At 31.1% G+C, this 72,089-nt stretch overlaps 4 protein-coding genes across 7 annotated transcripts; 3 read left to right on the forward strand and 1 right to left on the reverse strand.

Moving 5' to 3' along the window:
- Positions 1 to 2,369: 2,369 nt before the first annotated feature.
- LOC148236722 (translation machinery-associated protein 7-like) lies at positions 2,370 to 3,429 on the forward strand. 2 transcript variants are annotated; one of them, XM_088182087.1, is made up of 3 exons: positions 2,370 to 2,476; positions 3,064 to 3,189; positions 3,249 to 3,429. In XM_088182087.1, exons 2-3 carry the CDS (start codon positions 3,067 to 3,069, stop codon positions 3,318 to 3,320), a joined length of 195 nt encoding a protein of 64 aa, XP_088038213.1. In that variant the 5' UTR covers positions 2,370 to 2,476; positions 3,064 to 3,066; the 3' UTR covers positions 3,321 to 3,429. The 2 variants fall into 2 exon arrangements, with proteins under 2 accessions (XP_088038213.1, XP_088038214.1); XM_088182088.1 differs by having other exon boundaries at positions 2,400 to 2,485.
- A 4,535-nt stretch (positions 3,430 to 7,964) lies between these two features.
- On the reverse strand, positions 7,965 to 9,917 carry LOC148236723 (uncharacterized). The gene is made up of 4 exons (XM_088182020.1): positions 9,032 to 9,917; positions 8,846 to 8,962; positions 8,369 to 8,455; positions 7,965 to 8,294 (listed from the first exon to the last, which is right to left on the reverse strand). The coding sequence occupies exons 1-4, from the start codon at positions 9,827 to 9,829 to the stop codon at positions 8,106 to 8,108; spliced, it is 1,191 nt and encodes a 396-aa protein (XP_088038146.1). The 5' UTR covers positions 9,830 to 9,917; the 3' UTR covers positions 7,965 to 8,105.
- Positions 9,918 to 11,171: 1,254 nt separating this feature from the next.
- LOC148236724 (uncharacterized) lies at positions 11,172 to 12,420 on the forward strand. The gene is made up of 4 exons (XM_088183105.1): positions 11,172 to 11,814; positions 11,877 to 11,993; positions 12,058 to 12,156; positions 12,233 to 12,420. The coding sequence occupies exons 1-4, from the start codon at positions 11,287 to 11,289 to the stop codon at positions 12,365 to 12,367; spliced, it is 879 nt and encodes a 292-aa protein (XP_088039231.1). The 5' UTR covers positions 11,172 to 11,286; the 3' UTR covers positions 12,368 to 12,420.
- A 1,921-nt stretch (positions 12,421 to 14,341) lies between these two features.
- LOC148236725 (isochorismatase domain-containing protein 2-like) lies at positions 14,342 to 18,367 on the forward strand. Of its 3 annotated transcripts, none has more exons than XM_088182841.1 (5): positions 14,342 to 14,436; positions 14,569 to 14,789; positions 17,169 to 17,378; positions 17,573 to 17,689; positions 17,746 to 18,367. In XM_088182841.1, exons 2-5 carry the CDS (start codon positions 14,655 to 14,657, stop codon positions 17,899 to 17,901), a joined length of 618 nt encoding a protein of 205 aa, XP_088038967.1. In that variant the 5' UTR covers positions 14,342 to 14,436; positions 14,569 to 14,654; the 3' UTR covers positions 17,902 to 18,367. The 3 variants fall into 3 exon arrangements, with proteins under 3 accessions (XP_088038967.1, XP_088038969.1, XP_088038968.1); XM_088182843.1 differs by lacking the exons at positions 14,342 to 14,436; positions 14,569 to 14,789 and adding exons at positions 16,861 to 16,918; positions 16,980 to 17,040; XM_088182842.1 differs by lacking the exons at positions 14,342 to 14,436; positions 14,569 to 14,789 and adding an exon at positions 16,991 to 17,040 and having other exon boundaries at positions 17,147 to 17,378.
- The last annotated feature ends 53,722 nt before the right edge of the window (positions 18,368 to 72,089 follow it).

Here is a 72,089-nt window from a genome sequence, read left to right on the forward strand (position 1 = left end):
ATTGACTAATTACTTAACTCAATTACTGTCTGTATAAACTTGCATTTCAACATTTTCCTATAGTATCTAACTATACTATCTCTATTTAGAACTTTTTTCATAAACTGGATCGTGATTAGCTTCGGCAATGTGCTACCCTACCCTCCCATTATTGGCTCTCGAATTATAAGGTCAGTCCACCAACTTTTGTATCCCAGTACGTATTTACATGAACCCTTGGTACTCGGGGGTAGCCACTAGCATTTACGGCCGCGAAACATGAAACACTGTTACGGAGTATTTATAGATTGACCGGCGTGATGAGGGCATTTTCCGTTTGGTTGTAGTACAATTTGCATATTTTTTAATTAAGCGTCGCGCTCTTTATTTTCGCCTCGCATGCTCGCCCATACACGATTCGCGCCGTGTAAAATCGACCATTATCGATAATTATGAAACGTACATTAAATTAAAACCCCCTTTTTTCTCGAACGTATTAATTTAAATTACGCTGCCGTATCTGACTCCAGTTGCGTTATGTAGTATGTATATTGCGAGAGGGTGGTAAAAGGGGGTTGACGTCGCTAGGTAACTTTACCACTTCGTGGTAAGAATTGAATGAAAATGATATAATCGACATTCCTTCTGTAAGTCGTAAACAGATTTTCTTCTGAAAGTACATGAAGTAGATTTATAATTCATGAAATATTAATAAAATCATGCATAAGTGACTAGACTACATGGCGCAAGACCCTTTAATGCAGAAAAGCCTCTTTACGTGCAAATTTACATCAAAAATTTATAAATATAATACTAAGAAATTCCACGTACTTATCGAAACTGAACTCATTCACTACTTGTTGAAACATATGTTGTTGATATAATATAACCAGTGGTATTAATCGATGAAAAGAAAAGATCTGAGAAAGAAACAATTATATAAAATAAATTATTATAAAATAAACTATTATTATCACAAATTAGGTTTTCCTATGTTTTCCTAATCTCTTCGTGGGTAATAATTCAAATAAAATTGAACTAGCTCGTGTATAGTGACATATATCAATTGTAAGTTGTAATAATAGTTTATAGTCAATAAAAAAATATATGTCACTGATAAACAGACACAATTTCAGACTGGTGTCTCACTACTTACTCAGTAGTTGTAAATTGTTCTAAAATAATACAACGTAAAGTGAAATTCACTCCAAGAATTACTGATCATTTTATAATATATTTATATATATATGTATATACAAAAACATAATATAATTACGGTAAAAAAATAATGAGATAATTTAAAAAAATAGATTTTAACAATTATATTATAAAAATTTGACTGGAATGTAATAATTCACTAAGCTCCAATGTGTCCAGTGTTCACGTGCTCCAGCGTGTGATTTATTTACTATATATGTTTATGAATATTGAGTACAATTCTATTATTATTATAAAGAACTTGTAGAAGAAATTATTCAACAACATTGCTTCCACACAAATACATATCTTATACCACCTATGATCAAGGCGGCCGGTCAATCGTTGTCTCAAACCCACCTCTCTTACTTTGTCATACGCATGCATCAGTACAAAACGTTTCACATATATTGCCTTTGTAAATCAAAATAATCATATTATTGCTTTTGTAAATCATGGGTATACGTTTCATATATATTGACTTTGTGAATCAAAATAATTTTGGTTCTGTAACGTGACGGGGGGTCTGAAATGGTGTGACACTTTGTGATAAAGGGGAGGAGAGGGAGCTAAAATTTCACGAAAAATCCGTGACAAAATTTATGGAAACCGCCTAACAAGAAAATATTTTTTATAAAATTTCTATGACAGACGCCATCACCCCTCCCCCCTGAGATGTTTACTTGTCCCGCAGAATTTTGCGAGACACTAAAAGAGCATTTTTCTGCTACCGTTGAGTTGTTTACGATTTAAAACCCAAAAATGTACGAGCCTATATTGAAAGGAACAATATCAATATTAAAGAATAAATAAATAAGTTTTGGTACATGTTTGTTATTAAAATAATACGAATGAACGGTGGACGAGACACCACCAGCTGTTGCCTTCCCGTCGAGGTCCACCTAAAAATGTGCTGCCCTTCGCCGCTGCCAAATCAGTGATACCAGAGTGTCTTCAATTTTTGGCCATAATGAATGAATTAATAAATATATAAATAGGCTCATACAATATTTTTTTTAGACTATATTTTTATATACAATACATTGTTTATTTTCGGTGGGGTAGAATTATTAAATAGAGCTATTTATAGAAATGGGGCAACGACTTTAAAAAGGTTAGTAAATACTGATAATAATTTTGAAACGGCAGAATGCATCAACCATTTGAATTCCATCATTATCAATATTTCATACTGGCAGCACTGGCACAAACATGACTTTCGTGTTACCAACCTAAGCGCAGGGCAGCCAACAGCAATTTTGTGTGACCACGCTACTGTCACGCGGGATCGAAAAAAAGCGTTAGTTCAGTAAATATAACTAAAATAGCACATTTATCCTATTCAATCCTCTTCAATTTATATACTCCATGTATTGGAACAATATTCCGTGTGAACAAGCGAGACGAATATTACCCGGTTTTAACCGATATTATCGCTTAATTAAGCCTAATTATATAATATTATCAATGAAACGCTCAACATAAAATATGTATCTTCAGTTTTGTTCCAAATAAACGATACGACTAGTGAAAATATTATTTATTTTTATAAAATATGCTGGTCAATAATGCCCCAATGCAGATGTGTATTTGTGATTCTGTTGGTGGCACTGTATATTTCCGTATTGCTACTGCTTTCATTAACTATACACTGTTTGCTCCAAATGAGAGTAGCATTCAGTGATCTGAAGCTGTATCGGTCTACGCAACTAAAAACAATATTAAGCGCATACGAGACATTGAAAATTATTTGCAAATTTGTCACAGTTCTGCCTATGGTTTCTTTAACAATAAACTCTGCTTTTATAAAATGTAGACGAGATCCAAAACAACTCGTGCAGTAACAATTGATAATAGAATTACTTAAGTAAACATTTCTAATTTCAGATCATGTCCGGACGAGACGGTGGTAAGAAAAAGCCTCTTAAAGCACCTAAAAAAGGTGCCAAAGATATGGACGATGAAGAGGTTGCACATAAGCAAAAGATGAAGGAAGAACAAAAAGCTTTGCAGGTTCGTATTGATTATTATACGTTATTTTTAATTTATGAAATTAATTTTTTTCATTCTAGGATGCGAAAACTAAAGCTGCCCAAAAAGGTCCTTTAGTTACCGGAGGAATTAAAAAATCTGGGAAAAAATGACAACACGTTCGACCGACTTTATATTTTTTTAACTTTTCGAACATCTGCTGTTATACCTCAAATCATTTTATGATGTAATATTATGTAATAAAATAAATTTTGAATTTGCTTTCTATTTTTTTTATTTTCAGTCTTTATGTTATTACTTTTTCTAATATGAAATATACTAACCTGATTTAGTTAGAAATGATAATGAAAATATATTACCGGTGCCAATTTAATTTTTTTGATATTATACAATATGTATAGTATAAATTTTAAATAAAAAATATATAGGTATATCTTAAAAATATAAATAATATATGGTGACCCAGATACAATGTCCGTCCGGAGACGCAGCAGACGCGAAAATGAAGTCCCGCTGAGCCTTGCTCGCGAACTCCAACACATTTGACACACCCGACTGGGAATATAAGGCGGTGCCAAAAGCTCACTCGAGACGTTAGACTTGACTACACCTCGATGCTCGGATCACATCTTAGCTAAACGGTCTCCTTCGAACTAGGTTTTTCGCCTCGCCTCCTGTCTAAACAACCATCTCCAGGACACATGCTCAAGATAAATATCGACGACTAGTCGAAGGGTTTAGCTATGACAAAAAAGGTCCACCGTCAAACACGCCACGAATACTACTGAATGTTTCATAAGGGCCACTTTGTACAGTTTGCTGTACAAATGTCCTATTACAAATCGTCAACCGGCACTGCCGAAAACGTTAAATTGAAATGTAAAGGACCGTCTACAACCATGACCGCTTCAAATATATAGATTTGTTTTAAATTACTGTAAACATCAACAAAAATTTAGAGGCGATGGAATCATATACATGTTATATAGATTTCGTGAAGGCTGTTATTATCGTATGTTGACAATTTTAAAATATTCAGATTCATTAAAGAGATAAAAGATTTTTGATTTCTACAAGATAATTTGTAGAGATGGTTTCCATAAATTGTTGTCTTCATTCACCATTGATAAATGTATTTTTATACTGCTTTTAAGAAATTTATTAATAATTCTAGTTTTGAATATTTCTTCTACAGACAATCTTATCATAAAAACAAATTTTATTACACACATGGTTAATGTTTCTACATTCGTTTCAGAAATTATAGTCTAGAGTAGTATCTGTGAATATTTGGGTTACACTAATATAATTGACCTTACAAGCCAATCTATACGATTGTCATCACTCATAATAATATTTTGAACAATTGTATAAAACTATTAGTATAATTTTTATGTTTGCTTAATGAAAGTTATCAGAATCTATGTAAATTTATGAAAAAAGTATGCGTATATATACTTATTGTGTAAATGTACAGATGAGTAAAATATTACCATACATGAAATACACATATATTTACCAGAAATACTTCATAACTACATTCATAAAAATGACTATTCTATATAAATACGGTATTCTCCATAGATATTTTTGTTGGCTTTTTAAAAAATTTAAAGAAATCACAACACATTACACAAATCTATGTTTATTTTACAAAAATTAGACTTAACTGTTAAATTCATTTCTCTTTTTTCTAGACCAAACTTTATTCATTAAAGAGAACACTAGACAGGACCTGAAATATTTGGTAGAGAAACAATTAACTACATAGCTAGGCTTGGAATTAGTGTTAAAATGCTCGAAGATCTTACTTCACTGTTACTTTCGATGATATCCCATGTTCAAGTTCATAATTCATAAAAGCTTATAACAGCATTTTGATTTCAGGCAATGTAATATTATAATCCCTAGCAAAGATTGGTGGATTCACTGTTTCCTTTGTTAAATAGAATGCCAACACATCTTACCACAACCATAGTATAATTTCAAGTCGGGAAAATATGAGAATAAACCATGTTTTAAAATATTTCTGTACACAACATCTACAGAATTACATTAATCTTTTAGGCGAGTTACAAGCAATGTACATTTTAAAATACCTGTATATTTTAACTGAAATCAAATAATCATTTTCATTGTTATTTTGTCTCAGTCTATTTAATTTCTTTAACACATCCAGAACTTGAAGCTTTCGTTTTGGTTTAAATAAAATTTATAAATATTTTCTTGTGCTAATTTAGTCTATATTACAACATAATTAATATAATACCTTCAGTGTTCACTTTTCTGGGAATGAACTTTTCCTTTAAAAGACGAAGAATTTTGAAATCAGTTTTGTTATATTGCAATTAAAGATATATGTATCAGAATTTATAGGCACAAAATACAGTGGTACCTCGGTATACATCCTTAATCCGTTCCAGATCCTTGGACTTATACCAAATAGGATGTTTACCAAACGTTTTTTTCGCGCGGTGTTGTAACTCATACAAGCTGCGCATGGGCGATGTGTCTTTTTGACTCATAAAAGTTCTAGCACGCACGCGGGTCGTATTCCAAACGAAGGTCTTATACCAAGCAAAATGTTTATCGTCCAAATAGGACGTATACCAAGTTGGACTTATTCCAAAGTCGGCGTATACCGAGGTACCACTGTATAATAAATTTGTTCTCTTTGGGAAAAACTAGCTTAGACGTAATCGTTTTAGACATTTGCAGCCAATTAGTTGCCGGAAAAATTTAATGAAAAATTCAATTCATTTTTGGATGGTGGTGTTAAATGAGTCGTAGACTTGCAGTTGTGAAAATCGAGTCGCTCTGGTCACAGATAACATGCTTTTAAGATTCTGATACTTGTTCTACGCTGATCTCATTAATTAAAGATTTGTCTTAGTCCACCGAATCTTCAAACGTGTATTTCTTGCTTACATGAGATATTCGTTCGCCGCGAACATTACTCCTATAGTGCGAATCGTCAAAGTGATTTGTGCAAAGCAAACAGATCAATATTAACAATTCCACAAGTATCCAAAAATATAATCACGAGTGAATAGTACAAATGCAATCGTGCAGCGCCCGCACGCGCCTGGCCCACGGCAAACATGTCTTTTTAAACTATGACATATGTATGTGATAGTGACGATAATATTAGTGAAGTGGATAAATAATATCAATTGATTAATTTTATAAAGCTTTGAAAATGTAGGATAGTAAAACTGATAGTTAAGATCTAGCACATTTTGATAAAAGGTAAAAAAAATGGTCATCTCGAAAATTTTGTGAAACCAGGACAATCCTGATTAATACAGAACTAATGTGTATAACTGGGACAATTCTTATCAAACCAGGACGAATGGTAAGCCTATGCTTAAATCATATTTGAGTGGCAGACATTTTCAAGTCAAATACCAGGATGAAGTGTCAGCTCTTCATAAAATTAGATCGGGTGAGTCTCAAGGCAATGCTTGGACTGATAATCTATCTACTATACACAACAGATCTACCGTTGACTAACAAAAGTTGTGCGCTACCTTTGCAGACTATATAGTCGTTATGGTCTCACATAAAGATCCAAACAAGGCGACTAGACCTTTACAAGAACATCTGAATAAAATTAAAAAATGGCAACAATTTTGGAGAATCAATGCAAACAAGCAAAAATCTGTCTTATGTGACATTTACCATGAAAAAGGACACATGCCCACCAGCGCAGTTAAATAATATTATATTACCACAAGCAGATAGAGACCTTGTGCTATTTATTCCATTGCAAGAACCACTGTCGTTACCAGTACTAGGGCCCTACGAGACCAACCCAATGGGCGGTATCCGGCTTTTAAGGGCCGGATGAGCGGGATCCACCCCCCGTAGTACTACGTTATTTGTTAGAGTCTCAGTAGTATTTCTCCTGAGCGTTTTGGGAAACGCTCTCCTGACCACCTGCAAATCTGTTGCATAGCATTAGCTTTGCATGCTGATATGAGTATTATCCAAAGATACCAAAATAAAATGCTCTATGGTTTGTTCCAAATTCATACATCCAATGAGACCTGATATGGCAAAGGTGAAAGAAGGGATTTATATGACATAAGATATAAAGAAAGACTCAAACCATCCTAATCAGCTCACGAAGGATTTAACAAAAGTCCAATACAAGAAAGGACTAGAGAGGAAGAAAATTTTATGATGTAAATGCTATGATATCTTCAGTTACGAAATGAATCGCTGATAGGCGACTCACCTACTCTGCCACTCAACAGACAAAAAATTTGTTTAATGTCCCATAAGAACAGATCACAAATTTTTCATACAAAAAAAGACGAGACAAAATTGTCAATGAGAGAAGCATTTGTATCGAAAGTCTAAAGCCACTGTCTTCGTTATAGTGAATTAATGAAATTCTTAGAATAAACACAGTTCAAGTATACAGTCAACATGTATTCAAGTATACAGTCAACTTCCTTTCATTACACCCCTAACCAACCTTGAGGTTAGTTTATGTTAAAATGAACTTGGATTCCGGGAATTTAAAGAATAAGTTAGATAACCTAAGGCTTTTCGTCCACTATCATATCAATTGAAGGCTGAAACTGGCATCTCTCGAAATGAGTTCATAGCTGAATTTCATTTAAATTATGTACAAATTTTATTTATCAAAACTAATAAACGAATTTGAATGTGAACTGAATCTTAGCTGTTATCTTACCACCAAGGTACTTTAAAAAATTACATTGACCTACAAGTAAACAAAAATTTCATAAATAAAGAATAAAACTTTCAAGTAATAACAAAATACATAATCGTCAAAATATTTATTAAAAAACAATGAGCATTATAATAATGCTTATAAGTATTTCAATTTGTAATAAAAAATCATAAAGCTATAACATTATGTTATAAGAAATTAGTATATATAGATTATATACATGCATTAATGTTTAATCACTTTCAGAATTATTATCATCTTCGTCATCATCTTCTTCTTCTACCTGTTCCTCTTTCTTGACTTTCATATTTTTGTTCTTCTTATCTTTATTTTGGCTTTGTAGCTTCTTGCCGATTTCTTTGATATCGGCTTCAGTAACCTGAGCCAATCTTCTCTGTGCTATTAACTGAGCATTTTGTGCCTTAGAAAATTATATTTACAATTATAAATAATTATTTTGATCATTATTACAACTAATAATATTCTGATACATACTGTTACAGACTTTCCTTTCTTCCTATCCGCATAGAATATATTCACTGGCTTGCCTTCGATAAGAGTTCCGTGCATCTTAAGTAGATTCTGAAAAAATAAATTTAAACTCTTGTTAAATCATATGGTACTAAAATTGCCATAACATTTATGTCTAGCAAGTTCGTGAGAGGCCGGACGGTTTGATTTAGAGATTTTTTCGTATACTGAATATGGGATGCACCCCAAAGCTTCTATCAAAAAGATGCTAAGATACAAGTATAGATAATCTCCAGCAACAAGTAAACGGATTTCACCTCGTTGGAATTCTGGATGAGATGAACTTGAAGTTAAATACTTGTAATAAATTCAACTTCTAATAAAAAAACGACCAAAATGCAGACCTGTTCAAACTCATTCATTCATTACCGAGTGAAGTGCTGGAAACTCAAGTTCGCAGTTAAGCACCAAATAATATGTATAATATTAGTCTATCCTTACCAATCTAGCTTCTTCATTTTCAACTTGTATGTAGGCAAATCGGCGGGTTTTTTGAGCCCGTTTTCGTGGCAAACGTACTTTATTAATACCTTTAACTTCCTTGAAAGCTTCCAATAACTGCAAAAAACAACTAACATTAGATGGAGTGGATTTGGATATAAAAAAAACACACTAAATAGGACTCACAGATTCTTTTGTAATGGTTACTGGTAAGTTTCCTATGAATACAACAAATTGATCCCTGGGGAAATTCTTTCCTTCTGGTTTTTCGCCGTCCTTTTCCACTTCCTCTGTTGTTTCAGCTTCTAGGTTTTTTTCCTTAGACCTATTTTTCTTCTTCTTGGGTTTTTTGACTTCGTTCGCTGCCGTTGTTTTCTCTTCTCCGGTTTCTTTATCAGCACCCTTGGCGTCCTTCAACTTACTTAATAACATTTCGATAAGCATTATCTTCTTTTGTACTTTTTTGCTATGAGGTTCCGGCTTACCGACGAGCTTTTTCAATTTATTTTTTAATAAACTCTTTTTATTTAAAACAACAGCTGGATTCTTGCCCTTCATGATCATCTCTTTCTTCAACTCGCACTTCAATCGTGTCTTGTTACGTTTGTCAAGCTTAAGCACTAGGTTATTTTCAACATCCTCATTGACTTTGACTTGCGGAGTTTTTGCTTTCTTTTTCTTCGAAATGCCAGCGTTTGTATCCTTCTCTTTGGATTCATTATTTCCTTTTTTCTTTTCTTCCCTATTTGCCTTTTTACCTGCACCGTTGGTAAACTCCTGTTTCTCCTTCTTAACAACATTCTCTTGTTGGGTCTGTATCAAAAACTTCTTCTTGTTCTGTTCCCCGTTGGCAAATGGCTTTTTTTGTTGCTTATCTTCGAACGTCTTGGTAATATTCTTGGGTTTAGCCGAAATTCCCTTCAAGGCTTCTTTGTTTCCCCCTCCTTTATTATTCTGAACGTTAGGTCTGTTCATCTTACCCATATTGGAAAGTATAAGTCCAACTAAAGGTTAAACACGCGAAAGCCGGGAGCCCACGTGCGTCTGATGGAAATTGCTCGCAGTTCTTTACAAACAAAATCTCGGTCTAAGCAATTATTTTATCGACCATATCCAAATAATCAATATTACCACAATGAACCTTAATTTTGGTATTTTTTAACGTTATTTCATACTTTGATAATATGTGGTAGAGCACCTATTTATGCCACAAATTATTTAAATATTATTTCATTCAACACGTGTTATCAGGTGAAATATATCTTTATTAAAAATCAATAGATACCGTTATGAATCAAGATGAAGCAGTAAATTATCCAACTGAATTTTTAAATTGACTTGATTTAGCTGGATTGCCACCAAACATCATAAATTTGAAGATTGGTGTTCGTATCATTCTTCTTAGAAGCGTTAATCCACTCCGTCTCTGCAAAGGTACCAAATTGGCAGTCAAAAAATTATTAAAAAATGTCATCGAACCAACAATTTTAACTGATAAATTCAAGGGAGAAAATGTGCTGTTACCAGGTATACCAATGATTCCAACAGATATGTCATTCCTATTCAAACGATAGCAATTTCTAATTAAACTGGCTTTTGCAGTAACGATATAATATATCACAAAGTCAATCGTTGCAAGTACGCATTTGGATTGAATTTGGAAAATCCATGATTTTCTCATGGTCAATTATACGTTGCATTCTCCCGTGTAGGACAACCAAGCTATTTGTTTATATATGCGCCAAATAGAGTCACCAAAACATCCTATATCTCAGAGATTAAATTGCTATTGTACATTTTATTGTTTTCGTAAAATGTCCAGATGGCGGTAAAGATGAAGAAGAAGAAAAACATTCTTAAAAATAAAACACCAATGAAACATAAAAATATTAATTATTCCGCACAATTTAATTCGTGTCATTTTATTTGAATACGTTAATTGATAGAAAATTTCAATTGTATTTATTTAATTAATTTACATATTTACTCAAATTTAGTAATAGCGTAGCACTGCCGGGTCCTCATCTCTCACTCACTCTCGTCACTTAACACGCAAGCGAGCGAATCACTGACCAGTAGATCTCGGACCTTCCTTTAAATCTGTCTATTCGGCTATTTGTGCCGTACAGCCGCTGATTTTTTTTTCAGCAATCAAATTAAAATTATTATTACATGTTGACCTCAACTATGAATAATTAAATTAATTTATATAAATATTCCGATTTAAAATCACTCATTTTTGCATATGTATATACTACACAGCATTTTATTTGGCACAGTAAGGGAAAGGTTAAAATAACGCGTATAAAAATATCAAAAGTATATTCGCGAGCACCATACTTGTTCGCAAATCTTTCGAGCATGTGTTTGACATTTGGGGTTATGTTTCACAAATAGATAGTGCTTTCGCTGTCAAGACAAACATTCGAGACGATTCGAAAATGAAAGCTAAAAAAGCTCACGTTAAAAGGAAAACGACGGGCGGTATCAGTAAAAATCACAAAAAGAACGTTTTATCAAAGCAAATCGCAGCTAATCTTAAAAACAAGGAATCCAATGACATATTGCTGAAAACCACCAGCATACCGAGACTACCAGATAAACAAATTGATATGGAAGAATTAGACGAGAGGTTGCAAAAGTTAAAAGAAACCGAAGATACAGGTAATAAGAAGTTGAGGAAAAAAATCAGACGATTGGAATATCTCAAAAAAAAATATACGCAGCTCAGCAATACAGAAAAGAGTTTAAGCTCTTTGGAACCCAGTGCTGATGTTGAAAATACTGCAGACGTGAACGACAATGACAATGACAGTGTTATGAGCGTTAACGAGGAAGGAGAAGCTACAATTGAGGACGATTCAAATGCGGGCAAAGGAAAAGAAGATGTAAAGGATAAGACGCTGAAGGGCATCAAAAGATTTGTAGTATTTGTTGGTAATTTACCCAAAACTGTAACTGAGGAAGAAGTAAGTTTAGCGTTACTATTTTTAAACATATTTTAATTATAATAACAAAATGTACTTTTTAGTTGACGAATCATTTTAATAAAGTTGGAAATATAAAATCAATTAGAATTCAAACTGGCACTGACAAGAAAAAGGGAGGATTTGCCTTTATAGAAGTTGAAGATAGCTTGAGTTTTGAAGTGTGTACATGGATATTTTCATTTTTTAACGTATCAATTATTTATAAAACAATTTTCATTTTAGAAAACATTATCTATGCATCACACTATGCTAAACAATAAAAGGATCAATGTCTTGTATACTAATCCAGATGGAGCAAATATGGATATTAAAGAAATTAAAGTAACACTTATACTAATTAATATTTTAAAATAATTTTCATGCTAGTATTTTGTTATAATTTGTATTAATGTTTCAGAAAAAGAATGCTAAGTTTACTGCGATGAGAAAAGCTGGAATATTGGCAGGGAGTGTTCCCGAGCACAAAAAGAGGAGTTTTAGAAGGAAAAAGAAACGATTAGCTGAGGAAAAGGCAGCTGGAATTGTTAGATGATAATGTTAATAAAAATATGTTTAAATTTATTAAATATATGTATATTTACCACATTTTATTTTGTTTTTGTACAAAAGTTTTCATTTAAACTGTTCTAAAGGCGAAAATTAGAGAAAAGGATGGGTGTACAACTGACCAAAAGGGATTATATTGGAGGATCATGCCAGAATGAACATAAATATGTATTTAGAAATGTAAAATCTGCTTCTGGATTTAAAATTGCTAAAGATAGAATTACTTTACTCTGTAGCAATGCATCGGGGGATTACTTAATTAATTGCACATTAAACCTGTGTGCTATGAAAGGACATAATAAAGTTAACCTTCCGGTATAATGAAGAGCAAACAGAAAAAGTTAGATGAGTAACATATTTCAGAATTGGTGTTTAACTGCTTTGTACCTGATGTGGAAGAACACATGAAAAGTAAAATCAGTTTTAAAGCCTTATTGATATTAACAATGCGCCCTCCCGTACATCAGATTTTACCCATCTGATTATGAAAGTAATTTTTCTTACACCTATTACAACCTCGTTAATTCAACCTATAGACCAGGGCATAATTAAAACTTGAAAATTATTTCACATACATCAAACTTATGAATATATTTTTAATAAAATGATTTCTTATTCCAATATAACATTAATTTTGGCATGACGCTTTCTACACTTAATGCTTATTGGAAGGTACTAGAGCTGAAGTTGTTACACAAGAAAACAAAATAACACAAATTTTAAATGAAAATAGTGGCATATTAATCAATATTTCTTCAACTTCGGCTTGGAGGACCTGAAGAAGAAGGATATGGACGAATTGATTTATTATGAAGTATACTTAGTTGAGGATTGAGTTATTAACACTAATAGAAGAATTTCAGTATAATTCCACAAATAGTGATGAAATATTTATAATAATGAAAATTTGAATTATAATTTAGAAAATCTGAATAAAAAACTACATTTAGCAGAAGAGCTAGAAAATTCTTTTATTAATTTTGATCCTTCTACCGAACGCTCGGCAGAATTTAAAAAATAATTTCAATTATCTCTAGCTTCATATTACAAGTTAAGAAAAGAATTTCAGACTATAAATCAACAATCTCAAGAAAATAAATCAAGATAATAGACCAGATGGTGATTTTCACCAGTAGATATATATTTTAACTTGTGAAAATATAATTTAACTGATGGGCGCTAGTGAAACTATATGCTGCTCTAAAATGTCTATGAAACTCAATTTGACAGTTGCGAAACGTCCATTTGCTGTTCTAATCCAAACCTAACATAATGAAGATTCTAAAACTAATTATATCTTTATAAATCTCATTAGATAAAGTCCACAATACAAACTAAGCCAACTCATCTCTCAGGGTTAAATAAGCAGAAAAAAAGTTTAGACACACGTCGTATCTCGCATATTGCTCCATAGTTTGTCTGCACTTTGAAAGTATATTATGTTTTTAAAATTAGATAGCTCTCCTTACCGACATTACTATGGACTTCTAATATAAGAGGGCTGATTAAAGTATATTTAAACCGAATTTTGGTCAATAGAAGGACGCAAAAACAATTATAAGTTGTAATATTGTTATAAAAAAGTATTAATATGAATGCTATATAACCGAGCGTTTTCACTTCGACGACGATCGCACGACTTTATTGCTATTAACGTGGATACTAAACAGAGACGTCGTTAAAGGGTGAGGGAGGAGAGCAATGTTCTCCCTCGAATTTGGCTAGAAAAATGTATGTCATTTAATGAAATACTATGCATCTTAATGAAATCGAAATATTAAAAAAATGACCATTGACTGGAAAACTTTTGTCCCTCTGACGCACTTTGAAAAATTTACGATTTTTGATTGATTTTGCGTTGTTTATATAAATATTTCATTTTTCATTAAATTTTCCTGACACTGTATAGCTTAAACGGGTTAATAAGAGGCAAGTATACAAACACTATTTTAATTCCTACATTATTTTTTACTGGCAATACAGGAGTGATATGCTTTAAAATCTGCTATTTGACTGCTCGTCTGCCACGTTTGTAAACAGTGATTAAAATCAAATGTATAATATTTTATAATATAACGTAAATAAGATAATATTAATTAACACACATTTTAAAATAAAATATCTGACGTTTTATTTTTTTATTTTTTGAACTGTCACTTGTTTTGACGTTTACGATTTCTAAAACAGGTTTTGAAGCTACAGACCCTGTATTATCAAGTGAAGAGAGCGAAGGTTAAGCAAGATATTTAGTTGATTTTCGTTAAATTTCAAGAATGACAGCTAAAAGCTTGGCAAAATTGGGATTCTTAAATGCATCCAGAACTGCGATTCTGGCATGCGATATTCAAGAAGCGTTTCGGAAGTCCATGTCTAATTTTCCTATATTAGTTATGGTTGCCAATAGAATGGTAAGTTGCCAGTTATAGTTTTTAGCTAGTTGTAAGATCTATTTGTACATTGACTTTCATACATATATTATTTGAAATTATACATTATATTTAGTGAAATAAGGGCATACACCTTACAGTTCATTATTTCTTTCTTTGCAAAATTATGTACTTCCAGATATTTTTAAATACTCAGAAGTCTAGACTTCTTACACAAAAATGTCAAAATAACCTTTTTTGAGCTCCCATAGCAATTTTTATTACGCAAAAAAATTCGAAGATGACCATTTTATTTTTAGTGTCATTTGATATTTTCAAAATCTGGTCACCTTACCAAAGGCGATTTCTACTCACAAAGTAAGATATAAAAGCTTCTAAATAACTACTGAGCGTTATTGTCTGCAATGGTTCAAATAATTATACAAAGATAGTATATTTGCAATCACTGAAACCATTTCTTAATTGATCAACAAATGTTTCATTTTGTAAATTAATGTTATTTTAAATATGCATTCTTTTTATTTAATTTACTATGCAAAGGCTACCACATTTGACCAATTTAATAATATCAACAAATCTTGTTTCGTAATAGAATTCAGACACTAGTTTATATTTTATATACAATATTAGTTTTTTTCAACAGAAATATTCACACTTTCATTTTCTATTTAGCAATGAAATGCAGATGCTCTAATTTCATCCATATTTTTCGCATTTATAATCATTTTTATGCATTCGACAAATTCAAATGCATAATTTTTACTATGCCAAGAATATTTTGCAATATGATCATGTATATTTTATACAGACAACATTGATGAATTAATTAGTATAGCTAGAATAACATAATTATTAAAATTTTTATCGTATTTTAACAGCTTTATAATAATTTTCTTCTGATTCTGATATTTATTTAACCTTTATTTTTGTTTCGAATAAATCTTACTAAATCAATATGATCCTTTTGACATAGATGGCGTTAAAATAATCTTATTTCCATTTATCCTATGTTTTACCGACAGTAATTTCACATTTGGAATTAGATATACAGCAAATGCTACAAATGATGTCGTTTGTATTACTGCGATAAATATAAATATCTCCGATTTTAACATTTACAATTTGGATTTAAGGTCTTTCACGTTTCAATTCATTACAACTTTCTAACTTCTTGAGAAATGGACAGTTAGATTCATTTTGTGATCGTTTTGACATTAAAATGATATTTTATAATATTGATGATATTTCTTAATTTGAATATTATTTAGAATTAATTTTAAATCAGTCTTTGTGGACCTAATAATACGGAAAGGTGCTTTACAATACAATTTATTAAGATCCTGCCTAAAAAAATAATCACTTGTGTAAAAACTTAAATTAGTCACCTATATAAAACTATAAATATTGCTTAATCAATTTTATTTATTTCTTGTGATTTTATAGAAACACTTATCAACACAAATATTACAATTATCTACATTACAATTATTCAATAAAAATAATTATTAATAATTTTAAGAACCTTAAAATGCTTTATCATGTAAATAAACATTTAAAAAAAACATATTTATTATTTTTTATGAGTAATTGTGTCATAAAGACTGATATCAATTTTGTTTATTGCGCTTTTAACGTGTATATGCGACAAGTCCTTTTTTCACAGTCAATACATAAATTTTAATAAATGTCCTCTATAACTGGCAAGGTAGTCGACACATAGTAATAGCTTACTATTTAAACATAATAATAAAAAATAAATGTACACAGATTTTTTAATGTTAAATTTTCATCATCAATTATTATATAATAGTTATACAGTGAAATCTCTGTAACGAATACCAAAATTTCCAGTATAACGAATTTTTAATTTGTAATTGTAACAAAGATTGATCTCAGTATAACGAAATATTTTGATCCGAATTTAAAAATGACGTTACAACTTGACACAATATTTCTCCGAATTCAGTTCGTCCTTGATTTGATGTGTGCCGGATATGTTAACAAGCAACATTCAAAATGTTTCGCCAACCCTCAAACTTTTTTTATAAAACATTTTTTCAACAAATCTTATTGTGTTCATTACAGTATCATTAAAAATGGACAAAAAACGATCTGTCAATCTTGTAAGATTTTTATGCTGAAGTAATATGGTAATTAAAAATAAAATAAAAATGTATCATCTTCCTTACATTCAATATAACGAATTTTCAGCATAACGAAAATTTTTCTTCGGTCCTGTGAGCTTCGCTATACTAAGATTTCACTGTATAAGGTATTATTTTTATGTACATCAAGTTGTTAGGCGCTGCACATGTTTTTATATATAAATACATATTTATCATATTATCTTTCTGTTATCATTTTTTTATTTGTTCTAGCTAATCAGATAAATGTTTACAGGCTGCTGCTTCAAAAATATTGAACATACCCATGTATGTTTCTGAACATTATCCCAAAGGACTCGGACACAGCACTGCTGATTTTAACAAAGAATCAGCTGAACTTGTTTATGAGAAGACAAAGTTCAGCATGGCAACTCCTTATTTGATGGACGAAATAAAAAAAAAGTTTTCGAATAACTTAGAATCAGTCATATTATTCGGATTAGAAGTTTGTATATATTTTTTTAAATAGTTTTATATACTACAATATTGATTAAAACTATGATATTTATTTATAATAAGACTTAAGATAAAATTTTGTCCGAAACCAAAACTCTTTTCTATAGTTTTAAATTCAAAAATGAAAATGCTATACAAAATGATTTATTATTATCAAAGTATTACATGAATGTTTATTTTAAGGGTCACATATGTGTAGAGCAAACGGCAATGGATTTCTTGAGAGAAAATATTGAAGTCCATATTTTAGCGGATGGCTGCATATCTAGAATGCAGCAAGATAGGATTATGGCTATTCAGGTAATATACATTGCTTATAAATAGTGTATTGCTTAATAATTATCTGTAATTTACAGAGAATGCGAGATATTGGTTGTCACATTTCGACATCGGAAAGTGTTCTTTTTAAACTGATGAAGGACAAGGAGCATCCCAATTTCAAAGAAATATCGAAGCTAGTCCGAGAACCCATACCGGATTCATTAGGTTTTGAGGTTGCATCTAAACTGTAAAAGTTGTATTATGTACTTGAGTAAATATGGGCATTTCTCGACTTTTGTGTATCTTTCAAAAAGCAATTATATAAATCGAGGACTGTTCGTATGCTTTAAATATTGATTATAAAGCAATATTGTATATTATTCTATATTTACATATCAAATATACATCATGAGCTGTAAGTAGTTCATGTTTTTGTCTAAATTATTGTATGCTACGGTTTTTTGGTAAATTATTTTTATAAAAAATAAAATTTTGTGATAGAAATTTAAAAACAATATATATTCTAAATATTTTTAACCAGTCAGGTAAATTCAATTCAAATAGTAAAAAAAGTGAAGCGGAATTTCTACCGATTCTATTTACATGTATTAGGGACGTGGGCCTTAGATTAAGTGTTGTATATATAGTGAAATATATTAATATTGAATATTGTTTTATAGAGTGAATAAATAATAATCAAATGGATTTAAAAATAAATATAAATATTTTTTATTATAATTTTAAGAATTAATTAAGTAGTGAATATGCAAAATAAATTATGTGATAATAATATCTTGTTAAATCAAGATGAAACTACATAAAATAACAGACATGTATTAAACATTTATATATATCTATACCTGGATTCCGAGCAGAAGGGCAAGTAAGTAACTTGTTTTAATTCTAAAGGGCTTGCCGCCATTGTGGCCTTAAGACTGACATTCAATAGAAGCTCATTATCAAGAAAAAATAAACTTGTTAATAAAATACTCTTACGTGGTGTTGAGCAACACCAATTGTACATTTAATCCTAAGCTTTAAGTCATTCAAAATAATATGTATTATATTAGCTGATTTAACGCCTCAGGCAAATTTAAATCCCCCCCTTTTTATATTTTATTAACCCAGTACTGAGTGGGAAAACTTTCGCCCGGTCGTCCTTGTACTACTAGCTTCTGTACTGTCCGACGCAGCTGTGAGTCTACGTATAATGAACAATAATTAAAATACAATGTTAAGATCGTTAAGCCCATGTTAAGATTGCATACCTAAGATAGAAAAGCGCCGACTTTATGAGGAGAGAAGTTAAACAAAAATATCTCGCTTATACATTCCATAGAATTGCAACAAATTACCAAAACTACGACTAAGAAAGTTAAATAATAACAAATAGTCCCCGGAAAATCTCTCAATTTTTTCGCATTTCAAGCATTAGGATGTCCTTGCTAAATCACTTCCACCAAGAGTATACATTCTTCAGGAACTTCATCCAAAACAATTACTGTGATTTCGACTTCCCAAGAGTTAAATCCGTTTTTCTATGACTATGTGATGTAGTAATATGAAGAGATCAAACATGTATACGCATAATTGCGCAATTTTTACAAATAATTTAAAACCGTTTTGATTTAAGATAAAAATAAATGCGTTCAATGTAAGGTAAATGTTTTGAATTCAAAAGATAAACCATTATAGCGGGTATTATTCGCAGCATATCTGATGAATTGTTCTAGCTCCTAATAGCTATCATCGGAAACATATTTGTATTTAGCGAGCTTTGATTTTTTTTAATGTTCTAGAGTGCATTTTGTGACAGTCAGATGCTATGTTAATATTTGGTTCACGGGTGACTAACGGCACTTGGGAACGATTTCTTCAAGTCAAACATTATAAGTCATCAGTGACTGACATGGTGCGATACGTGTTAAAGCTCGTTTTAGAGGAGCGTTCTCGAATGCTGACGTCCTGGTCGCGACAGTTAAGAATAATATCTAGGACACTTTACACCCCCGCAGCTGAAAATCGCTTAGCATCGAATGATTATCAAGATAATTCCTCCAGAAACTTTAAAAAAGTGCTTTATTGAGTACATGTTACGTGGAAAATACAATCAATTGTATCTCAACGTTCATAACAAAAAGAGATAAAGTGGCTCAGATTCCTGGGTGACCCTCTAAAGAGGCCCTCGCTTTCTGGGTGGCGCGGACGTTTGGCGCATTACAGCCAGTCGTTCTTAAGGGCATAGGACAAAAAGGAGCGCGCTCTACTTTCTTTCTGGTCGACGATTCAAAATCTCGGTGAAAGCTCAAAATCATTGGCGTTGGTTGAAGGAAAAAATCTTTCAAAAACGTATGACTCAACAAAATTTTTTTCGGTACGCCCAGATTTTTATATTTCTTAGAAAGCAATTTTAAATTTGCTATCGAGAAATATTCATTTGAATAATAATGCTGATTGTGAAAGTACTACCTAGAAAGTGTGTGCTTTTGAAGGCAATGTTCTGCTCCTTTTATTTATTGTAAGTATAAAAAGGGCCGAAGGAAATCTGAAATGTATCAGTACATATGTCTCAAAAAACTGTAGTTTTGTGCAGATTCATTATTTGAGGTCGGTTTTAACTTTTTTTTATACATACATATGTACATATATTCTCGCTATGGTTTTTTTTCCAGAGTTGGGCCCCTCAAAGAGAACGGGCCGCGGGAATTTGTCCCATCTCTGCAAGCCTGCATATTATACTCTGGTTAATCTTACAATGTTTTCCATAAGGTGAAAATATTTGCTTTTACAAATGCTATTGATTACATTATTATAGTAATTTGTCTACAAGTAATTATGGCGAGATTATAAGACACGGCTATAATACATTCTTAGAACAACCAGAGTTTAAATATTGTTTGCTGCTGTACATAAAATTCAATTGCAAATCAAAATTACATTTTTATATTTTAATAATAATGTTAGTTAATAGATGTCACTAAATAAATAAAAATAATTATTTTTTATAATAAAAAAAATAATTATTTTTTTAAACTAATTAATAAATTAGTTTAAAAATTGTTATTGTTAATGAAATGTATTTTCAATAATATAAATAAAATAAGTTAAAAATACCAACAACTTTTTAGATATTTATAAATTTATTATTATTGCTAGTCAACCAAAGATGTCCGTAGTAACAACGTAGTGAAAAATTACCTAACTTGTTTGAATAACGTAAGATTTTCCAGATAAAAATGTAATATTTTTTATTGTGCCTAAATTACAAAGATCCATTAGTGTTTTACAAATTTACTTTCATACAAATAACATTACTTATTATATTAATTTTTAAATAATGCGATAAGTTGTATTCCAATACGCATGACAACAAATTCACTAAACATGATATATTTAACTGATTTTTTTTATAAAATTTCACCTGTCACATGATACTATACCGATTTATTCGCTTTGTCGGGCGTGTAGCGTCAATAATGATGTTTATTGAAATATAATGATATAATGATATGTGTGGCAAAAAAATGGCTTTTTCTAAATCACAACAGTAAACAATGAAAAATACGTTTTTCGACCAGAGAGGATGACCTGTTAAACTAACTGGAATCCTTATATGTATAAAAATTCGTTTATGTGTCCATTAAAAAATGAAACTCTCGATTCACGTGCGTTCGATGCGTCCAATGAATATATTAGTTTTATATAATATGAATAAAAAAAGAAGCCCGCGAGTGAATCGAACGTTGAACGCGCTGGCAATTAACCGAATAAGCCGTTCAACGAACGGCAGCGGTTTAATTATAAAAATTTGAAGTTAATTGACAAAATTATATGAATTATCGGACATATTACAAACAAACACTTAACGCGTCCGCACTTAATCTCGAACGCGATTATACCACGCGTTTTGTCAGCGTTTAGCGACGATTAATCAATTATTATCCACTCAATATAAACTGCGCGCAATAAATAATATAATGTGTATAATAAATATTGTATGCGAAATTATGACATTTTAACAACTTAGGCTAATCAAAGAAATGTTAGTAAATACAATGCAGATTTGGTGATCTTATCTATTAACTAGAATTACTCAATTACTGTTGCCATAAAAATACAGTTAAGATTCACTAAGAAGTTCACATTTAAAAATTAAATCTAGCGATTTTCAACTAAACATGTAAAACGTTTAAAAGTTGATTGTCTCATTTCAGGCATTAAATATCTACATGGATTCTATACTAAGGTAATCTCAATACCTGTGTAAATCTTGTACTTTATTTCGCTAGCTTTGGTTTAAAAGTTACATTGTTTTGTAGGCAAAAAAAGTCATAATGGTATTAAAAACGTTAAAGGCCGTAAGCCAACAGTCAATTCACAATTGAAGAATATGTAAAAATATAAATAGCGACGGCTTTAGAATAATTTAATGGGTATTATAATTGGTTGTGCAATGTTTCAAATGTACTATTATATAATAAATGTGATTTAGTAGTTACAAAAAATTGTTCCCGAAAAGTAAATGTTTGGGGAATGAGGGCAAAGGAGCTTTGTTCCAGGGGTTTGTTGTAAGAATATTAAAGTAAATGTCTTAGGAAAAAATAGTATTCAAAAAATATGTCGCCTTTCTCTAAAGTCTTATTTTATATGAAATAAAAATTGTTGTGCTTGTTATATTAAATTTGTGAGGAAAATTGTATGTTAAATAAATAAAAACGCTTTTCTAAAATAAAAAAAGGATTTTTCAATATTTCCATACATATATTTTTTTTTGTTTATTGATGTATTTATTAAAATCCCTTTGTGGCAAAAAATAAAATAATACTGTTTCAAAAAAGGTATTTAAAATACCATTTTTTAATAAATGCGTTTTTTAAAGCAGCGATTTTACAATCATGCTAATTTACTTTTATCTATATATTATTTTTCAATCAAATATATAATACTATAGGTGATATGGATTTTCTTGTATTTAAAGAAAATTATAAATGCATTTTTCACAAACTAAAAACCCGAGGGTAAGGATCAATTTGTTTTTAGTTAAAATAAGACAGATTATAAGTACACATATGTAATTATAAAAATATTAAAAAAGATTAAAAAAAAATCAAGAAAATAATTATTTATATAATTTTAATGACAATTACAAGTACTATTACACATTTTCTTGAAAAATGCATAATGAATTAATATATAAAAATAAATTTGATATCTATGATGTATCAATATGATATATAAGAGCAGAAAATATAAATTATTTTTTTTATATTTAAATGCAATAAAATCCAAATAAATATATACAGAAATAATTACTACAAAAAATATTTTTGTATAGAAACTGTAAAATATAGCGTTTAATTTGTTATTTATATAAATTCAATGTGAGGTTAAGAAATTTAGAATTTATTTTTTTCATGAAATTATCAAAAATATTGTATTATATTTTAAAATTATATGTTATACTTATAACTATGCCGATAAAAAATATTTTTTTATTTAAGTTGTGGAATATAGCTTTAGATTTTTTATTTATATAAATATAAAAATAAGTTTAGTAAATAATAAGATTCATTGTTTTCTTAAAATTAATAACGTGTTGATAAATTTAAATTATATATGGTTAAATAATATCTAGAAAATATCACAAAATATTTTTTCTTACGTTGATAGATTTTTATATGAAATTGTGGAATATAATTTTAATATTTTTTAAATAAATAAATGATTAGGAATTCTGGAATTAAAGATTTTCTTGAAATTAGCACAAGAAATGAGAAAATAAATATGATACATACAACTGTAATATTTAAAAGCAAAAACAAATATTTTTTGCTTAAATCTAAAAGAAACTGAATTATAAGTACACATATTTAAAATATTTTAAATAACAAATATTTAATATGATAAGAATAAAAAAAGTTTTGGAAAAAAATTGGAAAAAGTTGCTTTTAATTTTTAAAGTTAAAAATATTAGGATTAACTATTTTTTTATATAACAAAATAGATGTTAATGTAAAATTATATATGGCACAAATAAATGGTATAGAAAAAATATTATAATAAAAATATTTATGCTTTAGTTAAAAGCTTTTTGAAAGATGTATTATATAGCTTTTTTTTTTTTTTTTAGTAAATATATAATTATTAAGTCTATAAGTATTAACATTTTAAATTAAATATGATATACATAACTTTAATATTATGTCTAAAAGCAGACAATAAAATCAACTTTATTTTCTTATAGTAATAAAAATCAAATAGTTGAGAAAATAAATTAAGAGAAAAAACGTTTAAAAAATATTTTTGATTCTAATTGTAGCCTTTGATTTATTATTTTTAATAATTAAATAACAAGTGAAGAACTATAATTTTTTTTGTAATTACCGAAAAATTGTTAAATTAAAATTATATACGATAAAATTAACTGTTATGTCTACAAAACGACAATAAAAATATATTTTCTTTCGTTAAAGGTTTTTTGACTGAAGTTGTATTATACAGTTTTAGATTTAATCTTTTTTTTAATAAATGAATAATTAACCCTTTGGCTACCGAAATCCGATATATCGGCTTTGGCTACACTAGCGAGAACTGCCGGATCCGACGGAACCGAAATCGTATCCAATACATTTTCAACCGTCTGTAGGGTAATTGCTTCAGGGGTATATAACATTTTTTCAAATATATGTTATAAATATATTATAATCATTATTTTTTTTTTTTCATTATTATTTTTATTTATATATATATATATATATATATATATATATATATATATATATATATATATATATATATATATATATATATATATATATATATATATATATGTGGTTGAATGCGTTTTCGCGGAGAAATATTTGGTTAATATTTCTAGGAGTCGATCTGAACAACCACATGCTGGGCTTTGCCCACACCGGATGTTCATATTCTCAATTTTCCCCTGAGGATGGCCGGGCGAATCTGGCCGAAACGTAGGGACCATGATTCCACACGGAATCAAAAAAGTACGCGGAGTAATCCGACTCCTAGAAATATTAACCATATATATATATATATATATATATATATATATATATATATATATATATATATATATATATATATATATATATATATATATATATATATATATATATATATATATTTATGTATATATATATACGTGCGCTCAATCGCTCTGCGAATCGAGACAAGGACGGGGGACACGCCACCTTGGAGGCCACATTCCTCAGACTACCGGAGATCAGCTAGTGGAGACCAGCGACCAGGACGGGGGACACGCCACCTTGGAGGCCACATCCCTCAGACTACCGGAGACCAGTTAGTTGAGACCAGCGACCTAGGAATCACGAGGCGGAGGACATAAACCAGATCGGAGGCACCGGAAAAGCCGAAGGTAAGCTTTTCCTGGTTTTTCCGGGATTTTTCCGAGCTTTCCCGACATTTGGGAAGGCTTTGGGATTTCCTGGATTTTCCGGCTAAATTTTCCGAGCGACTTCTTTGCCTCGCAAAATCTTAGGAGGCTTTCCCGATTTTCCGGGATTTCCCGGATTTTCCCGGGATTTTCCGAGGATTTTCCGGGTTTTTCCTGACACCAAAGGAGACATCAGGGTTTTTCTTGGTTTTTCTGTTTCCCGAGGAATAAAAACATGCGGGAACAGATGAGAGAGCTGAGGAGCGCAATCGTGGCCATGGAGGATTTCATAAAGGAGCACCGCACTGTGCATCTAAAACTCCAAGAACATGTCATCAGGGCCAAGCGTGCGCTCGTTGGCTTGGAGTCAATCGTCGGGCCGCGGACATCTGTGTCATGCGCGGCGCCAGCAGGGTCTGCCGTGGGATCATCCGCAGCCGCTGCCTCCTCGGCGGTGGGCAAGTCTCCGGCGGCCATCGCGTCCGCGGCCGCCGCTCCCCCTGCGGCTGCCGCGGTACCTGCGTTGGCGACGTCCCTAAAAGAGAAAACGCCCTGCGCCTCAGAGTGGCAGCAGGTACCAGCCACCAAGGGGAAAAAAAACATGAAGAAGACGGCGCCGAGAGGCCTAGCCCCGGCGAAGGCCGAACCGGCGAAGACGGTTGCGGCGAAGAAGAAGACCTCCAGGACGACAACGACCCCATCGTCGAGGAATGCAGCTGCGACGAAGAAGAAAGGCACCCCTCAGGCGAAGAGTGCTACAGCTGGCCCGCGAAACGAGGCGATCGCTGTGAAGACGGGACCTCTGTCCTTTGCGGATGCAATCCGTGCCATCCGGAAGGGAGTGACATCCCCCGAATCAACGGCGGATGTCAGTCGGATAAGGCAGACGAGGAGCGGGGAGGTCCTCCTCGAGATGAAGCGCGGCTCAAAGAAGACGGAAGAGCTGATGACCGCGATCCAAGCGACGCTCGGAGAAGGAGCGCAAGCACGTCGACTGGTGCCCCAGATGCGCGTCGCCCTCCGAGACCTCGACGGAGGAACCAACGCGGAGGAAGTGGTCGAAGCCATCCGAGCCGCGGCAATCGAGGCGACCGACGCGAAGGTCGCATCTATGAGGACGGCGTTCGGGGGGACCCAGACAGCGATCGTCGTCATGAACAGGACGGCAGCCGTCTCACTGGTGGCGCTAGGGAGGATCCGCGTAGGCTGGATATACAGCCGAGTCCGGGTTGCACATTTCCAGATGCGCTGCTTCCGGTGCCGCGGCACGGGCCACGTCGCGTCCAAGTGCACGGACCCGCACGACCGGAGCAAGGAGTGCCACCGCTGCGGCCTCGAAGGCCACAAAGCGGCAACCTGCACCACCAATACCGGCAACATGGCAGAGAGGGCGCTGCAGACGAAGGAGTGATCCGCGTACTGCAAATAAACCTGCATGGGTGCAGGTCGGCGCAGGACTTGATGTTGCAAACGGTCGGAGAGCGCCACACGGACGTCGTGCTCGCATCTGAGCAGTACCGGCACGACCAACATCGGTGGTACGCCGGAGCGGAGTGCAGGTGCGCAGTTTACGTGCCATCGGCGCGGCTGAGGGAGGCCGCGGTCGGGACGGCCGACGGCGAGGGTTTCGCGTGGGTTGAGCTCGAGGGGATACGGCTGTACAGCTGTTATTACTCCCCGAACTCGCCCATAGACGCCTTCGCCGCGGACCTGTCCCGACTTGCAGACGATATCTCCTCCTCGAGATTGCCAGTGGTCGTCGCCGGAGACTTCAATGCCAAGGCACCCGAGTGGGGCTCCGCACTGACGGATCGCCGCGGAGCCCTGCTTGCAGAAACAGCGTCTCAGTTGCATCTGCATACGGCCAATATAGGGAACGCCTTGACGTTCAGAAGAGGAGACACAGGCTCTGTACTGGACGTCACATTTACGAGCGCGTCGATCGCTCACCGCCTCACCGGGTGGCGCGTCCTGGAAGACGTATACTCGGCGAGCGATCATATGTACGTAGAGTTCGAGCTGATGACACAAACTCTGCGCCCGAGACCCCCGCTCTCACAGAGCGGATGGGCGTCGCGCAAGCTGGACGTTGAGCTGCTCGACGAGGCGGTCGCCGTGAGAAGAGACGCGGTGATCGACGCTGCACGTGACGGAACGTCATCGGAGCAGATCGTAGAAACGTTCAACGGCCTCTTGCGCCAATGCTGCGATGCGTCCATGCCTCGAAGAAAAGGAACGCCTCGACGGCCCGTCTACTGGTGGACTGAAGAAATAGCGAACCTCCGCCGCGAGTGTCTCATGGCACGCAGAAAGGCGCAAAGGAGACACGGAGACGCGAACCTGAGGGAAGCCTACAAGCAGGCCCGAAGAGCCCTCAAGATCGCCATCAGTGTGAGCAAGTCTCGGTGCTGGGACGAGCTGTGCGCCACGCTGAAGGAGGACCCGTGGGGCACACCGTACAGGTTGGTGAGGGGAAAACTCCGAAAAGCCACCGTCGACCCGTACTTGGAAGACGAGGACAACATGGAGCGGATCGTCGACGGACTCTTTCCCCAACATCCTGAAGAGACCTGGTCCAGCTGCGAGATCGACTCGGTCGACGAATTGAACACACATACACCGTTCACCGAAGAAGAGGTAGCCGCCGCAGCAAAAAGGATCAGCGTTAGGAAGGCGCCGGGTCCAGACTGCGTACCGAACGCGGTCGTAAGACGGATCGCTACAATGGACCCACAGCTACTGACCGCGGTCTACAACGCCTGCCTGCAGGCAGGCACGTTTGGGACATCGTGGAAGCGGCAGCGGCTTGTGCTGATCCCCAAGAAGAAGGGAGCTCCACCGGGCCCGTCCGCATACCGTCCCCTGTGTATGCTGGATGGGGCCGGAAAGCTGTTCGAGAGGGTGATCCTCCAGCGGCTGCAGAGCGTCCTCGAAAATAAAACGTCAGGGCTGTCTGATCGACAACATGGCTTCCGTCCCGGCAGATCGACCATCGATGCCATAAAAAGGGTCGTATCCAAAGTAAGAGATGCATGGCAGGGCAGCCTTGGAGCCAGCAGACACGCGATGATGATAGCCCTCGATGTTCGCAACGCCTTCAATTCGGCCAACTGGGGGCTGACGGTTAAGGCGTTGACTGCGAAAAAAACCCCAGCATACCTGGTGAGACTCATTGAGAGCTATTTCACGAACAGGGTGCTGGAGTATGAAATCGGAGGCGAGAAGCGTTCCCGCCGGGTGACGGCAGGCGTCCCTCAGGGTTCGGTACTGGGGCCTTCACTCTGGAACGCCATGTACGACGAGCTGCTGCGCTTGGAGATGCCCGACGGCGTCGAGCTGGTCGCGTTTGCCGACGACGTCGCGGTCGTCGCAACAGCCAAGCGTCTGACGCAGCTACAGCAGGTCGTAGAAGAGGCGCTGCAGGCGATTCAGAGCTGGATGGCCCGAGTTGGGCTCGCACTCGCGACGGAGAAAACAGAAGCTGTATTCTTTACGCGGAGGCGCAGGTTACAACCGCCCAGGATAGCGATCGACGGCTTTGAAGTGCCCTTCAAGAGAGAAATCCGCTATCTGGGTGTCCAGATAGACGACAAGCTGCGCTTCGTCAGGCACGCCGAGGCGGCGGCGGCGAAGGCGGCGCGCGTAGCGGAGGACCTCGCCAGGCTGATGCCGAACATCGGAGGGCCGAGGCAAAACCGGCGACGACTGTATAACGAGGTCGTCCACTCGGTCCTCCTCTACGGCGCCCCGATCTGGGCGCAGGCCATGATCATAGAGAAAGCCAGACTCAGCCTCGCGAGGGTACAGAGAAGAAGCCTGCTGCGTGTAGCCTCCGCGTACAGGACCGTGTCCGAGGACGCCGTTCTCGCTCTATGCGGCACGCCGCCGTTGGATCTCCTCGCCTTGGAGAGACAGGCGATCTACAACGGCTGCGAGAAGGTGGCTGCCAGAGCTGCGACCGTGACGGAATGGCAGAGGAGATGGGACGCGTCCACCAAGGGCCGGTGGACGCACAGACTCATCGGCGATCTGTCGGCCTGGGTCGGCAGGAAGCACGGTGAGCTTTCGTACCACCTCACACAGGGAATGACCGGACACGGATGCTTCGGTATTTATTTGAAGAGGATCGGCAAAGCGGCGAGTGCCGAGTGCCTCCATTGCAACGCCGGAGAAGACGACGACGCTGAGCACACACTCTTCGGATGCTCGGCGTGGGCAGCGGACAGGATCGCGCTAGAAAGGATCATAGGAAGGTCTGCCACAGTAGACACTATGGTCCAATCTATGTTATTGAACCGAAGCTGCTACGAGGCATGGACGAACTTCGTGTCGGCCGTGATGCGGAAAAAAAAGAGCTGAAAGACAGTTCAAGACAGCGGCCCTAACGGGACAGAGTCTCTAAACTGGACGAGCCGAAGTGCAATATCGGAAGATAGTACCGGCCGTCCAGGAGAGGGCTGGGGAGAGGTTTTAGCCGGTAGGTCGCTGCTTGCAGCGGAATCCGGCACAATCACTAGCAATCTGGACGCTGGTGAAGTCTTTAGAAGATTTCCTCTCCTCACAACAAAAAAAAAAAAAAAAAAAAAAAAAAATGTATATATATATATATATATATATATATATTTATGTATATATATATATATATATATATATATATATATATATATATATATATATATATATATATATATATATATATATATATATATATATATATATATATATATATATATATATATATATATATATATATATATATATATATATAGCGGGCATGATCCGAGGCTGGCAAGTGCTAGAAAAATACTCGCACAGCGACCACAGATATATCAGTTTTGAGCTCACCATCCGCAACCAGAGACCACCGCCAGAGGTCAAACGCGGATGGAGTGTGAGAAAGCTGAACGTCGCAGCACTGGACGAAGCGATTGCAGCGAAGAGCGAGGCTATCAAGACCGCCGCGCACGCTGAAGCCGGAGCGGAAAGCGTAGTACGCTCGCTGAACGAGCTCCTGCGCGACGCCTGCGATGCCTCGATGCCCAGACTTGGGGGCAACACCCGCCGCAGATCAGCATACTGGTGGACCGATGACATTGCCGACCTTCGACGCACGTGCCTAGCCGCCCGGAGAGGCGCGCAAAGACACCACGGCAGCGAAGAAAAACACCGCAGCTACAAGGAGGCGAGAAGCGCCCTGCGCCGTGCGATAAAGGAGAGCAAGGCGCGGTGCTGGTCCGAAATGTGCAAGGCAATCGACGAAGATCCCTGGGGGAGGCCATACAGGATCGTCAGAAATAAGCTGGTGGACAAAAACAAAGACCACTTCCTCAACAATGCCGGCAACATGGAGGCGGTGGTCGAAGGACTGTTCCCGCAGCACCCCACGACTGACAAAGCACTGCACAGCGGCCAGGCAGCTGCAGAAGAGGAGTTCCTACCGTTCTCAAAGGAGGAACTGCAAGGAGCAGCGAAGCGCATCAACTCTGCAAGGGCTCCGGGACCCGACGGCGTCCCAAACGCCGTGATCAAGCGAATCGCAGAAAAAGACCCCGCGCTGCTTCTATCCGCCTTCAACGCCTGTCTCTTTGAGGGAGTCTTTGATGCTTCATGGAAGCGCCAAAGGCTCGTCCTCATCCCGAAGGGCAACAAGGCGACGCCCGGCCCCTCTGCGTACCGACCACTATGCATGCTGGACGGACTGGGCAAACTACAAGAGAGGATGATCCTCGAGCGCCTTCAACGCACCCTGGAGGACACAGATAGGGGACTCTCACCGCATCAGTACGGCTTCCGTCGCGGACGCTCCACGATAGACGCCATAGGCCGCGTAGTTACGACTATTCGCGAAGCCTGGCAAGGGAGCGTCAAGCAAAGCAAGAACGTCGTGCTGATCGCGATAGACATAAAAAATGCATTCAACTCGGCGCGATGGCGCTCAACCCTTGACGCACTGGTTAAAATCGGCACTCCAGCATACCTGATCCGCATGATTGAGAACTACTTCTCGGACAGGGTGCTGGAGTACGACAGCATGGGCGTGAGCACTCAACGAGCGGTCACGGCAGGCGTTCCCCAGGGGTCGGTCCTCGGACCCGCTCTTTGGAACGTCATGTACGACGGACTGCTAAGAGTGCCCATGCCCGAGGAAGCCAGCATGGTAGCCTTTGCCGACGACGTCGCCATCCTAATCACCGGAAAGTCAACAACTGCCCTACAGTTAGCTGGACAAGAGGCACTGCACTCAGTCAAGAGATGGCTGGACGGCGCCGGGCTGGAGCTCGCAGTTCACAAGACAGAGGCAGTGTTCTTCACCAGACGAAGAAAGACAGAACCTCCCAAACTTGTCTTCGACGGCTTCAAGGTGCCATACGCCAGGTCAATGAAATACCTTGGAGTGCACCTTGACGACAAGCTCCGCTTCACAGTCCATGCAGAGCAGGCAGCGGCGAAGGCCGCCCGCGTCGCTGGAGAACTGGCCAGACTGATGCCAAACATCGGCGGACCAAAGTCGAAACGAAGACGGCTTTACAACGAAGTGGTCCATTCCATCCTCCTATATGGGGCCCCAGTCTGGGCTGAATCCATGAGGGTGGAACGAACGAGGCTGAAACTGGCCAGAGTCCAGAGACGAAGTGCGCTGAGGGTCGCATCTGCCTACCGTACGGTCTCTGAGGCTGCGACGCTGACCGTGACCGGCACACCGCCAATCGACCTGCTCGCGCTAGAGAGGCAGGAGATGCACGAAGGCCTGCCAAGGAACGACGCCAGAAAGCGCACGCTCGACCGATGGCAAGAACGGTGGGACACGACGCTCAAGGGCCGGTGGACCCAGAAGCTCATCCCGAACCTCAAGGCATGGTGCCAGAGGGGCCACGGCGAGCTGAGCTACTACTTGACCCAAGTGCTCACTGGACACGGCTGCTTCGGGTCCTTCTTAAAAAAGATCGGAAAGGAGCCAACAGAGGGGTGCCACCACTGCGAGGAGCCAGTCGACGATGCTGACCACACACTGTTCAAGTGCGTGGCGTGGACCCAAGAAAGGTCCCGGCTCAAGGAAGCCCTCGGGGAAGAAGCAGAAGTATCACCCGAGCAGATGGTCCCGTCCATGCTCCAAAACAAGAACAAGTGGTCAGCGTGGGTGGCTTTTGCCTCGAGCGTGATGCAGGCCAAAGAAGAGGAGGACAGGAGCCGACGACGACTACCGCAAGGCGCCCAACCGACAAACGGCCAATAGCACAACGAAAGCGTCTCACGGAGCAGAAGACGACAAGATAAGACGAGGAGATCGAGGGGTGACCCAACGCTGAGGCGTGCCCCTCGGATCCCGAAAGAAACGAAGAGCGCAAGAAGTGCGCCGGGCCCAGCTGCCTCTCGAAGTACTACCTAACGGACGTGCCGGGAGGCAGCAGGAGCGGAGGGGGGTTTTAGTGAGTAGAAATCTCACACTAGCAACGCGCTGTCTTTTGAAGATTTCCCCCCTCACAAAAAAAAAAAAAAAAAAAAAAAAAAAAAAAAAAAAAAAAAAAAAAAAAAAAAAAAATATATATATATATATATATATATATATATATATATATATATATTTATGTATATATATATATATATATATATATATTTATGTATATATATATATATATATATATATTTATGTATATATATATATATATATATATATATATATATATATATATATATATATTTATATATATATTTATGTGTATATATATATATATATATATATATATATATATATTATATTTATGTATATATGTATATATATATATATTTATGTATATATGTATATATATATATATATATTTATATAGATGTATATGTATATATATATATATATATATATATAAATATGTATATATATATATATATAAATATGTATATATATATATATAAATATGTATATATATATATATATAAATATAAATATGTATATATATATAGATGTATATGTATATATATATATATATATGTATATGTGTATGTATGTATGTATGTATATAAATATATATATATATATATAAATATATATATATATATATATATATATATATATATATATATAAATATATATATATATATATATATATATATATATATATATATATATATATATATGTATGTATATATATATATATATATATTTATGTATATATATATATATATATATATATATAAATATATATTTATGTATATATATATATATATATATTTATGTGTATATATATATATATATATATATATAAATATATATTTATGTATATATATATATATATATATATATATATATATATATATATATATATATATATATATATATATATATAGATGTATATGTATATATATATATATATATATATTTATATATAAATATATATAAATATATATATATATATATATATATATATGTATATATGTATATATATATAAATATATATATATATATATATATATATATATATATGTATGTATATATATATATATAGATGTATATGTATATATATATATATATATATATATATATATATATTTATATATATATATGTATATAAATATATATATATATATATATATATATATATATATATATATATATATATATATATATATATATATATAAATTTAACCGTCTGTAGGGTATTTTTACTTGAACCATTATTTAAAAATATCATATTTTATTAATTTACGAAAAGTTTTATTTACATTTTAAAAATAAATAACATATTATATACCATTGTTATCGATTCCTGTCGGAGCGCCGCCGCTCACATCTCGTAATTTTTAATACGTCATGCGATAATGACTCTTATTACAGCGTAAATACGAACTAAAATAACACACAATCGCATATTCATCATTAATTAGGTCAAGTTCGCTGCAGACAGCGTCGCACGTGCGACTGTATGTTTACAAACTAAAATACACATTTTGACTTTTTAATTATTTAATAAAAAGTCCCGGCAGTTCTGGAACATTTTTTCAAAAATGCCCGGCATCCAAAGGGTTAAATATGATACATATAACTTTATTTTCGTTCAAAAAAATCAAAATCTAGTTTGTAAGAAAATAAAAATATTGTAATAAAAACCATATATTTGAGATAATAAATATAAGAAAAAATTAAAAGATTAGATTTATTATGTATATAAATTAAATAAAAAATTATGTATATTGGATTTATATTTTTTTTTAAATTACCGTTAAATTAAAATTATATACGATAAAAATATGTCTATGTCTAGAAAATTACAATAAAAATATATGGTCTTTCTTGAAAGGTTTTTCGAAAGAAATTGTAATATATTATAGTTTTAGATTTATTATTGTTTTTTATAAATAAATTCTAGGGCTTAACATTTTCTTAAAATTAGCAGAAGAAATGATATTTAAAATAAATATGATATTATAATTGTAATATCTAAAAACAGCAAATTTAATTTTTATTTTTGTTAAAATTCAATAACAAAACAAATTATAAGTATAAAAACCTTAGTAAATTAAATAAATTGTCCTTAAAAACCAAGTTCTTGAGAAATATTTTTAAATTGAAATGATTTAGTAAAAAAATTGGTTAAAAATATCTTTGTATTTATTATTTATATAAATTAAATAACAAGTAAGAAATAACAGGATAAATAATCTTGTAGGAATTATAAAAAAAAACAGTAATTTATAATTATATATATTTATATAATTTTTCTTTTGAAAAATATTGTAGAATATAATTTTTATTAAAAAAATACATAAGAATTCTAGAATTAAACATTTTTCTGAAATAAGCAAAACAATAATAAATTAAAATTATATTTCTTCTCGTTGAAATGCCGTTGAAGTGTTTTTAATGTAGTTGTAAAATATTGTATTGGAATTAGAATATATTTTAAATAAAAAAAATAAGTGAGACATAAAGGATTCTATATTTTATTTAAATTAGGCAATTAATAATAATTGTAAAATAAGTATAATACATATAACCGTTAAAATAAAGAAAGTTCTTTCATAATAATTTAAATTCATCTACTAATATTTACATTAAAAATAGTAGTATTTATTTCATATTTTCGAAACAAACTGTGAAATATATTTTTGGATTTACCATTTACTTGAATCGAGTGATTAGTTAGGAATTCAAGGATTCAACATTTTAATAAAATATGCAAGATAATCTAATCTTAAATTTTCTGTAAAATCTAATAAAATTCAGATTATAAGGGCATAAATATATGTATATGTGTATGTAATAACAGTTATTAAAGATCGTTTAAAAATCATCAAACAAATACCAATGGTTGTTATTTCGATTGATTTAAAAAAAAAATGTTCAACTTTTAGTATATTTTATAATTAATTTGTAAATAAAAACTCTAGCATTTATAAAATTTTAAAATAAATAAAAAATCAATCATCCGATGGCTACCGATAAAGTTATATATTATCCGAAAACGCATTTAATTCTATACGTCTTCGTCGAGATTATAAGAATTAAGCGCGCCGCGTAATTACAACGCTTAATTAATTGGGGCAAAACGTTTCTGCGTTCAGAGGCCAAATAATAACAACAACAAAATTAATTATTAATAATAATAATAAGATTATTTTACCAAGACTCGCTTTCACCATTGAGCCATTTTGATGTCCATATCATGGACCCCATAAACACGTGTGAAAAAATTAAATACATTTTTAATCGATTAAAACGAGGCACTACATCAAGCGAATACAAAATATTCGGCGTCGAGGAACATAAACCATGCGATATAACTTTATTATATTAAATTATGCGTCGTTTAAATATTGCATAAATGTATTTTTATGTAGTGCTATTCGATTGACTGTTTACACTTATATAATGGAATTATCACAATATTTATTTGGATGGATATTACTCATAAAATATTTTATACTTATACAGTTATTGGCACTGTAATAGTAGTTGTATATTGCGTTTTATAGTTATTAAACTAGTATCGTATTCGTTGAAAACATAAAAGTAGTATAAATTAACCGAGAGATTTTAATATTTATTACGCATAGAAACTATAATTTATTTATGGTATATAATTAAGCTTAATAAAAGTAGTTTAATTATTAATGTGGATGAACTGCTCAAAAATATTGTTGTATTTAATACGGACATATGTAGATGTGTTTAAAGTGCGCTGAATCGATCCGGATGCGTAAGAATAATTATTATTGATGCAACATCAAAAATAATATAAATAGATAGTATATAAGAAGAAAATAAATGATACGAAACGGACTATCTAATTGTAGCTAATATTACATAGATTAATGTGCAATACCAGCGTATTAAAGATTTAGATAGCAACATTCATTAACGGTTTTTTAAATATTTTGATTTCATTAAGATTTTTAGTATTCAATTAAATTATTTATAAACAGACTTGTGCATTTTGAAAGTTCAAGAAATAATAAATGCTTTAGAATCAGATTAAAAATATGCTTAAAAACAATCAATATATTAAGCTCAGTTTTTTTAATATTAGGTAATCCCAAAATTAATGTATTTAAAAAAAATAAGTTTAACAGTCTGTCGTGTTTTGGCCGTTGATATCTGAGTATATATTTTGTTATATTTGTTTTGCACATCTAGACTCCATATTGAGTCCCAAAATTTACAATAACAGATTTTTAGTAAGTAAAAAATTTATACAAAATTGAATGTTATATTCATTTATTTAAAAAACTACCCTACTTAAAACACCTGTGGCTGATTTTTATGCTCCGTAAATGTCAAAGATAATTTAAGAAATTCAAACAAAAAATTACGATATTAAGACGTTCTGGATGTGAGAGACCAGCAAATATGAAAGATGATTCCCTGGCTGCAGACATGGAAGAAAATTCTACTCAAACTATTTAGCAGCTGGCTGAGAAACTAATCTTGTTCGATTTATCAGTGCATAGATACATTAAAAAGATTGGGAAGGCTTGAAGACAACGTGTAGCTTTTTACAGGAAGGGTGGAGGGCAGAAGTTAGCTATTTAATGGTCGTTTTTCTAATATCTTCATTTCATTAAGATTCATATTATTTCATTTTTGACATGTTTTGAATCCACGTCAAAAGCATAAAAATCGTGCCGTCGCAGTGAAAACACTCGGTTATCTAGCGTTCATATTAAGACTTTCTACAGCAATATTACGGCTTACAATGAGTAAGAATAAAATGAAGCATATTTAAACCAAATTTTGACCAATAGGAGAGCACAAAAAACAATTATCCCTTCTCAGAAGTCAAAAATCCACGTCAAAATCAATGAAATCGCCGACACGATTTTATTGCTTTTGACGTGAATTTGTATTTGGACTTCACTAGTGAAAATATTATTTTACTAAAAAATACATATTCATCGTTACATTTATACTTTGCATGTAAATAAAAAATGCTAAGTATATAAATGTATTACTACATATATGAAAAGTTTAAATCATATAGTTCTACTAGCACCTGCTAGATAAATTATATAAAATAGTGTAAAATAGATTTCACTGAAATGACATATTTTAAAAAATATTTTCGAGATAGTTCTCAATCGAATATTCGAATTATTCGCCCGATTTTTAACTATATGAATATTCGAATAATTGATCTGTCAATGTGTTTATAATATTTTGAATGAAATTTATAAAAATCTTAGAATGAAATAATTTGTATATTAAGCAATACAGGTTATCGTTTTTTATCATTATACTCAAGTGATTAGTGCCACTCCAAAATCTGTGGTCTTGATGCGCATTTATTTTGTTTTGAAATGCGAAACAATGAGACGCTTTTTCTCAACGAAAAAAATTATTTCACGCCTTTGGAAAATATTTATCGGCGGTCTCTACTATGACCGAAATTCACAGAATTCGTTCGTTGAATGAAAAAAAATGTTGGAAAGGCTCACCTGCTTATTTCAAAAAAAGGTTTGCGTCGCAAAGTTTGTTATACGTTTTTATATTTGATGTTTAAGACGCAAATAATTTATTTTAATCAGTTCAATAATTCGATCACGGTTAATTTATTTCTAGGTATTAAATTTATAAGCAAATCCTCACATTTTTAATTAAATGATATTCATAGGCAATTAATTGAGTTTCTGCAGTAATTCGTTAAATAAATTAATATCGGTAAAAACCGAGGGAAAAAATATAAATATATTAAAAAATTAAAATACTTCATCCATTTTTTATTCAATATTCGAATAGTTGAAATCTATGAGTAATTAAGAACCCTAGATCGAGACTGCTTTTTTTTAGATTTTCTTTGAGGTATAACCCGATTTAAAACTACATTCATTTTGGGATTACTTATACTATATGAATATATGATATTTCTATGATATAATATTTTTGTAATATAAATTTTTAATAATATTTTTTATTCTTGTGCTTTTAAAATGCGCTTTCAGATTTTTAGTATTATAAATATTTAAAAGTATCATTCTAGTTGTATCAAATAAAACGTAAGCTTGCTCCAAAGAATTATTAATACGAAAATTATAAGACACCCGTATGAGCAAATTATCGGTTGCTTTTTATACCCCATCGTTTGTTGGAACTTCTTCAACCCGACGCTCAATTATTAAAATAGAAATGACTTTACGGGCCGCAATAAAATATTCTCAGCTGCTCTACGCATTAAATTCATAGCATATTTTTATAATATTATAAAACATCGTCTCAATCCAGTTACGATATTAGGGCTGTCGATCCAACTATGAGGCCGAGGTTACTTACCGAGCAACGGGTCCTAGATTGAAGCACCGGATAAAACTGTAACTTTAATGGAAATTTAAAAAAGTCCATATATTATAAGCGAGTCGAGAGAAAAAAGTTGACTGGATCTACCCGAGATACGGAGTTATTTATGATCGTCGAATGCGTACGACAGGCCGGCGGTTTTTGATAGGAAAAATTGATTTATCGGCGCTCTCGGGACATTCGCGTATTATGCCGAGGAACAACGTCAATTATTCATAAAATTTATTCTTCGGCGAGCGCCTCTCTATATGCATATTTTAACGGACACGACTAATAAACACGAGAAAATTTTGTTGCTTTGTTGTTGCGGCGACGGCACGACCGGAAAATTCTCGCCAGTACGACGAAACTGTGTGAAGGGCACACGAATTACGATTGTGCGTCCAACAATGAATATAAGTACTCAAATTCTAAGAAACATTAAAAAAATCACGAGCGTAAGTAAAGAATTGGTTTAAGGAATTGTAAGGAATTAGGTTAGACATATTTATATAAAAGACCTTGAGATTTTACAGAAATTAACTACCGTTGTGAGTGGTACTATCCATATAAAAAGTTTTTCTTAAAGCTGTGTACTTAATTTCTGAATACATGTATCTTTAGGCAAGATTCAAAAAGAAAAATAACAGATATAATATTGTTTAACGTATTAGAAACTATCTTGTTTTTTTTATAACTAGCTATGAAACCGCTTTGAAATTCATTTCCATGTATTCTTTCACTAAACATTTAATTAAAAATAAATACAGAAATAGAATTATTACAATAAAATATATTTAATAAAAATATACTAATAATACGCTTTAGAAATAGCCAAAAACGATTAAAAATATGTATGATGAAGCAGTAAAGATCATCTTTACTAATGAAGAGTTGGAATTAAAACCATCCAATTTTCGGGAATCTGTGTTGCATTATTATTAAGTAGCATAACGAATCAGGTATGCAAAAAAGTTCAATATAGTGATACATGTCTGTCACTCCAGTAAGTATACCAGTGGACTTAAATTCTGATTCTGGGGAGACGGAACAAATTCCTATGGCCCGCTCTCCATGAGGGGCCCGACTTTAGAAAAAATCATATCAAGAATATATTTATAAAAAAATGAAAAACTGACATCAAATAAATCTATCTAAACTAGTTGTTTGCGATGTAGGTATTTAATGTATAAGTTTGTTTTGCCTTTTTTATACATAATAAAATAAATCAAAGGAGTGGAACATTGACTTCAAAAGCACCCACTTTCTAAGAAGTACATACTTTCATAATAAGCATTATTAAACATGTCATGAAATGAGGCAATATTTTATACCTCAATGCCTTCTTAGAGGGCCAATCGTACGATGTGTGGTTACGTATTATTGTGCAAGAAAATTGAACCATTTCGACTACATGTCACAGGTATTTGCTGCATTTTGTCGATTTCTTGAGGAAAATCTTCAGCAGTTATGTTTTCACTAGAATTAAAAAGAATATAATTAATTATTTCGACTAAAGATGATCAAAATTTCAGACTTATACATATGTATATACCTATTAATGTTGTAAAGAATCTTGTTTTCAATCGATCAGATAAAAGAAGCACATGACAAACTTCATAACGGCGATTGGTTTGGTTTACACTTAATTTGTGCGGCACCTAATTGTCAAGCTAATAAACAGTTATTGCTGTTTTTTCAAGATCTTAATTATTCTTTTTTTTTTTTTTAATAACACCTAACTTTTATGCAGATTTTGAATTGCGTGGTTCTGCTTCAACCAACACCTTCAGATGGTCGTTATAAACTGAAGAAGAACTCACGACCTTCTTCGTCTTCAGGATTGACATGATATAAATCGATTTCACCATAAGTATAATACATAAACCTTTACTTTAAAAATGTACCTTTATTACAAAAAAAAAAACGCAATTTAGTAGACTCATACATAATATAAATAAATTTTACTTAAAAATATTTTATAATGACTTGTAATTTTATTTTATAGATTTAAAATTATAGTTTTATATAATCAATAATACTTTTTCTAAAGTTTTAAATTTATTATTGAATTATTATGTTAACCCAAAAATATAGTATGTATATAATATTTAATACAGTGGAAATTTTAAATGAAAAAATGTGAATTATAATAAAAAAATATGTAGATAATAATATTATAAAATTATTAATACGCATATTATTTTTATTCAATCTTCCGTTTTAATCTTACAGGTATAAGCCCAATGCGTTACAACGGGGAAAATCTGTAGTAACTGAGTAAGTTAATCATATATAATGAATACGTACAAGTAAGTATTAACCACCAGACTGAAAGTCTGGGAATCAGTGACATCTATATTAATAATTATGAATTATTACATGTAATATTATTTATAACTAATAGATGTCACTGCAGCTGGGGCCGATTTTGTAATAATAGCGCATTTTTTATAAATAAAAATTTGATCCGGGATTCGAGCCCACAACATCTAAGTTACTGGCCTGAGACGTTACGGACTACGCTACTCCGTCCTTAAATAAAATATTTATATAACACTTGGATGCGTTCATTTAATATAATACAAAATATCAGTGTAAAAGAAACAGTAATTTATCAATTAAAATGCGTAGTTTTGGATAAAAATAAAATTTTATGCACTTAATAAAATAAAATAATAACATTTACAAGAAAATTTACAGTATAGGAATAAGTTTTTTTTGTTTAAGGATCAGATTTATAATAAAAAAACACTGTTTCTTTAATTAAGAGAACTACACCCAGAATATGGTATTCAATAAGTAGATGTTTACACCACCGCACCGATATAAATAAATGTGCAATTAATTAAAAAAAGGTTGTAAAGTGCAATAATACTATAAATTAGATATGCTTATTTAAATTATTATTAATATAATTTACCTTATTCATCAGACAGTTATTTATATATTTTCCTATAAAGATGAAACACTATACTCAACAAATTTTAACATAAATCATATTGTTAGCCATTCTACGAAGCTTGGCCGACTTAAATAATTGCCTCAATTCCTATCTACTGACATATAAAACAATATGATTTGTCTGGATATAATAATAATAAAAAATCATAATGGTATTCTGTTCAATTTACACCATCCTCTTACTAATTGCAAGATCAAATAAATCTAGTGTTATATCAACGCGACGATTGTAACGCTACTAACCATATGTTAGGTCCGTTTACAAGGGTCAATATTAGGGTCACTGTGCAGCTACAAAGGTCAGGATAGTAGTTAATTGAGTCAACATGTATAATTTACACTTTGATAAAGTCAATTTCGGTTGTTAGCTGACGACTTCACGACGAAAAAATAAATTGCAATTTAAAATCGCATCTATCATATGAAATGGAACACAAGTGTTTAAAATGAAATAATAAATCTGGTGGTAGAAAAATATTTTAAAAAAGTTCATAAATCAATTTCTCGAATCATCTTATAACTATAATATATAAGTTGTTAATAAAATACTGTAAGAGTAGGGATATCTTATTATACAATCCAGAAAAATAGAGTCTAATTTAAAACTCTTTTATTAGTTGGGGAACGATAATAGATTTAATAACAATTACCTATGGCAAACAATTAATATATGACATATTGCGACAATTTTGTAGAAGATAAGGAGATGACAATCTACGTGTTTAATCCTCTACAGTAAATTCCATCAATTTTGTTCTTCGGTTGTCGTTTAAATTTAATTTATGGATTATATTAGTAGTAATAATGTGTTCAATGTTTACTCTTGATAAGGGTATTATTGTTTTTAATTATTTTTCAGAAACAATGATCAAACAATTTGATGACCTATATGGCTACAACATAGAATTGATATATATAAACAAAGAGTGAGTCTTCTCATGTTGAAGTCACTGTCAGTAAGTATTATTTTTTTATAAAAAACATACTACATAAGTTTGATGAAACTGAATATCTTGAATTTGGCTATTCCGAAAGAGGAATGATGGCTCAGAACAAAAATTGAATAAAAACCATGACGTACACATATTTTGCCACATCGGAATTGCAAATAACCCACTATTCCAGGTATGCAATCACATATTTATAATCATTTTAAAATGTCGTTTATTAGATAACATCCAAGAAACTACACATTTATAAGCTGTCCGTTGGCTGATATATATAGCGTTCCCACTGCGACAGCGCCGATTTGATCGATTGATCCTCATACATACTAAGGATATATTACACGTTCTCGTTTAAAACATACCTGGTTTATTTGCCATTTTTAAAATATAACGTATATGTGCATTAAATCGGAAGCAATGATAATCTTCATGTAATATAAAAGGAAAAACTCACTTTTCAGCATCGGAGCCTGGCGACGGGAGTTCAAAAATTAAAGATTTCATTCCGAAGATTGTTTATTAAATTTAATCAATGTATTCTTCTTATCCTAAACACATTATGTATATATTTAATTTTCATAGTTATAACACACCTAGTTAATTTGCAATCCGATTATTTATAAAACGAAAAACTCACTTTTTGGCCTCGGAGCCTGTCGCCGGGTATTCAAAATTGGAACATTTCATTTCGAAGATTGTTTTATGATTGTTTATCGAGTTTAATCAATGTATTCTTCTAATCCTCAACACATTATGTATATATTTAATTTTCATAGTTATAACACACCTAGTTAATTTGCAATCCGATTATTTATATTCTGTCAAATGACGAATTAATGAAAATTATTGTCGCGTAGCAAAATTTTGTTTTGTTTTGTTTGTTAAATAATTATTTAAAACTGTTTTCACGGTACTCTCGGCCATTTTGTTTTATATTTGAATGCTTATTTTTCATTGGTCGAAACAACAGAACGCATTACCGGTGTCTTGGAAAGCAATGAAGCAAATTAAATTTAAATTTAAATTATTATTTATTATTATAATTAAATATATTTCCATTGTTTACGTTTAATACAGCGTTCATACAAAGCGATACGATTTTTAGAGTTGAGAATTAGGCGGAGAATGTTTCATTTTAAGTTATGCGCGTCCGGAAGTGGCGATTTAGAACAATTATATGTAAGTTTATTTACTAGCACCTGCCGGATAAATTATATTTTCACTAGTAAAAATATATATCTACTGGTGAAAATATATTCCGATATTATTTCACTAAATATATAAATATAACATATTTTAAAAATTATTTTCGGGATAGATTCGAGACTGTTTTTTTTTTAAATTTTCTTTGATGTATAACCCGAGAATTTCTGGCTTAGAATCACGGACATCGTTTCAGATTTTTCCTGGGGTGGGGGGGAGGGCAAAAGTTGATTAGTCAGTGGTCGTTTTTCTAATAGATATTTCGATTTCAATAAAATTCATAAATTGACATGCATTTTTTTGACTAAATTTTGGTATAAAATAAAGTACATATCATAAAAAACGATAATGATTTTTGCTAACTTTTCAGCAAATTTACAGTTAAGGAATGCCTTTTATGATTGTAGGATTAAGCCTACGTCTACTCAAAACAAGCGTAATTTTTCAGTTGCAAATGATTTTATATTTAAAATTAGCTATGACTTTTTTGAGAATTATCGATATTAATTCAGCAGCAGTTCTTCGCGAAATTGTCGCTGAATCACCTTGACAAATTTCGCACTTGCACGGATATTTTAAACATACTCAAACACAACGGTGAAGTGACTGCGTCTTGATCAGCTGAATAAAAATTGTTTGCATTAAAAATGCAAGCGATCATTACAATCCGAACATCCACCGCACACGCGTATGCTAGAGGTAAAAATCGAGATGTTCACAACGCGTCATATGATTAAAAATCAATTTACTCTCCCGCATTAAGCGACACAGCACCGTTTCATAGATTGCAATTAAGCGACGTTTTCCTTGGCCGTCGTCCATGTCTAATTATACTCTCTGGCCCGTTTCCCGTTGACGGAAAGAGTCAATCATCTCGAAGACGATGAATATTCATCCGAATCTGATCTGTATGTTATGAATTTTTGTCCGAGTGCAGCCCTGGCGTCCCCAGGCAAGTTGGCGGCCCATTATAATGAAGCGGCCGATACGAAAATGATTATAATTTCAAATTTATAATTATAGGCCCGGGCGGGGCACTATACATATTATTGTCGGCTACCGTGGGGACGCCTCGGGCTCGCCACATCATATATCGGGATCATCACTCTACTATACCCAAAATAATAGCATGACCTCCAAATCAGAATTTGGGAGATTCAAAGCGAAATTTGGTTTTAGTGAGATCGCGTTAACTTTGAACCTGTTTCACGAAACGCCCTTTTTTGGACGCGAGGCGTACGATTGGTTGATCTAACCTGAGCTGATGACATTGATGTATGATGCGGGATTCATCCACGGGCGTTCTAAATTGCACATCCAAAAAAATATAAATTCACACGCAATAAAACAGACATACGTTTGAAAAGTAATGTATAAGATTTATAATAACATCTGTAGGTACTCAGAAATATCATTCTTTAACCATTACTTGTACGTTTTTAACATTGCAATTTAAAAAAATTACTAGCACTAATAATTTCTAAGAATTTATAATATACAAAGATGATTCATATTATATATACAAATTAAGCATAAAAAAATATAATTAATTAAATAACAAATAAAAGTATTTAAAAATAAATCTTTTCATGTTATTATTTTATAAAATATTTAAAATGAGGTTTAGTATAAAAGTAAACAGTTAAATAATACAACATAATAGTATAAACAAGAAAATTATTTAGTTCAAGGTCAACGTCATAGAAAATTGATTCAAAATTGTTATAAAGTTCACACGCCACAGTGAAGATAAATGGATAATCACGTCGACGATCAAATTCAATAAGATTTATTTCAATTTATAAAATAAAAAAATCTTAATAACACTTTAAAGGCTCACTGTGTTACATAGTATAATACGTTATCCTCAAAATGCGAAAAACAAACTCTTATCGATGCATATTTATGAGATTTTAATACGACGGCCGCGTCACGTTTTAGCCAGGATGTTGATACTGTATCAGCGAAACTAATTATTGAAAGGAACACGCACCTTCCATCCATCCAACGAGAAAAACCTCTTAGCTATAAAACCAACAACGCCTATTTATTATTTCAAATTGATTCGTCTTGAAAACGCATCCTACCAGCTCCACTGATGCTGCTATTCATAATACCTTCGATGACCGAGACATCTCCGACGATGTCTTTTGCTATCTACATATTACGTATATATGTATGTATTATATACATATACAGGGTGAAGATAAGATAAAATATTAGTCCATCAATTCGTTAGTCATATTATTAAAATTGCTATTTCTGGTTAATTATTTAAATACAAATAAAATTGGTATAAATAAAATAATATCGATGACAGAAATATGTATATATTTACTTGTATATATTAAATGATATAATATTGAGAACCCTTGATACAATTAGTTGTATAAAACTTGCTTATTAACAACAAATGGGTTTGTGTCTCTCGTTAAAAAAGACCGTTCTTTCCAAACGGAAAGCAGGATAATAAAAAAGCAATTAATGCTAAAACAGTATCTACCGTGCCGACATAAACAATATGCACATTTAAAGATGTCGATTGATTAGTAGCATAAGTCGGTGACTAATAGCGGGAAAACATGGGTTCGAATCCCATATGTACCCTAGTGTTTTTCAATTAGATACACTTTTACACACAATTTTCAATAGAAAATCTTGTGTAAAAGTTTGCTTTTTTGCTCTATTATATTAAATATTATTTTAAACTACTTTTTTATTTTTAAACTTATTTTTTGAAATTGCAAATTTTCAAATTGCACAAGTTACATGCATATTGTATCAAAATAAAATATATATATATGCATTGCTACGTTACAATTTATTATTATATGAGATAAAAATAGAGATTGCAAAATATGGCGATTAAAAAAATTTTCGTGGAAAAGTGGGCGATAGCCTTATATTTTTTTTCAACTAAGGCTTAACCATTCATTGTCTTAACCATCGGATGTGAACGTTTTAGTCGATTTTCATTCCGAATGTATTTACTTTTTAGCGTTTGCTATGTAGACAATTCATGCAAAATAGTCACTTCAAACAAGAAGTCAAGTTTATTCAATAAATGAGTTTTAAGATAAAATATTTTCTGTAAAGAATCCCTATTTGAGATATTAACGAGATGAAACATTAACAGTAACCATAATAATACTCGATTTTAGCCGTATACATATTGTCAGATTTTAGAGATACGCTCAAACTCTAGATAGAGAATACACTCTGTATATACATAAATATAATATTATATCTGTGTGTATGTTAACAAACGATCGCTTTACGTGCTTGTGTTTGTTTGTATGTTCGCTTGCATGCGGCCGAGAAAACCAGTTCCTTTATTTCTAGGAAAACTGTTGACTTGTCGATGTAAAAAAAGGAAACGTCGATATAATCTTTACTTCTCTCTCGTGTTTCATTTTTTCACATTCGTACCTCGGAGCTGAGCAGCGGTCGGCCAACTTTTATTGTCGTAGGAAATTATACAACGATCGTATCATTTGATACCGATACCGGAATCGACGTTGTAATTTTCGATCGATCGATCCGTGATTATTATGATACTGACACACGATATATCGATAGATCATCCGCTACGAGTATCGGTTCAAAAAATGGGTTACACTACTTTGTTCACAAGTTTTTTTAATCGGAAAAAAATTGAATCTATAAAATATAATATGAAAATAAAGAATTAGGAACTCTTAAAATATATAAACCTTAGATATTACTTCGAAAGTTGTGCTTTAAATTATATGCCTTGAGCTGTCTTTCCAAATTGGCCTATAACAATGGCATGCTTGTGAAGCCAGTGAGTAAAATAACAAGTTTGCATTAAGTTATATTTAAACTTTTATTGCTTACGCTAACAAACGAAGAGTAAATATAATATATATAGCAATAGCGCAGTTTGTAACGTCTCAGACTAGTAACCCTAAGATTGCGAGTTCGAGCCCCGGCAACAGATTCAAATTTTTATTTATAAAAATGCGCTATTTCTTAAAAACCAGTCTTAACTTCAAAGTACCATCTATTAAATTTTAAATTATATTATACAAATTTACTCTTATCTCGAAATATTCGCAAGACAAGTTACTCGTAAGTCGAGGTTCCACTGTATTTTCTATTTTTATTTTCCACAAAACATATGCTGGGATATGATTTCTTGGAGTCGCGTCGACGAGTGTACTTAAAAAAACTTATTTAAGCTGCTGGTAAAGAATATACACAAACAGGAAAATCGAAAAAAAATAACTTTGTTTTTGTATGCCAACTTATTACCGGATTTTACGGAGTATTAGACAACTCACTAATCAGCACAGCTGTCAGACAGTATGAATTTGTTCTCATCCAGGCACTCGCAGATGGTAAACGCATTGTGGTCCAGCTATTACTTTATTATTGTGAATATTTTTATTAAATAAATAAATATCTGTAACAATTAATATTTCGTTGAAACAATCGCGTGCTAAATCATATTTATTAAACACGCTTATTTACTTTCAAACATATGCAGTTCAAATTATTTCTATATAGCGTCATAAATAATAATTATTGCCGAATAATTTGTAATATTTTAGAATAATGAAGCTACAGAAAAAACAGATATTTACTTTTAATAATTTCGGACACACAGTCAAGAGAGAAGCTTTCTTTTATATACACATATCTATGAAAATAATAGATTTTAAATAAATATATTGTATATCGTATTTTATTAAATAGTGTAAACGTGTATTTTTAAATTACCTAAGTTTCATTGTAAACTATTGTATGTATTATATGTATAATATTATAGAAATGTTTTTATTTTTATTTTAATTGGTCAATGGTTAGATATTACAATTACGTTCCCTCAATAATACTGTATAGAAACTATATTTATTGTATTCGCTAATAATTACTGTCAATAATTAGCACGCGTTCGCTAAATTACGGGTTAAGAATGCCAACTGTCGATAGCCGGAATATGTCGCGAATATATTTTTTACGATGGCAACACAGACGCAAAAACAGTTGGCACACCTGCGCTTTTGCGAATTATGCGTGAAGGCGTCAAATATTTCATTCTTTTATGAGCACGCAATTCGACAATTATGTCTCCGCTGGACATCCGAATGAATAATATTTGCATATCATATTTATCATGACGTCTTTATTTTATATCAATAATCGATTCAAGATGGCGGCTAGATAAAAATCGGCATAAACGTCAAATCGATTTTTGGTCCTAACAACGTGAATGTGGGCCATGATTTTTTATATGATCAATGTCAAAAATAAATGACTATGGTTTGACATGCAAAAAAATGTTAGTGTTTTGCTTCGAAGTTGTCACTTGACAGCCTTTCACATTCCACCGAATAGTACATATTATGGTCGGCCTATCCGGCGACTAGGTCTACGCCCAACAGCCGCAAGGCAGACAACCTGAGCGACACGAATTCGTACTACGATAAAACGAAATAAAACATAATTATATGCAAACTAAAATCGATCCTGAATTCAATTGTCGTATGGGTCATATTTGCATGCTCTGGCGATTGATAGATTTTATAAATAATAAACAACATGTTAATTTTTTGATCGAGGGCCATAGACAATGACATTCCGCGTTCGGCGCAATTTTGTTTATGGTTATGCTAAATCGTAAATCGTGAGGTTGATTTATATTTTACTGGTACATATGGACAAATTGACAAATTGTATGAATACATTATTGATTAAGTATCATTATAATGAGAATATTAACATAATATTAACATATAACAAGGACGATATAAAAATCGTAAAGATATATGTATTTTTTCTGTTATATATTTTATGGTCGCAATAACGGCAAGCCCTTCGATCGCACAAGATCGACGGCAGGAGTCACAAATATTTAATCCTCGTTCTTCAATATATAAAATGACCCCGTTCATAAATTTTATTTGAAACATGTTCCTCGCAGCCCTTAAAAATGACACAGTTCTGTTCAAGGTTTACTGACATACATTTTCGTTGTTGTGTTTTATTTGTTCGTTACATGCATTGTAGAATTTTATACAAAACAGGAAACAGAATGGATAAATCTGTAATTAATTTGTAACAGCGAACTTTTTGCTATTTGATGCAGCTTCCGGATTTTATCCTCCGGAAATAATTTGCACTCGTTTACAATTATTATAAACATAGACGTGACTTTAAAGCATTGTTTAGTAATAACCACATATGCTTTTTTAATATTGATATACTATAATAATGAAGATGTGCAGCTTTTGGTCTATAATTTGAAAACATTGAATTCAGTTTTATTATTAATTTTGGTTCTAATTGGGTTATTAAATTAAAGATGGGTAAGAAAAAAATATATGCATCTTTGTCGAATTATATAAAATCGGAAAGACAGCTTTTTCTTCAACAAAAGTGATCTACATTAAAATTAAATCCAGCTTAAATAGTAACATCAATCTTCCATAACACAACATACTTCTAATTTAAATGTGATTCTGAAACTAGACAATTACTAGAGATATTCGGGATTTAAGAATTAAAGTTTATTATTTTATTATATACAACTTTATTTATTATCGTAAAAATTCATCTCCCATATAATTTTTTGAAAGCCTCGGACAATCAAGATGTTGCCGAAAATTCATTTAAATATTTTATCACTTAACTTCAAAGTCAAAAAATATATCTCAATTTTTGTTATTGATATTTTTGAACCCCCTTTGTCCTGTATCCCGTGCCTGTGCACCTGTTGCACCTGCCTAGTTACAGCACTGGAGGTAATTATTGTTGTTTTATTTACATACATTTACAATAAGTGGACGGATCTATGTTGGTCTATGAATCTTGTTCTTATAACATAACATACGGCTTCAGCCGTCGCATTGGTACATAAAAGCATTTAATCATAGAGAACCTTTCAGGTTGGTTCATTATATATACATATTATTATTTTTGTGATATATTGTTGATATGTTACAGTTTCCGTAAAATGCATATACTCGAATTAAAAATAAAATTTACATTAGAATAGCAAAATAATTTAAGTCGTTAAAATTGAAAGTACAATTTAAATTCATTGTACTTTATATACCATAAACTAAATGGAAGTTGAGCAAAAAATCAAAACAAATCATAAATAACTGTTTGCGGTACAATTTAATCGCAGGATTTAACTGCAAACAATAATTTCGTATCATCACTCCCGTTGTCTCGGCGTCGGCGGCCGAAAAAAAATCACAATGATTATACATAATAATAAACAATTATTACACATATGCTCACACAGACACGCATAATAGTTTCTACCGCACACACCCATACACACAAACTGTAATTTTTTCGACCGATTACTGCCTCAAAATTACCTTATCTAGTTAACTGCTGCCAACGCACGGCCGGTCGACCGGTCGAATTAAGTTCACTCGATTTTTTTTCGGGCTATTATGCCGTCATTATTTTGTTATTTTTCCACTATCGGAAAACGTGGCGTAATTTCATTTTTAATTCAGTACAAAACCTGAACCCGGCCAAGAATGGCGGGATTGTGCATTCGCCGGGATGTTTCACCCCGAAAAACGTGTTTTTTTTATTCAGTAATATACGTAGTGTGTTACGCTGTGAAATAATATAATAAGTGATTGTGGCGTGTGTGTGAAAATTGGAAGTGTCTGTATGATCTGGCTGTGGTGCACTTGATGAGAAACACTGTAAAAATAAAATGCGTATCAAAATGTGGACGAATATACAAAACTCTCTATATATATAACAAAATATAGAACTGTAAATTTTTACTTATATACTTGACTAGAAAAATATAAATTGCTATGCACTTTTACTATTCTTAATAAAATATTATATTTATAGATAAATTTGTGTATAAAGAGTGGCATTATGATCATATCAATTGTTGTTTAGATCAACATTTTAATATTGTATTTGAAATAAGATCATATTACAAATTCGTTTTTACATGTAACCTTAAAATGCATATATGTGTAGTCATTTATTAACATATAGTATTTCAAGTTGAGGCAGCAAAAATGTATTTTATTATTTTTTTAAAAATGAAGTTAAAAGTTCGATATGAAAATGTCATTCTAGGACAATGAAAACATTTCTTTATTCGTCTGAAATAATATATTGTTTCATAAATATATCTGCTGTAGTTTAAGATAATACATATAATGTTATAAAGAGTAAGATATTTGTTTAAGCCAGTTTATTTGGATTTTTTATACAGAGTTTAACTATTACATATGTTACGAATATATCACATCATAGAAATAGCCTTTTTTGATAACTTATATTTTAATCAATAAATACATTTATTCATTGCTGGGCTAATTTCAACATTTTTTTTGCAAACATATTATTTTTATAATCAATGAATAAACATATTCCTTACTGGACTTGTAGAATTATTTTGTGGTAATATATTTATTTGCAAATTTAAGAATTTTCTCTCGCATGGTTAAAAACATGTTTTACTTATCTTATTTGTATTTATTGTTATAATTATTTATATTTCTTTAAAACTATAGGGAACATTCTATACATTGATAGCTTAATTATAAGTTAGATAACTCTTAAATGTGTTAAATAATAATAGCTTGAGTGTAAATCGTAAAACTGATTGCAGTTTCAATAGAAAAAATAATTTATTTGCTTATGACATTATAATTATAAAAATAGTTTATAAAGTCATTTTTTTTATTAAATAACTGAATATAAAGTTAAATATAACAAACCGTTTGCTTAGAATATATCATTAAATAAAAAATGTGCTATTTATTAAAAATACTACTAATACATATATAACTTACTACCATAAACTAAAGTAAAAATACTTTCTAAAATAAAGGCCAAAAAATACTGAAAAATTTTAAAATAATTCAGTAAATATATAATACTTTATGTAGATGAAATAATGTAAAGATTTGTTTTTTTTTTTAAAAACAGGAGTTCATATTAATATATTTTATACGATTTCTTAATTTAAATAAATTGAAATAACCATAGTTTTTCAGTTAATGAATAATCTTTTTTATGCACTTTTACTAGCACCATAGGCGAGTGGTATAAGTCGGAAACTTTTATATGAAAGACCTACGTTCGAATTCCATATGAACACATAGTATTATAGTTCCGGTCGATCATTACAGATTAGGTATTTTTAGATTTTAATTATCTTCCAGATGAATCGTAAAAAAATATTAGTTCATGCATAATTGAATTTTAGCTAAAAAAATAAAATTTGTCACTGATTTCAGTCTGGTGTCTCACTACTTTCTTAGTAGTTGTTGATTGTTTTTACCTTATTTATTGGACTATATTAATTAAAAAATTGAAAACATTATAGATAATAATAAAATTATTTTTTGCTTGCTTTAGATACTTTTTTATAATACCACTTTTATTTGATTAGCATTATTTCAAAATATCAATTCTAAAGAACAGAAATTAGGCTAATAGCTAGTTATTGTATACTAACTAAAAATAATAAAATAGCTCATAGACAAACAACTTTACAAAACAACATGAAGTTATAACAGAAAAACTAAAATATAAGATATAATAAAATCTCTCTTTGTAGAGAGCTTAAAATTAAAATTGCATATAAGTTTTTTTATGAAGAAACATTTGATAGATTAAGCAATCTTTTTATAAATTCCATTAATATTTTAATGATACGATAATTGAGTTGAATTACATTTTTATTATTTCAATGAATGGTCAAAAATATAATTTAATAGCATTTATAACATATTTTTGATTAAAATAAAACAATTTTCAACCTTTTTTATTTAATTTGGCTTAATAAAAAAATTGAGTCACGGCTTTTCTATAAAGTAGCATCTTAACAGTATTATTTTTATATATTACGTTTTATGCCGCTTCTGTAAGTGTGTTTTTTAAAGGAACTCGTTTTTCGGCTTGTATATTTCTTTTTTTTTTGGTACAGAATATCTTGTTGCCTCTTTTTCGGGCGCCGGCAATAATGACAGGCTTCTGACCGTTTGGTACAGAAATGGCATAGCGAGTAGTAGTTTTTTTAAGATGGCAATATAATAAAATCGAAATAAAATTTCTGTCCAATATAAAAATAAAATAAACTTACGAAAAATCCTGAACATGCATCATATTAATTTGATCGTAAAGGTATATATAATACTTCAATATACGTGCATGTTTGGCTGTAAGCTTTTAACACCAAATATAAAAATAACCACGCAAAGCTATTACCAAATTAAAGGTGTGGTTTGCTAATCGAGCGATAGACAACACGATATTCATTTACTTTCATATCTAAAGATCTTTAATAAATTTATGAAATTAAATTGTTACACTGAAAATAATCTATGTATGGGTTTAAATCTTTGAAAATGTGGGCGTAATTTATTATTAATTTGAGAGAAATATATTTATTCTTATATTTAAAACCTCTGATGTGTATACGATAGCGTGACATAGAACGATATATAATGTATAGAAGACGAGCCTAAAATATGTATCGATACTTAGATACATAAAGGCATGCGAAAGCTAGCAATTTGATATATATTTTTTTAAATAGGACGGTTTAGCAAAATTGTAAGGATGCATCAGGAAATAACAACCGTTCTTGCACATTTCCTTTTCATACCAAAGCCCCAAATTATATTTTCTACCGATATAATTGCTGCATAAAATTGCAACCGCATTTGTGATTTTTATTAATTACGACCTTTGCGACCGTTGAGGGTTGTGGACATCACGAACTTTACTCTACGAAAAGACAGGGTGTTCAGAGTCCGATTCTAACACATTAACGACTCAAATATAAATCGGTCCGATTGTAATCAGTGACACGAAAGCGCTACCAAAATATTTTTGTCTGAGTGATAAAAAAAGAAACACCCATAGCCGAAGGGCTTTCGCCCTTTTTACGCGACGAAAAAAAGAACGGTTCGGTCTCGGCCTCAGACTTCATAACCTGCAATTATATCATTCTTTGGGGCACAGAGCGTGTGCCCTAATTGGAACTAACCCGAGATCATAGGCAAAAGCCGAACCGGAAACAGAGTCCAGGATCTTTGACGCCAGGTAATAATTGACGGTGTGTCGTGAAGGTAACCATTGATATACCTGAGATTTTTGCGACCCATGCGCTTATAAATGTATAATGTATTATGGATCTGAACGCAAACAAATACATTGTAAGAATTCAGTTACTAATTAGGCGAATCCCCGAAAAGCCTCAGGCGACGACCCCAGTCTTGAGTTAAATGCGAGTTGCTCTTTCCATAATATATCTCAAAACGCGTGTGTGTATAATATATGTATGTGGAAGATCTACTTCTAAGAACAAATGGCTTGCATTTTAACTAACCGTATAATTTAGAATTGGTTTTAGTTGCACTTTTTACCCAAAAGACGAGCTTTAAATCATGCTGTTTTGTGGAAATGATCAACTTGATAAAAAGTAAACGGTAATTAGTTGGTTAAAAAATGGCAGCGGTCAAGTTATAAATAATAAAATTAAAATATAGTTATTGTGTATACATATATTGAAATTACTAATAAGTTAAACTTCAAATCTTCTGGAATCATAGATCAGATTTAATGCTATTGGTTTTATATTATAATATACATATAACACTGTTATTTGTAAATATATAATATATTGTTAGATAAGATTGTAAAGTTTTGGTTTAACTCCAATACATATTGAGCATTAGAACAAAGTCACATTCCATACGTATATTCTATATAACTTATTTTTAAACATTACTGAATTAAAAAATAAAAAAAAACATACACGTGTATATGTTTTTATAATCGTTTTCGGCAATTTGTGTATTTTTTTGCGTTGAGGAAATGTTTTTTTAAGCCCTGAGGGTCAAGCGGCGCCCGATCGGACATATAAACTAGATCTGACCCTTTTTTCGACTGAAATTATATATTTTTGTTAAGAAACGCGTAAAGGTAGACTAATTGTTTAATTGCCCTTCTAACCTCTTCCCGAGTTCCTTTTCGGAGTAAAAAAAATATACCTTCATCGCCGACAATTATCATTCATCCCTGCGCGTACCTATTATTATTGTTGAAATTTTACAATCGTTTTTTTAACCTCACACAAATCATGAAAATACCCATTCAGGAAGAAAAATATAACCATTAAAAAATCCTATAGTTTTATTGACTCACGATGGAAAAAATATACGTTTATATTTATTTATATGAACATCGAATTATAGCCAATAGATGTAATTATACTTATTATTGCGTCCTGTGTGTTGTATTATTATATATTTTTTTAATTATTGAATATAAACTTTTTATATTAAAAATATTTTATATATGTAAAAATGAATAATACATGATAATTAATAGTAAAAACAATTATGTTGCAAACAGAAAATTATTTTTATAATACATTTACACAATAATATTCTATGAACTAAATATATTAGTCAACATAGCAATTATTATTATAATTATTTATTTATTTCTAATTACTACTTAATAACTCTATATTTAAAAGCTAATTAGTGACCTTGTTCGATTTTATGATTTATCTAATCATAAAGCATTGAATGATCTTAATGCACAACATTTAAAAAAATATTTTGCTTCAGTTAGGTTTACCAATATTATCATTTTAAGTAGTAAAAAAGTGGCATTTAAATTAGTCAAAACAGCCATCGATTATCTTTTGCACGCAATATCAATATAGTAAATAATATTTATATTAGAATTATGATACAGCGAACGACAAATAAATTTAAAAGTTACTTATCACTGTTTTTGTACTAAAATAAGAGATTTTGATCCCATTATATATGCTATCATAAAATATATTTATATATAATATATATGTAGATAACAATCGACCATATAATTTAATATTTGTTTTAATTGCTGATTTTGCACTAAAGGATTTCTTTTGTAATCATAAATGATTACAAAAGAAATAGTTTTATATAAAACATATCCTACTAAAATTTCTTTAGCTAATTTTAAGCATACATAATTCCTCAATAAGAGTAATTGTATATAAATTTAACATATTTTTAGATGTCCTTCATACACTTCGTTTATACCATTATTTTACGGTTAAATAAAACTTAATAGTAGTTTAATATACCTATTGATTCTATTTTGCATATAATATTATAATATTTGTTTATTGAGATAAGTATTACGATATAACAACCGATCCTATAAATTAATATTACTTAACTGCAAAATTTATCATTTGCTGTTTTTTTACTGAAGGAATAGATTTTGATGTACTTGTAATTATGTATGATTCGGAGAACAATAGTTTTATATAGGACATATCTCTCTAAAGTTCTTTTAGATAATTTCAAGCATACAGCACTTCGTCCTTAATTGCAGTAATTTAATTCGGAGTCAAAACATTTTAAGATGGCCTTATAAGTAATAAATATAGGAAACTTTTAAGTTCAATATGCATAAAAATAATATAAACTGTATTTTTAAAAAGATTTGAGTGAGACTTTAAGGAATGTGATAAGTTTATATTTCTTATAGACATAGAAAATTCTTAAGATATATTTACTTATATATTTAATTTAATTTAATTTATTAATAAAAATGCTCCTAATCATCGATTACCATTGTCAGCAATGGCAGAATGTCAGCCATCGACGCGTTGCTCAGTCCTGCAAATAATATTAATTTAAAAAATTGAAATGCTATATATTATTGTAAGAAGAGTGGCCATTACTACCACCGCAGAGCCATATGGCTGAGTTATGGTTAGCAATTTTGTCACTTGCCGTCTGGAACGACTGACATTACGACGGCACCTGTTGGTCGAATAAAAAAAATGTGGTCAGGTGAAAAACTTATTCTTTCATTTAATAATATGAATTGTCAATTTGTCGCCAACCGTTAAAATTATTATGAAAATGTAAGTCATGCAGATTACGATTGGCATACTTTACTATCCAAGTGAGTGCTATGAATCTACGCTTATCTACTATTACTAATTTAATAACAAGTCAAAGATTAAAAATTAATGCAGCTAATTTCAGTATATTTAAAAATAAATCATCTTTAATGTTGTACGAAATATTAAGTTATTATAATAAAAGAAAATTAAATTTTACGTAGATTTAGGCTTTATGTATATATAAAATTGCGAGACAGGTCCATAAAAAAAAACGTATAACTATAATACATTATTTTATTTATATATACTATTAATTTATCAGTAAAAAATATTTTCATTATTTCGCTATTTCGCTACTTTATTTTAATGGCATACTAATAGTAATGTTTTAATTTATTTTATATCAATATTATTATTAGAATTATACAGCAGCAACTTTTCATTGTTTCAAAACGTGATAAATTTCTTACTACTGCGTGCAAATGCTTTTTATATTTAAAATTCAAAGCGATATTTAAAATTATATTTTGAAGTTATTACCCAATTGTAGAACTTTATATGTAAGTCAAAAACATGTATTTATAAAAATCGTGACTCAAAGAAATACGGAAATGTTTTTTATGTGTTTAATTTTAGAGCAAATGTATTTTATGTGCTAAAGAAATAATAATATTAATAAAGGAATAAAATATGTTTTTAATTTTTATGTACTTTAAAACAGAGGAGATTTGAAATGACTGCGTTGAAAGGGTTAAAAATGATTTTTATTCTTGACCACAAAAATAAAAGGATGGAGAAATAAAAATCATTCATAATTTATAAGTATTAATCCAGTCTTAAAACTGTTTTATACAAAAAACAGACTGTTAGATATATTTAATATTTTTTATACATAATTTTACCATAACATTTTTATTTTTAACATCTATAAACATCAACCATTTACTACCATTTAGATTTTAGACTGAAGGCAAAGTCTGCAAATTATTATTATAGCTCACAATCAATAGATGTCATTATGCACCATCTGAATATTTATCACGATACTCATACGTGAGATTAGAAAAATATAGGAAAACATAATCTTTATTTATTTAATAATCGCTAATTTGGATCTCTCAAACAAGATAGCTTTTAAATATACTAATTTCCATATTGAATTATACCATACCATACTTTTACCATTCTTTTAGTCTATCGTCAGTAAACAGATTTTACTATAGAATAGTTAGCATTGTAATACATTTGCACCAACTATTTAAATATTTTAAGGTATGTTTAATTAAATTATAAGTAATATTTTTTTTAATAAAACTAATTAAATAAAAACGTATCAAATATGAAAAATGTGTTTTTATATAATGATTAGATTCTATATGGCAAAACATATGACAAAGTATACAAATAGTTTTGTCATTAGCTCCTGATTTATAATACTTTATTTATAAATTTTCACGGGTTTCATTTTAATTGTATTTTGTATCTAAAATATTACTACAGAGCCATATATTGATCGTCATCATCTACTAACTGATATTAAAGTCAATTTACTGAAAAAACACATAAATTTCTATAATAGTATTAATTTTGTAGTGATAATAACAAAAACAAATTCCTAGTATGACTTTTTAATTAAATTATGTTCCTGAGAGCCAAACTAGATTATGTTCTTCCTCAATTATTTAAAAAAAAATAGTATGTCATTAGTCAATATTATTTACTAAAACTAATCTTTAGTTTTTAATTACTTGTGTAAAATATTTTATGTAGAGCTTACGTCTAGATATACTTTGATCTTAAATTTCTAGAACTCTTTGATTTTATCATCAGATAGTGCAGAATTACTGTAAATATATATTATAATATTTTATTTATTGTATTTGATTTAAAAAACATTAGTTTCGTTTGTTCTATTTTTTATTGTAGTGCTACTTACAAGAGCGTTCGAGATTTAAGTAACTAGAAATTGATATATTTTCATTGTTATAATAGGAAAAATATTTTCATGAGCTAAATACAACCCAGTAATTTCTGGATAACAGACATTAAAAATTAATAATATTTTATTTGGAATGTGCTTTTATTATAGAAAAATATCACATATTTATTAACACAGCTCTATGTACATATATAATATATACAATAGCAAAATGTGTACCTAAATTTTAATTTTATTAAATAAGTAAGAATTAATCAAAATTATAAAAAATGGCTACAAATTCAAACAATTAAAATAAAATAAATAAAACATATAATTAGACCCAAAAATTAAATTATTGTGGAATAAAAGTTTGGCTAAATAATTATATAACATAGTGAATGGTTTATGACAACCGAGTTGAAATAATACGTGTGACTGTTTCTGCGAATGTGTGTATGTGTGTAGCTTGCTCAGACAAGGCCTCCGATTGGTTGTCCCTGCACTGACCGCCATCTTGAATACCCGAACGAGGCACTCCTTACAAAAACAATATTTTTTATATACCAATGTGGGAATAATATCATCTGTTGCACTCGGCTACGACCGATCGGTTGCGAGACTGAGATATGATTTATTGGTTTTATTTCAAATATAACATACATTTAACTATGTACATTATATTAAAGATCAGCTTTAGAACTGTATATATATCATATTAAATTGTATACTTTTAAAACGGAAATTCAGATGAAGCGAATTCTTAGTCTGCAAATTTTTAGATCACACAACGATTGCGAATTAATGTTTCAGTAGGCAGTTATGTGTTGAAAGTTTAATTGATTTTGACGTTATGATGGAATATTATGATAAGCTTAACTTTAGCGAAGCTTAACTTGGCTTTCTTTATATGCTGTAAATATTTTATTAGCTTTCAATTGATGGGTACGTCAAAGGTGCAGTTTAATAGTTGAACATGTGATATATGCAAAATAATATCTGGAGTCTCAAAGAGTTATTTAGAAATGTTTTTTTTATTATTTTAAATTTTCTCACATGATTAAACGATATTATTTGTGGAATATATGATATTTGCAACAATAAGAGTTATTATAAAATAGTTTAATAATAAAACATACTAAACAGAAATAGATTCACCCCATCACTATATGTAGATAAATTAAAAATTTGGCAATTTTTGCTTTTGAAAATTTCATAATGTGGTTTAGAGCTGAAAACATAGCTATAGGTATATTAATTAAAAATATAATGTTTTATTTTATATCATAACAATATAAATTTTAGTGATTTAGAGCATAAATGTAAATTATTAAAAGACAATATTTTTTTAAAAGTAAAAGTAAAAAAAAACTAGTGACGAAATTATAAAAATGTAGAACTGCAAAAAATTAAAGCTTTTAAGCTATAAATAAGATTTAAATAGAATTTTTTTTTTAAAAAGTATCGCAAAAAGTATTTTATATGATATTTCACAAACAATAGATGATATAAAAATAAGTAAAATATCATATTTAAATAATATATTACATACTTTTAATTTAATTTTAATACACGTTTTAATACACCCAAAATACAACACATATAATAAAGCAATCAGTTTTTTATGAGATCCTCCTCATTGACTATATTTTTTAATTTTATTTTTTCTGTGGTTATAAATAGTTTATGAGATACAAGTATTTAAAACAATTAGGTTCAATATTCAATAAGATTTTTTGGTTCAAATATTTACTTAGCGTAATGCTGTAAAATAATATTTTAATATAAAATTAATATTTAATAGGATTATTATGAATACATGAGTACTAAGATGTTAGTTATTACTTTTAGAGGTTTTTAAAGGCATAAGCAAATATTTTATATTCTTAAGTCTATAAAATGAGTACCCACCGTTGTGGAATCATTGTATGAATTATACAAAACACTACTTTAGAAAATCGTGTTCTAAAACAACACGTAACACTTAGACGTGTCGTGTAATTATTAATTATGCTTCAATAAATAATTTATATTGATTGATGATTGGCAGTTTGTTGATACTATAGTACCGGTTTTCACCAGCTTTTGCGTGTGCAAAAGTACGTCTTTTGTCTTGTCATACATAAAACACGATCCTGAAATTCACCCACAAATTACTGACAATATTAGTGTATTATTAACTCTTTTAAATCGTCAATTTGATTAACACCTGGATTGATATTATAGTATCGCAATCATATATTTTTTTATATTTATTTATTTATTTTTCCCTTTCGATATTCTGGGTAAAATAGCTCATTGCGTGAGTGTTGGTGCATGCACACACGAACACATTTGCAGATCTGCGATTTGCACAGATTGCGTGCAGATAACAATCTTCGCGGCTACTTCTTTTTGAAACGTGTGTTTCTTCCGAACAATATTTTGTTGTGTCGGTTTATGTTTAGCATAACATAATATAATTACACTAAATAATATACTGCCATTAGCGAGATATGTCTACCTAATAATATAGGCTGTAATATATTTATATTATATATATTATATTATACACATTCATTCATGGTGATATACAGAGTGTCCCATTTTAATTCAGCATGGAATATACAATGATCAAGGAATACTAATTGTAGAATATATAACATACAAAACAATAAATGCTTGTTGTATACCAACACAGTTTTAGTTAAATTTTATTGAATAATCTTATTAAGATTCAATGTGATAATTTAATATGTCAAAGTTAATTTGTAAAATATAATATATTAAAACGTCACGTGTCCTGTTATTCACTATCGTGAATCTAGGAATCGTTTTGCAAAATGACACGTATATAATTGCTTGGCTTCGGGTCAGATAGTCCATGCGGCATGGCAACGTGCTAATTCTTGGAGGCATGTTCAAGGTTTTTTCATAGATTTTCACCTGGAAAAATATCGGCCGTGGATCGCCCGAGGTCTCAGAAACCTTCGGCTCTCGAAGCAGCCGGCTTATTTAACCTTTCACGCCGACGTTTCGTGACGGCAGAGCGTCCCTTCATCGCATGATCGACGTTTTCCTTACAAATACACGAGAAATATGTAAAAAAATATATATACTTATGCAACAAGATACTTAAATCGTAAAAATAAGCGGAAGTTTGAAACAAAACTTTTTCGATGTTAAATATATAAAGGAAAAGCATTTGTACAAAACATATTAAGGTTAATATCGAAACTTTTCGCAAATGTGTAACCAAAAAATAGATTGCCTTATTTAACAAAATTATATATTAAAATTTAAGTAGTTTTAAAGCAGTTGTATTAAGAAAAATTGCTTTAAAATGCTATGAAAATATACATGAGAATTATAAATCTATTCTAATAATGAATTAAAAGTTTCATACTATTATTTGGTGAATTTATTAAAAAATATTATTATGGTTAAATGTTGAATATCTATTCAAATTCTGTTTTGAAAATGTTATCTAAATTATTTTTTTAAACTATAATATTTTACGTTTTCTGTTTAAAATATTGCACAATATTTTTACAAAATCAGTAGTGTACTAAAATTAATACGTTTCTATTTGTTTATATTTTAAAAACGTGGAACTGGTAAAACATATTTTATGCAGGTAGTTTAAGCCATAAAAAAATATTTACAAAAAAATCTGTTTTTAGATATCTCGTGAAAAATTTTTGCAATGAAAATATAAATATATAAATATTATACGGACGTTTTAACTAATATATATATATCGATTAAAGACAGTATTTTTTTTTTGTTCAGTAAAAATCTATTTTTCTTATTAAAATTTATTTTTTATTTTTAATAAAATATTTTGTTTGTTAAAAATACAATTTTTCAGTTTTCTTAATCGATTTATATTTAATAGTCGGTATTAATATTAAATAATATTCAGTACTTTTTTAACAAAATTGGTAGTGTTATTTTAGTGTAACGATTATTATAAATATTAAATAGTAAATATTTATTTGGATTAAAGACAGTATTAATATTTATACAAGAAAAAGTTTTTTTTTGATAAAATATTTATTTCACATAAAACGTAAAATATTAATTACATAATTTTTCAATCGATTTTTATTTTATAGTCAGTAATTTTGCAGATATTTTAATAATCAAATGGTCAGTGTTATTTTACTGAAACAATCATTATATATATTTAATGGTCAGTATTTATATTGACTTAAGATCATTTTCTTCAGTATATTTTTTAAAAATTAAACAAGAGCTTATTTTTGATAAAATATTTCGTTCATCAAAAAAGTAAAATATCAGATTTGATTTTAATGGAGTCTATTTATATTAATTAAAGTCAGAATTCAATAAAAAAATTCGGTCAGTATAAATATATTTTAAAATAAAATATGTAGATCATTAAAAAAGTAAGATATTAAGTTTTATAAAAATTATGTCATGTTTTTAAATAATTATATTTTAATTGACAGTATTTCTTTTAATTAATAGTCAGTAATTTGTAGACAAAATAGTGTTATTGGGGAACAACGATAAATAAAAAATTGATATCAATTTAAGACGTATTTTATTAGTATAAATAATTGTTTTATTTTATGATAAAATACTTCCTTTAAAAAATAAATATGTCTTATTCTACAAATTTATATTAATCAATAGTGAGAGTGTTAATAACCAAATAGTCCATGTTATTTTAGAGAAACGATCATTATACATAATAGATGGTCAGTTTTTAAATCGATTAAAGACAGTATATTTATAATTTTTAGTCAGTATTCAAATATTTTATAATCAAATATTATATCTATTAAAAAGTTTTTTCTGTTTATTAAAAATTACTTTTATTTTAATATTACGTATTTATATTAATCAATATTCAAAATTTATTAAAAATGGTCATTGTTATTTAAATAAAACGAATATTATATAATATATATCAAATATGAGACATTGTGGTTATTATTTACTGCATTAATTTTTTGGATCATAATATTCAAAATATTTTGCTTTTCTATTGTGATATAAATTTTAAGGTCAGAAAAGCTTTTAATATATATACATATGTAATTATACGAATTAAATTTTTTTTCAGACTTTTGCCCACTTTTGGCGTTTTTTTATAACTTATCAGATATCGGTTGACAATTGCTAATTATATCATTTATTGAAGTAGAACCCTTAACTATTATAATATACAAAAAATAATGATCATTAAAATTTAAACAAAACCGTTATTATTCATTTTAATATTGGGCCAGTAAATTTTTAGTTTTAGTAACTAAGCAGTTAATAAATTATTAACCAACGGTTAGTTTAGCTTTCGGTAATTAATACTAAAACTAATTACCTTTGATATTACGCACATACTTTTTTGTAGCATTGCATAAAATATATCCCTATTGTTATTTATACTGACAACTGTTTATCTTTGCTTTGTGCTTTGATACTGAACGGTGTATATCGACTGTTTAATAGAAACCATTTAATTAGATATTGACCGAAAGTTAAAATAAGCTGTTAAAAATATAATTTTATTTTTTAATTTTTGCAAAATGATTATATTGATTACACATATAAAAAGAGCTTGACTACTTTTATATATATGTTATTTTTATAACAAAAAAATTGTTAAATAATAATTTTAAGGTCACAAATTTTATTTTAATTTTATGTTCATTTTGATTAGAACAATTTTAAATTTTCCACACAAATAAATATATAAATATATTTTTCTTTTAAATTTTGATTATATGAATGTTGTGTAAATATTTATTTTGCATAATATTAATGCATTGAAATATCTTTGTAATACAACTTATATTTTATGTGTAATTAAAAACTAGTCTATGCTTAAATATTAGTTATGCAACATATATTATAATACCAATGATTTACGTTTATAATATAACGCTACTAATAAGTTTTATAAGCTTAACGAATTAGTTTTAAGTTGTTTTTAAATACAAAAATAGCTTTTATTAATTAATTATTCATGTATTCTGCGTCAGAAATTTATAAAAAATGAAGTTATAAAATATTACTACACGCGCATGTGTTATATTATAATACGTACAAGTGGAAACACACGTTTTCAAAATGGCCGATCCTCAATAAATATAAAATAGAGATCTGCCCACAACATAATTTATGTGTTACAGCATTGTCCCGGCTCGGATCGTGGGTGTGTGTTAAATTAAAACAACACCACAAAACTAAAAAAAGTGAATGAGTATACGTATGAATATGCATAATAATTAATGTGCCCAAACACGAGAAATTTATGTGAACGCGATGCCCATAAATATCGTTGCGTTATTTCGGGTTAAGAAAAAGGGTTCTCAAGGGTTGATTAATTGAACTTTGGCGAAATTTATCGATATCGCACCCCCTTTTCGGATTTGTGTTTGAACACATTGTGACACGAAATCATAACTAATGGAAAAGTGCGAGTCAAACGAATTGATTTCAAATCAATGATCATTAATCATTCAAACAAAATGGCGGACGGGGTATGTGGGCGTATGTAAAGGTATCTTTGCAGCACGAGTATATATGTATATGAATATTATAAATATATATAAGTTACTTTATATAATTAGTTTTTAATGTTTGTAGTTAAAAAAAAAGTGTATATTTTTTCAACCCCTTGCCATTATAAAACAACTACAACCATAATAAAGAATTAGATCTTATAGCCTCTGGCGTAAAACGTTGATTTTTTGATGCATTGATATATTTATATGTGTCTGTGGCCATTTTGATATTAATCAGATGTCGGAAACCATTTGGGATTGTGTTTAGTTTTTATTGTATAAATACATTTATTTGATTAATTGTGTTTTTATATTAATAAATATATTATAAAAAAAGCATTGCGATTTTATTTCTTTAATAATATTACTAATTAACAAATAAAAAGTTTTACAAAATATAAATATATACCTAAATCATGTAAAAAGGAAATGGTTTAAATGAGTGGTCATTTCCTTTGACGTTTATTTCATATAAATATTATAGGATATGCAGACCATTAATAAATATATATAATTCTGATTTTTAAACCATCTTAAGCGCTGAGATTTTTTTTCGAATAAATGTTGCACTTTTGTAGATATATTTTATTTGAAGTGGCAAAAGGCTGCTGATATCGTTGAAATAATTGGTAATTCAATGCTATAGTGTAAGTCGTTCAGAAATGTGTAGTGATTTCCCCTTGTCTTTTACTATTTTATTACGAATAAATAATAGAAAACGAAGTGTCGGAATGAGAGATTTTCTATACGGTGGGTTTTCCGACGCCTGCATCGTAGTGTCGAGCCATACATCCCGACGAATGGCTCCGTGGGCCAATAATCATCCTGTCCATGAGAGCAGTGCGCAATCAATCAAAGGTTGCCGGATCGAATCCCGCCTGTGGCACATGCGCGAGCCTGTCACGCGAGGAATGTATGCCGTCATGGGATCGAATCATGCGTGAAGGAATCCATCTCTACACCCACCGGACCAAAATAAATAAATCAAATGGTAAAAGAAGCAATAATACATAAATAAAAAAAGAAACGCTTTAAAATGGTAGTCTCAAAGATTTAGGTTTGTATTGATAGTCTAAGAAATGATCGAACAAATCTTTATATAAATATCAGGATTATCCTGAAAATATATTTATATACAAAATAAAAATAGTTTTATATATTTAGCAAACAGAGTTCTTAATATTTAAACTAAAAATGATAAATAATGTAACAAAACAGGTGGCTAAAATAACTGAGCATTTTTTTTTGTAATTATTACATGGATAGATTATCCTGTTTTCATAGCTTTTCCTAATAATTCGATCTGAAATGTTAAAAAATTGTGTAAATTAGAGGTTTAAAATATTAGTTATTTTTAACTACTCCATTATCGAATAGTAAATGATAACATATTTGAATATATTCGTGAAGTTATAAAAAATATAAAAATACAGTATAAATAATTAATACAGTTACAAAAAACATTTAAGTATGACTATTTATTTTATCCCTGGGGAGGAAGGGGAATGTCTTAAAAACACAACTGTGTTTTTAAGACATTCCCAAATTATTTTTAAATTTTTGTAAATAAAAATACGTTTGAATAGTTTACGAATAGTTAAAAAAACATTTGATAAAAACTGGAGTCACTAGCTACAATGTCTTCTATAACGATGACAAAAAATTGCTCGAAAGTCATGTCTTAAGATAAGCTAAAAGACGGACCATTACAACCGTATTAAATGTTTGTTTTGTGCAGGAACGTTCTGTCACATATACTTTGAGGTTTTAAAATTATGTCAAAAATGGTCCGCTTAATTCTCAACGTTCGCAGCATTTCATGAAGACATTTTATTTTATTTAGGATATATTAGATATCTCTATTTTAATTATAGAATATTTTAATCGTTTTCTATATATTAAATTTTGGAAATTTTAATAAGAAAAAAATATAAAAAATACAATTTAATAATTATTATTATAGGTACTAAAGAAATTGCAAGTAAATATTAAGAAATAAAGACTACATATAACACTTTCGGCTTCTAGTTAAGTAGTTTATACATTTATTTCAGGATAAATTATAACAATCACAAATTACTATGATATTATAAATATATATATTTACTTAAAGTGTTACAAAATAAAAATAGAAAACGAATAAATCTGCATTTAATATATGGATTTTTAAATAAATAGCAGCTAGTAAAATATTAAAAAAATAAGAATTAAATACATAACAAATAAAATAAATTATATAAATAAAACCATCTATGTGCGTAATTCCAAATCTTTAAAACAGAAAAACGACTTATTTAATATTGAATACAGAATTATTATATATAATATTTTTATAAGCTATAAAAAGATGTATACTGTATTTTCATCGTCTGGGAGGTCGGAATTAGTAATTAAAATTATAATTAGCACTAGTGTACTATCTGTTGAAAAATCAACGAAGATTAAAAATCAACATACATAGGAATAAATTAACGAAACGTTTTCTATATTTATTACCTATACAGAATAAAATATATTTATAATACAATTAGAAAATTTTCAATATCTAATTTGTACAACGTAGGTCGATTTAAATTGGTGAGATAAATAAAATCTAAGCAAACCTGTAAAATTATATAATAATTACTAATTTTGATCTTTCAGACACGATAGGAAATTATAAAACGAAAAAAGATCTTTCAACTCAATAATCAGCAATTTACAGATTCTATTATTTTTAATTTATAGCGTCTAAAAGATCGGAATTAGTGATTATTATATAATACAAATTTCAATCGATCATCATATATTATAGGTTTTCCTAGATTTTCCTAATCTTACATATGATAATCGTGATAAAAAATTAAAATTAAATTTAGCTAGTGATTATAGTAACTATTGATTGTAAACTATAATAATATAAACAGGTTTCGAATTCAGTTTGGTGTTTCGTGATTTTTTAAGGAGTTGTTGATTGTGTTTACATGGTTGTAGCACACTGAGCTAACATCTGAAATGATATAAAATATGACTGATAAAAATGTTTTGAAAAATGTTTATTATTCTTTGAGCTTTATGAGCAGTTAAAAAAGAGTCTAGATCTGATCTTGATAAAATATAATCATTTTAAATAACTGTTATTAAATGACTTTCAAAATCATTTTTGGAAACTGAAAAAAACAGTAGTGAAAAAATGGGACACGGTCAATTGGGCGACGGCGATTGGGCGACGGTCAAATGGGCGATTCAAAATGGGCGACGGACAAATGGGCGATGGCCTTTTGGGCGACGGTCTTTTGGGCGATACAATAATAATGCATTACAAATAAATGTGTAGCAAATCATGATCCTATAATTAATTAAATAATTTACATAATTTAATACATATTAAAATATATATATACATATACGTACATACGAAAATATAAGTAATATTTTTTATAATAGAATTAAAAGATGAAAACATTATTCGGTCTAAACAAAATATAATATACCTACATAAGATATAGTATGTATATATTTACTTATCATTTGTGCTTATTTAATCATAAAATATCACTTAAACAGTTTGATTTTTTTCATTCAAGAATTTAAGAGAGTTACCCGATATCATAAAACACTTAAAGCACACGGCTTAAGTCGGTAATTTTATTATAAATACCTACCTGATAAATGTTCTTAGTGGGCCCTTACGCGAATTTTTTTTATGTTTTGAGCCTTGGAAACTACTGTGAGAACAAGCTTTTGGAATTTCCAAAAATCGCATATTTTACAGTTATCTATTTTAAATTAGATAGGATAGGTATATAAAAATATAATAACACAGAACTAGCGCTGATAAGTGTTTATCGTGGATTTTACCCTTTACGAGATTTTTTTATGTTTTGAGACTTATAAATTACTGTGAGAACAATCTTTTGAAATTTCCAAAAATCGCATATTTTACCGGTATCTATTTTAAACTGGATAGAGTGGTTATATATAAATATAATAAGCTAGAACTAGCGCTGATAAATGTTTATCGTGGATTTTGCCCTTTCCGCGATTTTTTTTATGTTTTGAGCCTTGGAAATTAATGTGAGAATAAACTTTGGGATTTCACAAAAATCGCATATTTTACAGTTATCTATTTAAAAGTAGATAGTGTAGTTTTATATAAATATAAAAACCCATAACTAGCGCTCAGTATACTTTTGAATTTTGACTGAAAACATTCGAAAAAAGTTTCGTTGCGTCTTTGAAAATTATTTTTGTCGTGGTTTTAAAACACTTTGTCACAGTGTCATTGTGTTTTTGGTAAAAAATTCAGTACAGCAAGAAAATAAGTACGTGTCTTTATATTCACATGTGGGTTATATTATATGTGTTATTTATAGATAATTGTTTTTTATAGATTATTGTTGAGAGCGACTAATTTGAGTTACCACAGTTTATATTCTTTATAAATGGATAATTCAGACATATTAAGTCAAAAAGACAAGGAAAAATATTTTTGGAATGGATATCTTTATGAAAAGAATAGACCAAAGAATTTTTATAAAAGTTTTGAGGTACAATAGAAAAAATATCATAGAATATTTACATGGTATTGCATATAATTATAATATGAGTTAATAATTTGAAAATAAAATTGTTTTTCATTTAATATACATTTTCGTTTTAATGTATATTTTATTTATATTCAAAATAAAGCAAAGCGTGCAAGTTTTTTTAAATTTCTGTCGCCCATATGACCGTCGCCCAAATAACCATGGCCCAATTGACCGTCGCCCAATTGACCGGAATCGCCCATTTGTCCGTCGCCCAATTGTCGCGTACCGTGAAAAAATTACGGCGTTTTAAAAATATGCATTAAGCTTCATGTCATTACTTTAAAAATATTTATAAGCATTAAATACAAATTAAAATAGCAATTAATTTATTAGATAGCCAATGAATTGACATATGTTTAAATTAAAAGGTTTTTGGCTTTTATAATTTCACAAAAGGTCTAACTAAAGTTCAACCAAGATACAATTTAAGCTATTATCTACCTTTATAATTCAGTAAATTAAAATAATGCATCAGTGAATAAGAACCTTGACAACCCAATAAAAAAGGCAAATTGTAGGATGGATCAGTATCAAGCAATGGAGCAAAATACCAAAAAATATCTAGAATTTTTAAAACCCCTGAAATCATAAAGGCACACCTAACAAAAAACCAGGCAAATAAATAGTGTTTTAAGTTTCATTGGTCTATGAAAGTGAGTAATTAGAACGGAGGTGGACATAATAAATCTTGCGCTCGCACCGAGCGATTCCCGCACCACCTCTCGCTTTCTTGAGATTTATAATTTTGTGATTAGGGGTCTGCCGTCTAGAATCAAAAGCCGACCGGTGACCGCGTGGTCCGATTTTTAACACGTGAAAAAATGGTAACTGATGATCGATAATTACTCCTTTAGGCTCGCGACCTGCGCACTCCGCCCGTGACATAGACAAACGACACATGTCCGATGGCCCGCCCGTGACAGGTGATGGAGCGTGCCTAATTAAAAATACAAATTTTAATCGAGCAAATTTAACATGTACTATATAAATTGCCTTTGGATTTTGCTGGATTCAAACTACCTATCATTAAGCACATTAGGTATATTTAGGGCCGGCGATAGCTCTGTGGATAAATCCTCTTTAATGGTACAAAAGGTCATCAATAAAAATATGATAGCTATCAAAGAGTTATTATTAAATTTTCTTAATAAAAATAATCAGTAATTATTATATAAATATTTAAATTTAATATATATGTGCATTTAAAAGCCTTTAGTTTTACACATTAATTTTTTCCTACATATCTGACATAAC

Source organism: Plectrocnemia conspersa, unplaced genomic scaffold (genome assembly GCF_051122295.1).
Source record: "Plectrocnemia conspersa isolate PC_06_02 unplaced genomic scaffold, ASM5112229v1 ptg000003l, whole genome shotgun sequence".
Classification (NCBI taxonomy): domain Eukaryota; kingdom Metazoa; phylum Arthropoda; class Insecta; order Trichoptera; family Polycentropodidae; genus Plectrocnemia; species Plectrocnemia conspersa.

Coding starts and splice junctions, on each gene's coding strand:
- LOC148236725 (XM_088182841.1), top strand. CDS start 14,655: ATGACAGCTAAAAGCTTGGCAAAATTGGGATTCTTAAATGCATCCAGA. Junction 14,790..17,168: donor TTATGGTTGCCAATAGAATG/GTAAGTTGCCAG, acceptor AAATGTTTACAG/GCTGCTGCTTCAAAAATATT. Junction 17,379..17,572: donor TCATATTATTCGGATTAGAA/GTTTGTATATAT, acceptor GTTTATTTTAAG/GGTCACATATGTGTAGAGCA.
- LOC148236724 (XM_088183105.1), top strand. CDS start 11,287: ATGAAAGCTAAAAAAGCTCACGTTAAAAGGAAAACGACGGGCGGTATC. Junction 11,815..11,876: donor AAACTGTAACTGAGGAAGAA/GTAAGTTTAGCG, acceptor TGTACTTTTTAG/TTGACGAATCATTTTAATAA. Junction 11,994..12,057: donor AAGATAGCTTGAGTTTTGAA/GTGTGTACATGG, acceptor TTTTCATTTTAG/AAAACATTATCTATGCATCA.
- LOC148236722 (XM_088182087.1), top strand. CDS start 3,067: ATGTCCGGACGAGACGGTGGTAAGAAAAAGCCTCTTAAAGCACCTAAA. Junction 3,190..3,248: donor AAGAACAAAAAGCTTTGCAG/GTTCGTATTGAT, acceptor TTTTCATTCTAG/GATGCGAAAACTAAAGCTGC.
- LOC148236723 (XM_088182020.1), bottom strand. CDS start 9,829: ATGGGTAAGATGAACAGACCTAACGTTCAGAATAATAAAGGAGGGGGA. Junction 8,963..9,031: donor TAACCATTACAAAAGAATCT/GTGAGTCCTATT, acceptor TGTTTTTTGCAG/TTATTGGAAGCTTTCAAGGA. Junction 8,456..8,845: donor AAAATGAAGAAGCTAGATTG/GTAAGGATAGAC, acceptor TTATTTTTTCAG/AATCTACTTAAGATGCACGG.